This window comes from Aegilops tauschii, chromosome 2 (genome assembly GCF_002575655.3).
Source record: "Aegilops tauschii subsp. strangulata cultivar AL8/78 chromosome 2, Aet v6.0, whole genome shotgun sequence".
Classification (NCBI taxonomy): Eukaryota; Viridiplantae; Streptophyta; class Magnoliopsida; order Poales; family Poaceae; genus Aegilops; species Aegilops tauschii.
In genome coordinates, this window is record NC_053036.3 from 558,973,386 (window position 1) to 559,045,474 (window position 72,089).

At 45.4% G+C, this 72,089-nt stretch overlaps 2 protein-coding genes and 1 long non-coding RNA gene across 3 annotated transcripts; all 3 read left to right on the top strand.

The window, feature by feature from the left end:
- The first annotated feature begins 3,234 nt into the window (after positions 1 to 3,234).
- LOC120974174 (uncharacterized) lies at positions 3,235 to 6,267 on the top strand. The gene is made up of 11 exons (XM_073507387.1): positions 3,235 to 3,437; positions 3,524 to 3,838; positions 3,935 to 4,072; positions 4,168 to 4,257; positions 4,333 to 4,358; positions 4,447 to 4,488; positions 5,245 to 5,418; positions 5,491 to 5,555; positions 5,654 to 5,710; positions 5,931 to 6,057; positions 6,194 to 6,267. Exons 1-11 carry the CDS (start codon positions 3,244 to 3,246, stop codon positions 6,265 to 6,267), a joined length of 1,302 nt encoding a protein of 433 aa, XP_073363488.1. The 5' UTR covers positions 3,235 to 3,243.
- Positions 6,268 to 23,044: 16,777 nt separating this feature from the next.
- LOC120973717 (uncharacterized) lies at positions 23,045 to 26,797 on the top strand. Its single transcript, XR_006670598.1, has 4 exons — positions 23,045 to 23,547; positions 23,620 to 24,442; positions 24,517 to 24,621; positions 24,723 to 26,797. It is a non-coding gene; the product is annotated as an uncharacterized lncRNA (long non-coding RNA).
- A 10,983-nt stretch (positions 26,798 to 37,780) lies between these two features.
- Positions 37,781 to 40,567, top strand: LOC109769197 (uncharacterized). The gene is made up of 9 exons (XM_073509615.1): positions 37,781 to 38,085; positions 38,171 to 38,485; positions 38,566 to 38,703; positions 38,830 to 38,919; positions 39,015 to 39,040; positions 39,125 to 39,169; positions 39,308 to 39,379; positions 39,741 to 39,874; positions 40,383 to 40,567. The coding sequence occupies exons 1-9, from the start codon at positions 37,892 to 37,894 to the stop codon at positions 40,437 to 40,439; spliced, it is 1,071 nt and encodes a 356-aa protein (XP_073365716.1). The 5' UTR covers positions 37,781 to 37,891; the 3' UTR covers positions 40,440 to 40,567.
- Positions 40,568 to 72,089: the final 31,522 nt, after the last annotated feature.

Genomic DNA, 72,089 nt, shown 5'->3' on the forward strand with positions numbered 1-72,089 from the left:
TTTATTTAATGTGAAATATTTTTCGGAGAGAAAAATAATTAAAACCAAAATCCGCGTTTCATTATTTGATAAAATCAAATATGAAAACCGGGAAAATCCTCAACTCTCTCCTAGGGTCCTTGAGTTGCTTAGGATTTCGAGGATTGCGAACGAGAAAGCAATAAAATATGATATGCATGATGATCTAATGTATAACATTCCAAATTGAAAATTTGGGATGTTACAAGTATAGATATGGCCAGAACTCTTTCCGATCAATGATCAACATCGGAGCCGTGGACACCCATATTGACCCCTATACCCACACGAATAACTATTCGAGTGAACCTCCAGTTGCCGTGTGCTATTCCTGTTGCTTCACGATAATATTACAAACCCCCGAGGTGATTTACTTGCATCCCTGTGGATCAACAACTTGTCCATTATGCTAGTTACCTCGTTACCGGTTTTGTTCTCTTTTCTCGTTTCCGTGTTCCGGCATCCCTGTGATCAAATCACACTGTGTCTGGCGAAACGGTGATGGATACCACCGAGAGGGCCTAGAAATATCTCTCCATCGTCGGAGGAGCAAATCCCAATCTTGAGCTATCAAGTTACTTGACATACTTTCCCATGAACCTGTAAGCCGCCGTAATAACCATCCAATTACGGATGACGTTTAACAAACCCCAAAGTTCATGAATCAAGCTTGAAGAAACTCGATACTCTCATGGTCTGAGGAACATGCAAACATTAACCATCTATGTGTTATTAACCATGAACTTGTGACGAATGTATCTCATAGCATAACATCAAAACGGGTCGATTCAACACAAATGTTCTTCTAACATTGTGCCCTCAAAGTTGCTGGCATAGACATGCCCGTGATTGGGAAAACATAATCATCATGCAACACTTGAGCTAGTCTTAGAGGCATGACTAGGAATACATTTTACCGTTTATTATTCCACACATGCACATGGGTTTTCCCCAAAGTCTTTATGGATATACGAGCTCGAGAACCACAACAGTTATAACATGGAACATAAACATAATTATGAGCATGGAGATAAATAATAACATTTATTATTGCCTCTAGGGCATATCTCCTACAGTCTTAGGGTTTACATGTTGGATGCGATCTGAGGCGTCGCTGCCCTCTAGTCTTGGATATCAAGAAGGTCGTCTGGCACCTTAGGGTTAGCGCTATGCCGTGGACATTTGGGCCCCCTTATGGTTGGTGAGGCCGGGCTCCTTGGTGTTAGCCACCCCTGGTACAGGACCCCGTCAGTAGCCCTCGAGCATGGCGAATGTCGCAGTGAGGGTCGCAATACCTCCGGCGGGCTCCTTCATTGCGCGTCCCTTGAGAGCCCAGATAACCTCCGAGTCCAACTCACTAGAAGGATCAGGCGGCCTTTAGTTTTGACACCAAGCCAACACCGTTGATGATCGCATCATCAGTCTTAAAAAAGGGGACCAACCGTAATTGTCGCCTCTATCTTCTGCAAAAAAGGAGAAAATAGAGAAAAAACTCTCCCAAGGCGGGAAAACTAGCCCTTTCCGCTGTAGGTGGACAGCGCCTCGAGTCCGGACGTTTATAAGGAGAGGGAAACCGAGGGTTTCAAAACCCTACCTCATTCTAGCTCCCGCCCTTGCTCATCTCGAACCCTCTGTCACGTCGCCACATAGTTTTTCGTTGTTCCTGTCCCTTCGCCGCTGATGGTCAAGACGAGGAGCGAGAGGGGTTGGATAGCTTCCGGCTCAGAGCCGCCCTCTAGGTCCGCCGGTGGAAAGCTGAAGAGGACCCGCTTTCATGGCTGGTTTGGCACGAAGTCCTTTCATGGTGGCAGTCCACAACTCCCCCGACAGCCCACGGCTTCCTTCACCGACTGGTGTGCGTACTCGTGTTCCCACGCTCCTGACTCCCACCGTCGAGGTCTCTCCTTCATCGTTATCGTCACAGAGTGGTATCTGTGGAAGCACCGCAATGCATACATTTTCGATCATTCTCGCCCCTCCGTCAACTACGTGATGCAATTCATCCATGAAGACGGGAGATGTTGGGCCAAAGCCGGCACCACCAGGATAGGTAACACCATTCCCGAGGTTTAGATGTAGGTGGGGATGAGCACCCCTCCCTCTCATGCTCGGCCATCATGTGCGCACATGCTAGTGTATGTGTGATGTGATGTAGCCTTGACATATACTTTGCTTCTTCTCCTTCTATCGTAGAATGAACGCTCATATGCAAGCTTTGCGTATTTGCGAAAAAGATCTGTGCATTGCGCTGCAGATGTGACGACTAATGAAGCTTGTTCCATACGGGATGACTTGAACCTCGCCAATTCTTTGGGTTTTCATCAAGTGGAGGTCAAGTCTGACTTCTAAATGTCACCAACTTCTGTACCGGGCAAACAAGATGGAAGGACGCGCGATAACATTTTCTTGCGGGGTGGGTGGACATGACAGCGTCAATAGGGAAGGTCACTTTTACACATTGATTTTGTTCCGCTAGCTAAGCGGTGTACTCCTTCCGTCTGATGAGGAGTGTATATTTGGCTTTAAAATTTGTTCATAAAAGAATGTACTTCTATTTTTTCAATACACTTTAAAGTAGAAAAAAAATGTTTCTATCTCGTCACACGGTAACCAAGATAATAACATTCTACACATGGTCTTCTTAATTTCTACATGCATCTAGCTCATTGGTGGTTAGGTAATTAAAGAGGAGAAAGATGACGGGTTGCACCTTTCCGATGCATTTTTTTACTTCATTTCATAATTTGTCCTAAAATTTCTATATGTACACTTTACACTGGATGGAGGGAGTATGTGCTAGCTAATTATTGTTATTATAATAAAATTTCGTTTTATTGGATAGATGTCTAGCTAGCAATCTCATGAAGGATATAATTTTGGTTCGAAACTAGTGAAGCTACCCACGATGGCCTTAAAAAATGACGATGGCCTTAATAACAAGAAAATATCGTCGGCAGTGGAGCTTCGGCCAGAAGAAAGGTTGTCCAGGCAGTGGGCCCGTCTTGACTCTTGAGTGGGACTGGGAGCGGGAGCGGGAAGTTGTCCCGGTAGAGCGAGCGGGCACCGGGCACCGGGAGGGAGGGGGAGAGGCCCCGGTTGGGGAAGGAAATGCCTGGGTCTCGCATACCGCCCCTTCATAGGCCCTGATTGTTCCCCAAATCGAATCCTCGCGTTTTCCCCCAAATCGGCCAAACCCTAGCGAGGCTCCGTGCTGCATCCAGCGCAATGGGGCGGAGGGAGATCATGGACCCCGGCAGCGGCGGGCCGAAGAAGATCCTGGACCCCGGCAGCGGCAAGCCGATGGAGATCATAGGCCTCGGCAGCGGCAAGCTCGAGGACTATCCCTGCGTGAGGCAGCTCCGTAACCGGCGGCTCCTCACCTACCTCTGGCTCCAGGGCTTCGACACCGCCTACGACAGGTACGCACCCCCGCCCGCCCGCCGTCCCACTTTGCTCGTCTCCTTGCCGCTAGGCTAACGCGCCCCCTGCCGTGTATGCGATGCAGCGTCGTGCATGAGTCGGATGTGCAGCAGATGAGCAGGCTGCATCTGCGGCAGCTGGTGGTCTGGGGCCAGTGGAGAGAAGCCGTCAAGTACATAAACCGCTTCCTGCCGCCGGCCGACGACCGGGGCGTCGAGACCCGTTCCCTTCTCTTATTCCTCCACACGCTCTGGTCTCTGGCCAACGTCGCCGCGTGCTCAGCGGGCGGCTTCGTCAACGACTCCGTACGCCGCGACCTTCACTTCCTGACGAACCTTAGCTGCCGCAACGTCAAGCTCAACTCCATCCTCCAATACACGCTCCACTCACCGCAATTTACGTATGTTACGTACTGCCTAATGCGTACTCCGATGAATATTTCGAGTCACTGCTCTACTTGTCATTATCGAGCCTCAGATGAATCCTGTCTTTGTAGGGCGTCCCTGGACTGGAAACTGGTGAGGGAGAAGGCATCGTTGATTGCCGATGACTGGGCTCTTGAGACTCCTGAGTTGAGACGCAAGTTGCAATTACCCGGTGGCCGGGGTCTCGCGCAGGACTTGCTTCCCATCGGGTGGGTTCCTGTATCCATTCATTCATCCAATCTTTTACTGTTCGAGTATCAACTGCATGTCAATCTGATCAACCCCTACATGTTTAATTTGCTAGCCCCCTTCGTCCAAGGCGCCACCGGAGGCAACAATTCCTGCGGCCAAAGCCGGTGGCCATTGCCAAGGGCTATCTCAACAGGAGGAGGAGGTATTTACAATTTGATTAATTATCATCAGATGTAGTTTTCACTTGGCATTCACACATTTTCCTTGATTCTTGCAGCCTGCCATCTTCAAGCCCACTTTATGGTATGAACATCTTGGCATAAAAGCAACATCCCTCTGCTAACCTCCGCATATGTGTGGCAGTTAATGTTTGCTATGTATTGAATTGCAGGATTGCCCGACAATGCAATCAGCCGGGTGGCAGATCTTATTGGTAAAACAAGTCTCTGACCATCTAATTCCAGCTTGTAAACAAAATATGTGATAAGTATTTTCTGCTGTTGCTTTGTTTGTGGACATCTCTTTGGCTATGCAAGTTCCTGTGTGCTGATAAAACTTACTTGATAATATTTAGAGGGATGTTTAATAGCCGGTAAAATTCCGGAGCTCCGTCAAGAGCAGCATCTTCAATCAAATCCAAATGAAGGTAATTTAATTTATTCAACGTTGTCTTACCCTTAGATTACACTGTGCAAAACTGAGCTAACTCATCTGACTTTGACGCCTTGTATTTTTCTTGTTAATTTTCTTATTCATCATTGTTACAACCTCTCCGGTTTTATTGCACAGATTTTACCATTGTTGCTTTTGTATTGTGCTAGGCTAGCTTTATACTTAGTATTTCATTGAAGTGGCTCATGCACCATGTAGTCCCACGCTATATTTTGTTCAGCTCATCCCTCGATTTTTTTGTTCCTAAGCTCATTGTTTGCCAAACACCTCCTAAGTTTAGTATTCCGTTATTCTTCTGTTGGTTGCTCACATGTTATGCACGTTATATATACACATCGGCATGATAATTCATAACAGCACTCCGATGCAAGCTGGACGTTGTTCTTTGCACGTCATCAATGCAGGGAACCTGCTGTCATTTCCAACTGCTCAACTGAGTTAACATATGAAATCATAATTCTTTAGAAAAGTCCAAATGTGCTAGTGAAACGCCTAAATGCTCAACTAATTCTTGTAGATGCACTACTTATTACTGTGCTTCGTGTTGTTCGTTGCATTTTTAAGTGCCCACCTGATGCCACTTCTAACGAACTGGTTGCAGCTGCTTCTGGTACTCCACTTCTGCAGGCCATATCTGGGACCGTGACAAATCCTGCTAAAAACACTGGGACCTCATCAGTGACAAATGAAGGTAAATTAGTTGGAAGTTGGATCATAATTATTCTCTACATGTCATTGTTTCTTACTGCAAAATTCGTTTCAGGTGCTCCAACTTGCACAGATCAGGCTAGTTGTCCTTCGTGCTCATCGGTTCTAAAATCAGGTGAAGTATTTTAAATTCGTTGAACCCTAGAATGATTCACTGTTAAAGAACACCAAATGAAATAATCAAGGGATTATAAGCATATTTTCTAACTCTTTCACAGGTGTGGCAGTCTTACAGCATTTTAGAATCCCTTGGATCAAATCTGGCACAAATGCTGGTAAGTTAACTGAATCCGTTGGATCACAACCGTTTCCATAACTTGTAGAAACTCCATCTGCACATATTGATAGCTGAATTTCTAACTGCTCAACTGAGTTATATATGAAATCATAATTCTTTAGAAAAGTCCAAACGTGCTAGGGAAATGCCTAAATGCTCAACTAATTCTTGTAGATACACTACTTACTGTGCTTCGTGTTGTTTGTTGCATTTTTAAGTGCCCATCTGATGCCACTTCTAACGAACTGGTTGCAGCTGCTTCTGGTACTCCACTTCTGCAGGCGATATCTGGGACCCTGACAAATCCTGCTGAAAACACTGGAACCTCATCAGTGACAAATGAAGGTAAATTAGTAGGAAGTTGGATCATAGTCACTCATTTTACGCCATATGTAGTCTATATTGATATCTCTAAAAAGATTTATATTTAGGAACGGAGGGAGTACATGTCATCGTTTTCTTACTGCAAATTTCGTTTCAGGTGCTCCAACTTGCACAGATCAGCCTAGTTGTTCTTCATGCTCATCAGTTGCAAAATCAGGTGAAGTGTTTTAAATTCGTTGAACCCTAGAATGGTTCAGTGTTAGAGAACACCAAATGAACTAACCAAGGGATTATAAACATAATTTGTAACTCGTAACAGGTGCGGCAGTCTCACAGCCTTTTAGCATCCCTTGGATCACATCTGGCACAAAAGCTGGTAAGTTAACTGAATCCCTTGGATCACAACCGTTTTCATAACTTGTAGAAACTGCATCTGCACATATTGATACCTGAAATTCTAACTGCTCAACTGAGTTTATATATGAAATCATAATATTTCTTTAGAAAAGTCCAAATGTGTTAGTGAAATGCCTAACTGCTGAACTAATTCTTGTATATGCACTACTTACTGTGCCTCGTGTTGTTTGTTGCATTTTTAAGTGCCCACCTGATGCCAAATCTAATGAACTGGTTGCAGCTGCTTCTGGTACTCCACTTCTGCAGGCCATATCTGGGACCGTGACAAATCCTGCTAAAAACACTGGGAGCTCATCAGTGACAAATGAAGGTAAATTAGTTGGAAGTTGGATCGTAGTTATTGTCTACATGTCATCGTTTAAAAAAGGACAGACCCAGTGCATAGAAGCTCCCACACAAGGTGGGGTCTGGGGAGGGATTATAGGAACCTAGTCTTACCCCTCCAAAGTGCAATGCAGAGAGGCTGGTTCGAATCCAGGACCTCTTGGCACAAGTGGGGAGGACTTCACCACTGCGCCAGGCCTGCCCTCCTACATGTCATCGTTTCTTACTGGAAAATTCATTTCAGGTGCTCCAACTTGCACAGGTCAGCCTAGTTGTTCTTCGTGCTCATCAGTTGCAAAATCAGGTGAAGTATTTTAAATTCGTTGAACCCTAGAATGGTTCAGTGTTAGAGAACACCAAATGAACTAATCAAGGGATTATAGCATAATTTCTAACTCTTCACAGGTGCGGCAGTCTCACAGCCTTTTAGAATCCCTTGGATCACATCTGGCACAAATGCTGGTAAGTTAACTGAATCCCTTGGATCACAACCGTTTTCATAACTTGTTGAAACTCCATCTGCTCATACTGCTATGAAAACGGTTGTGATCCAAGGGATTCAGGTCTTCTGAAGAACAATAACAAATTTTTACATTTGTTGCAGAAGTTCTATGAATACAATTTTTATGAGGCTGCTTTGCCTCCTTTTTGTGGATGCCTTTACTTTCTGCACTTGAAATCATTGTTTGTTTTGTCCTTACTTTTTCCATTATAGATTTGTCTTTGGATTGACTAATTTTGGAATTATATATTGGCGTGAAGCTTGACATTTTTTAATGGTACTAATTGAAGTGCCAAAACGTCATACATTAGTGGACAGAGGGTGAATTATTAGGGAAACTTATGGCACACTAACCAGAAGTTAATTTTATGTCTCATCCTTTTTCTCAACAAGTCCTGCAGTTTTGTTATTAGAAATCCAAGCTCTAGTTGTCATAATGTCACGCACTCACGTAATTGTTACAAAATGGCGCTAACTTACTTTTTTTCGTAGTTCAGCCAACATTGAGCTGTGGTACCAGATGCGATAGAGAGTGGAGAAAAGACCTGGCTAGGACTAGTGATTGTCGCCTTGCCACTCATCTTATTCGAAAGTGTCTCTGCCTCGGATATGACGGCTTGATAATTTAAAACTTTCTGTAGTGTACAAACTTGAGCAATGATGCATCAATGCTAGTTGTAATGATTGCTTTTATGCCGGCGCACGAAACGGTTAAGGTCAACACTTGGTCATAATGAAATGCGGAACCAGCAATATTTGAACCTTGGTGTGAAGTGGTGGATATCTTTTGTGATATTTTTCAAACTTCTTGTTCACATGAACTCCGAACTTTTATGTGTTTGTGGGTTTTGTAGATATTCACTCCATCGAGAGTCAAGGCATGATAAGCTAGAGTTAACTCCAGAGCCCCGCGCTCTCTCTCCCCAACTTTGATGAGAGATCTCTACATGAAAGAAGACCAACCGCCTACGTGTCAGGTATCGGATGATCGAAAGGCTAGCCTGTCGGGAGGAGCCGAGGACTCGGATCTCAAAACTAATTCGGCTGGTTCGTCATCGTCCCACCCCTCTCGGGAGAAACTCGCCGGAGCCTCGAGCCTGCGAGCGGTGGGGATTGAATTTTGATAGTGTTTTCCTAGCAGTTTTAGTTGCATCATCAGTGGCAGTTTTAAACAAAAAAAATGTCTTCTTCTAAAGAAACTGTCATGTTGTTACGAAGAAGTTGTCATCCTCTCACAACTAAAACTTCCAGTGAAATCGTTCGAAATGCTAGTTCCTCCTAACATTCACCAGGTAAGAGGGTCCATTATATAATGGAAAACGGAGTGCTTTTCAGGTGACCATCAATTATTTTTTGTACCCACAAATTATTATATACTCCCTCCGTTCCTTTATATAAGGTGTATTTGTTTTTTGAGAAAATTCCAGAATGTAAGGTGCATTTCTTCTAATTCCTCATAATTCCCTAGTTAGCCCTTCAAAAAAAAGGGAAAGTATCTCTCTCCTGATTGTCTGTATCTCTTCTTGTAGCAAAAGAAGGAAACTATATCTCTGTCGATTGCATGTATCTCATACTTTCCTTGACTAACTGATTTACTTGCCATTAACAAATAAATTTTCCAAGGGTAATTTCGTCCTAACATGTCTATAATTATGTGCCTTGGTCACCGTGTCGAAAATAATACACCTTACATAAAGGAACGGAGGGAGTATTTCAGAAGAGATTCTCTGAAGCGTGTTTTTTGTGCCAACTTCCACTATAGCAGGTATATTTTTTAGAAAGGAAAGTTGTTGGAGATGCTCATCTACAACCAGGCGCCCCAAACCCCCCTATAGTCCGGGCGGACGGCCCGGTCACTAACCGGTTAAAAAATGCGACGCAGACGGACACCTCATATAGTATCTAAAGACCCGGGCTGACCGAGACCCCTCATATCTAGCCCGAATCTGGGACGGATATGAGGAGGCTTGGTTGCGCCCGGGTGCGTCCGCCACATCGGATTCGACCCACAATGGCCCACCCTGACCCACATATATGTTGGGGAACACAGTATTTCAAAAAATTTACCTACGATCACGCAAGATCTATCTATGTGATGCATAGCATCGAGCGGGGGAGTGTGTCCACGTACCCTCGTAGACCGAAAGCGGAAGCGTTAAGTAACGCGGTTGATGTAGTCGAACGTCTTCGCGATCCAACCGATCAAGTACCGAACGCACGGCACCTCCGCGATCTGCACACGTTCAGCTCGGTGACATCCCTCGTACTCTTGATCCAACTGAGGCCGTGGGAGAGTTTCTTAAGCACGACGGCGTGATGACGTTGATGATGAAGTTACCGACGCAGGACTTCGCCTAAGCACTACAACGATATGACCGAGGTGGAAATCTGTGGAGGGGAGCACCGCACACGGCTAAGACAATTGTCAACTTGTGTGTTCTAGGGTGCCCCTGCCCCCGTATATAAAGGAGCAAGGGGAGGCCGCCCGGCCCATTAGGGCGCGCCCCCAAGAGGGGAATCCTACTAGGACTGCAAGTCCTAGTAGGAATCCACCAAGAGGGAGAGGGGGGAAGGAAGGAAGAGGGGGAAGGGAAGGAAAGGGGGGCGCCGCCCCCTTCCCCTAGTCCAATTCGGACCCAAGGAGGGGGCGCGGCCAGCCCCTCCTGGCCCTTCCTCTCTTCTCAATAAGGCCCATAGAGGCCCATTAGTTCCCCTGGGGGTTCCGATAACCCCCCCGTCACTCTGATATTTATCCGGTGACCCCCGGAACTCATCCGGTGTACGAATAACATCGTCCAATATATCAATCTTTATGTCTCGACTATTTCGAGACTCCTCGTCATGTCCGTGATCACATCCGGGACTCCGAACTACCTTCGGTACATCAAAACACATAAACTCATAATACCGATCATCATCGAACGTTAAGCGTGCGGACCCTACGGGTTCGAGAACTATGTAGACATGACCGAGACTCATCTCCGGTTAATAACCATGAGCGGAACCTGGATGCTCATATTGGCTCCCACATATTCTACGAAGATCTTTATCGGTCAAACCGCATAACAACATACGTTGTTCCCTTTGTCATTGGTATGTTACTTGCCCGAGATTCGATCGTCGTTATCTCAATACCTAGTTCAATCTCGTTACCGGCAAGTCTCTTTACTCGTTCCGCAATGCATCATCCCGTAACTAACTCATTAGTCACATTGCTTGCAAGGCTTATAGTGATGTGCATTACTGAGAGGGCCCAGAGATACCTCTCCGACAAGCGGAGTGACAAATCCTGATCTTGATCTATGCCAACTCAACAAACACCATCGGAGACACCTGTAGAGCATCTTTATAATCACGCAGTTATGTTGTGACGTTTGATAACACACTAAGTGTTCCTCCAGTATTCGGGAGTTGCATAATCTCATAGTCATAGGAACATGTATAAGTCATGAAGAAAGCAATAGCAACAAACTAAATGATCATCGTGCTAAGCTAACGGATGGGTCAAGTCAATCACATCATTCTCTAATGATGTGATCCCGTTAATCAAATGACAACTCATGTCTATGGCTAGGAAACTTAGCCATCTTCGATTCAACGAGCTAGTCAAGTAGAGGCATACTAGTGACACTCTATTTGTCTATGTATTCACACATGTACTAAATTTCCGGTTAATACAATTCTAGCATGAATTATAAACATATATCATGATATAAGGAAATATAAATAACAACTTGATTATTGCCTCTAGGGCATATTTCCTTGAGTCTCCCACTTGCACTAGAGTCTATAATCTAGATTACACATTAATGATTTTAACACCCATGGAGTTTTGGTGTTGATCATGTTTTACTCGTGAGAGAGGCTTAGTCAACGGGTCTGCAACATTTAGATCCGTATGTGTTGGAAATATGCCCTAGAGGCAATAATAAAATGGTTATTATTGTATTTCCTTGTTCATGATAATTGTCTATTGTTCATGCTATAATTGTATTATCTGGAAACCGTAATACATGTGTGAATACATAGACCACAACATGTCCCTAGTAAGCCTCTAGTTGACTAGCTCGTTGATCAATAGATGGTTATGGTTTCCTGACCATGGACATTGGATGTCATTGATAACGGGATCACATCATTAGGAGAATGATGTGATGGACAAGACCCAATCCTAAGCATAGCATAAGATCGTGTAGTTCGTTTGCTAAGAGCTTTTCTAATGTCAAGTATCGTTTCCTTAGACCATGAGATTGTGCAACTCCCGGATACCGTAGGAATGCTTTGGGTGTACCAAACGTCACAACATAACTGGGTGGCTATAAAGGTGCACTACAGGTATCTCCGAAAGTGTCTGTTGGGTTGGCACGAATTGAGACTGGGATTTGTCACTCCGTATGACGGAGAGGTATCTCTGGGCCCACTCGGTAATGCATCATCATAATGAGCTCAATGTGACTAATGAGTTAGCCACGGGATCATGCGTTATGGAACGAGTAAAGTGACTTGCCGGTAACGTGATTGAACGAGGTATTGGGATACCGACGATCGAATCTCGGGCAAGTAAAATACCGATTGACAAAGGGAATTGAATACGGGGTCGATTGAATCCCCGACATCGTGGTTCATCCGATGAGATCATCGTTGAACATGTGGGAGCCAATATGGGTATCCAGATCCCGCTATTGGTTATTGGCCGGAGAGGTGTCTCGGTCATGTCTGCATGGTTCCCGAACCCGTAGGGTCTACACACTTAAGGTTCGGTGACGCTAGAGTTGTTATGGGAAATAGTATGTGGTTACCGAAGGTTGTTCGGAGTCCCAGATGAGATCCCGGACATCACGAGGAGTTCCGGAATGGTCCGGCGGTGAAGATCGATATATTGGACGAAGGGTATTGGAGTCCGGAAGTGTTCCGGGGGTACCAGGCTATGGCCAGCATGACCGAAAGGTGTTTCGGGAGCCCCGGCAAGTGTTGGAGGGCCTCATGGGCCAAAGGGGAAGGGGCAAACCAGCCCACTAAGGGGTGGTGCGCCCCCCACACCCTTTCCCACGTTACTTGGGGAGGTGGGGCGCCTCCACCTGGCTTGGGAGGCAAGCTTCCACCTGCTTGGCTTGGGGGGCAAGTCTCCCTAGGATTTTCCCTAGGGAGATCCAATCTGCTTGGCCGCCGCCCCCTAGGGGAAACCCTAGGGCGCCTCCCCCTCTCCCCTTGCCCCTATATATAGTGGAGGGGTGGGAGGGCAGCCGCACCTCTTCCCTGGCGCAGCCCTCTCCTCCTCCAACTCCTCCTCCTCCTCCGTAGTGCTTAGATAAGCTCTGCCGGAGAACCACGAGCTCCATTGCCACCACACCGTCGTGCTGCTGAAGCTCTCCCTCAACTTCTCCTCTCCCCTTGCTTGATCAAGAAGGAGGAGACGTCCCCGGGCTGTACATGTGTTGAACGCGGAGGCGCCGTCCGTTCGGCGCTAGATCGGATCTTCCGCGATTTGAATCGCCGCGAGTATGACTCCATCAACCGCGTTCTTGTAACGCTTCCGCTTAGCGATCTTCAAGGGTATGAAGATGCACTCCCTCTCTCTCATTGCTAGCATCTCCTAGATTGATCTTGGTGACACGTAGGAAAATTTTGAATTATTGCTACGTTCCCCAATAGTATGTATCTTGCAAATCTCTATGTCTCCCTCCTTGACTTGATTGCAGATGGAATTGAAGCATCTCTTGATGTGCTTGGTTCTCTTGTGAAATCTGGATTCCTTTTCCAAGGCAATTGCACCAGTATTGTCACAAAAGATTTTCATTGGACCTGATGCACTAGGTATGACACCTAGATCGGATATGAACTCCTTCATCCAGACTCCTTCATTTGCTGCTTCCGAAGCAGCTATGTACTCCGCTTCACACGTAGATCCCGCCATGACGCTTTGCTTAGAACTGCACCAACTTACAGCTCCACCGTTCAATATAAATACGTATCCGGTTTGTGACTTAGAGTCATCCGGGTCAGTGTCAAAGCTTGCATCGATGTAACCATTTACGACGAGCTCTTTGTCACCTCCATAAACGAGAAACACATCCTTAGTCCTTTTCAGGTATTTCAGGATATTCTTGACCGCTGTCCAGTGATCCACTCCTGGATTACTTTGGTACCTCCCTGCTAAACTAATAGCAAGGCACACATCAAGTCTGGTACACAACATTGCATACATGATAGAACCTATGGCTGAAGCATAGGGAATGACTTTCATTTTCTCTCTATCTTCTGCAGTGGTCGGGCATTGAGTCTGACTCAACTTCACACCTTGTAACACAGGCAAGAACCCTTTCTTTGCTTGATTCATTTTGACTTCTTCAAAACTTTATCAAGGTATGTGCTTTGTGAAAGTCCAATTAAGCGTCTTGATCTATCTCTATAGATCTTGATGCCCAATATATAAGCAGCTTCACCGAGGTCTTTCATTGAAAAACTCTTATTCATGTATCCTTTTATGCTATCCAGAAATTCTATATCATTTCCAATCAACAATATGTCATCCACATATAATATTAGAAATGCTACAGAGCTCGCACTCACTTTCTCGTAAATACATGCTTCTCCAAAAGTCTGTATAAAACCATATGCTTTGATCACACTATCAAAACGTTTCTTGCAACTCCGAGATGCTTGCACCAATCCATAAATGGATCACTGGAGCTTGCACATTTTGTTAGCATCCTTTGGATTGATAAAACCTTCGGGTTGCATCATATGCAACTCTTCTTCCAGAAATCCATTCAGGAATGCAATCTTTACATCCATTTGCCAAATTTCATAATGATAAAATGCAGCAATTGCTAACATGATTCGGACGGACTTAAGCATCACTACGGGTGAGAAGGTCTCATCGTAGTCAACTCCTTGAACTTGTCGAAAACCTTTCGCAACAAGTCGAGCTTTGTAGACAGTAACATTACCGTCAGCGTCAGTCTTCTTCTTAAAGATCCATTTATTCTCTATGGCTTGACGATCATCGGGCAAGTCAACCAAAGTCCACACTTTGTTCTCATACATGGATCCCATCTTAGATTTCATGGCCTCAAGCCATTTCACGGAATATGGGCTCATCATCACTTCCTCATAGTTCGTAGGTTCGTCATGGTCAAGTAACATGACCTCCAGAACCGGATTACCGTACCACTCTAGTGCGGATCTTACTCTGGTTGACCTACGAGGTTCAGTAGTAACTTGATCTAAAGTTACATGATCATCATCATTAGCTTCCTCACTAATTGGTGTAGGAGTCACAGGAACTAATTTCTGTGATGAACTACTTTCCAATAAGGGAGCAGGTACAGTTACCTCATCAAGTTCTACTTTCCTCCCACTCACTTCTTTCGAGAGAAACTCCTTCTCTAGAAAGGATCCATTCTTAGCAATGAATGTCTTGCCTTTGGATCTTTGATAGAAGGTGTGCCCAACAGTCTCCTTTGGGTATCCTATGAAGTCACATTTCTCCGATTTGGGTTCGAGCTTATTAGGTTGAAACTTTTTCACATAAGCATCGCAGCCCCAAATTTTAAGAAACGACAACTTGAGTTTCTTGCCAAACCACAATTCATAAGGTGTTGTCTCAACGGATTTAGATGGTGCCCTATTTAAGGTGAATGCAGTCGTCTCTAAAGCATAACCCCAAAACGATAGCGATAAATCAGTAAGAGACATCATAGATCACACCATATCTAATAATGTGCGGTTACGACGTTCGGACACACCATTACGCTGTGGTGTTCTGGGTGGCGTGAGTTGCGAAACTATTCCGCATTATTTCAAATGAAGACCAAACTCGTAACTCAAATATTCTCCTCCACGATCAGATCGCAGGAACTTTATTTTCTTGTTACGATGTTTTTCCACTTCACTCTGAAATTCTTTGAACTTTTTAAATGTTTCAGACTTATGTTTCATCAAGTAGATATACCCATATCTGCTCAAATCATCTGTGAAGGTCAGAAAATAACGATACCCGCCGCGAGCCTCAATATTCATCGAACCACATACATCAGTATGTATGATTTCCAATAAATCTGTTGCTCGCTCCATTGTTCCGGAGAACGGAGTTTTAGTCATCTTGCCCATGAGGCATGGTTCGCAAGTACCAAGTGATTCATAATCAAGTGATTCCAAAAGTCCATCAGAATGGAGTTTCTTCATGCGCTTTGCACCAATATGACCCAACCGGCAGTGCCACAAATAAGTTGCACTATCATTATCAACTCTGCATCTTTTGGCTTCAATATTATGAATATGTGTGTCACTACTATCGAGATTCAACAAAAATAGACCACTCTTCAAGGGTGCATGACCATAAAAGATATTACTTATATAAATAGAACACATTCTCGGATTTAAATGAATAACCGTCTTGCATCAAACAAGATCCAGATATAATGTTCATGCTTAACGCTGGCACCAAATAACAATTATTCGGGTCTAAAACTAATCTCGAAGGTAGATGTAGAGGTAGCGTGCCGACGGCGATCACATCAACTTTGGAACCATTTCCCACGCGCATCGTCACCTCATCCTTAGCCAATCTTCGCTTAATCCGTAGTCCCTATTTCAAGTTGCAAATATTAACAACAGAACCAGTATCAAATACCCAGGCACTACTGCGAGCATTAGTAAGGTACACATCAATAACATCTATATCACATATACCTTTGTTCACCTTGCCATCCTTCTTATCTGCCAAACACTTGGGGCAGTTCCGCTTCCAGTGACCAGTCCCTTTGCAGTAGAAGCACTCAGTCTCAGGCTTAGGTCCAGACTTGGGCTTCTTCACTTGAGCAGCAACTTGTTTGCCGTTCTTCTTGAAGTTCCCCTTCTTCCCTTTACCCTTTTTCTTGAAACTGGTGGTCTTATTGACCATCAACACTTGATGCTCCTTCTTGATTTCTACCTCCGCAGCCTTTAGCATTGCGGAGAGCTCGAGAATCGTCTTATCCATCCCTTGCATGTTATAGTTCATCACGAAGCTTTTGTAGCTTGGTGGCAGTGATTGAAGCAGAACTCTGTCAATGACACTATCATCAGGGAGATTAACTCCCAGTTGTGTCAAGTGGTTGTGGTACCCAGATATTCTGAGTATATGTTCACTGACAGAACTATTCTCCTCCATTTTGCAGCTGTCGAACTTATTGGAGACTTCATATCTCTCAATCCGGGCATTTGCTAGAAATATTAACTTCAACTCCTGGAACATCTCATATGCTCCATGACGTTCAAAATGTCGTTGAAGTCCCGGTTCTAAGCCGTAATGCATGGCACACTGAACTATCGAGTATTCATCAGCTTTACTCTGCCAGACGTTCTTAACGTCATCAGCAGCATTTACAGCAGGCCTGGCACCTAGCGGTGCTTCCAGGACGTAATTCTTCTGTGCAGAATTGAGGATAATCCTCAAGTTACGGGCCCAGTCCGTGTAGTTGCTACCATCATCTTTCAACTTAGCTTTCTCTAGGAACGCATTAAAATTCAAAGGAACAGTAGCACGGGCCATTGATTTAATTACAACAACATAGACATGCAAAATATTATCAGGTACTAAGTTCATGATAAATTAATGTTCAATTAATCATAGTACTTAAGAACTCCCACTTAGATAGACATCACTCTAATCATCTAAGTGATCACGTGATCCAAATCAACTAAACCATGTCTGACCATCACGTGAGATGGAGTAGTTTTCAATGGTGAACATCACTATGTTGATCATATCAACTATATGATTCACACTCGACCTTTCGGTCTCAGTGTTCCGATGCCATATCTGCATATGCTAGGCTCGTCAAGTTTAACCCGAGTATTCTGCGTGTGCAAAACTGGCTTGCACTCGTTGTATGTGAACGTAGAGCTTATCACACCCAATCATCACGTGGTGTCTCGGCACGACGAACTTTCACAACGGTGCATACTCAGGGAGAACACTTGTACCTTGAAATTTAGTGAGAGATCATCTTATAATGCTACTATCGAACTAAGCAAAATAAGATGCATAAAGGATAAACATCACATGCAATCAATATAAGTGATATGATATGGCCATCATCATCTTGTGCCTTTGATCTCCATCTCCAAAGCACCGTCATGATCACCATCGTCATCGACGCGACACCTTGATCTATTGCTTCTACGACTATCGCTACCGCTTAGTGATAAAGTAAAAACAATTACTGGGCGATTGCATTGCATACAATAAAGCGACAACCATATGGCTCCTGTCAGTTGCCGATAACTCTGTTACAAAACATGATCATCTCATACAATAAAATTTAGCATCATCTCTTGATCATATCACATCACAACATGCCCTGCAGAAACAAGTTAGACATCATCTACTTTGTTGTTGCAAGTTTTACGTGGCTGTTACGGGCTGAGCAAGAACCGTTCTTACCTACGCATCAAAACCACAATAAGTTTTTGTCAAATGTGCTGTTTTAACCTTCAACAAGGACCGGGCGTAGTCACACTCGATTCAACTAAAGTTGGAGAAACTGACACCCCCCAGCCACCTGTGTGCAAAGCACGTCGGTAGAACCAGTCTCGCGTAAGCGTATGCGTAATGTCGGTCCGGGCCGCTTCATCCAACAATACCGCCGAATCAAAGTATGACATGCTGGTAAGCAGTATGACTATTATCCCCCACAACTCTTTGTGTTCTACTCCCTCGCCTGGATGGCACTATTGGGGAACGCAGTATTTCAAAAAATTTACCTACGATCACACAAGATCAATCTATGTGATGCATAGCAACGAGCGGGAGAGTGTGTCCACGTACCCTTGTAGACCGAAAGCGGAAGCGTTAAGTAACGCGATTGATGTAGTCGAACGTCGTCGCGATTCAACCGATCAAGTACCGAACGCACGACACCTCCGCGATCTGCACAGGCTCGGCTTGGTGACGTTCCTCGTACTCTTGATCCAGCTGAGGCCGAGGGAGAGTTTCGTCAGCACAACGGCGTGATGACAGTGATAATGAAGTTACCGACGCAGGGCTTCGCCTAAGCACTACAACGATATGACCGAGGTGGAAATCTGTGGAGGGGGCACCGCACACGGCTAAGACAACTGTCAACTTGTGTGTTCTAGGGTGCCCCCTGCCCCCGTATATAAAGGAGCAAGGGGAGGCCGGCCGGCTCCTTAGGGCGCGCCCCTAAGAGGGGAATCCTACTAGGACCCCAAGTCCTAGTAGGAATCCACCAAGAGGGAGAGAGGGGGAAGGAAGGAAGAGGGGGAAGGGAAGGAAAGGGGGCGCCGCCCCCTTCCCCTAGTCCAATTCGGACCCAAGGGGGGCGGCCAGCCCCTCCTGGCCCTTCCTCTCTTCTCACTAAGGCCCATAGAGGCCCATTAGTTCCCTCGAGGGTTTCGATAACCCCCGGCACTCTCATATTTATCCGGTGACCCCCGGAACTCATCCGGTGTCCGAATAACATCGTCCAATATATCAATCTTTATGTCTCGACCATTTTGAGACTCCTCTTCATGTCCGTGATCACATCCGGGACTCCGAACTACCTTCGGTACATCAAAACACATAAACTCATAATACCGATCGTCATCGAACGTTAAGCGTGCGGATCCTACGGGTTCGAGAACTATGTAGACATGACCGAGACTCATCTCTGTTCAATAACCAATAGTGGAACCTAGATGCTCATATTGGCTCCCACATATTCTACGAAGATCTTTATCGGTCAAACCGCATAACAACATACGTTGTTCCCTTTGTCATCGGTATGTTACTTGCCCAAGATTCGATCGTCGATATCTCAATACCTAGTTCAATCTCATTACCGGCAAGTCTCTTTACTCGTTCCGTAACGCATCATCCCATAACTAACTCATTAGTCACGTTGCTTGCAAGGCTTATATTGATGTGCATTACCGAGAGGGCCCTGAGATACCTCTCCGACAATCGGAATGAGAAATCCTAATCTCGATCGATGCCATCCCAACAAACACCATCGGAGACACCTGTAGAGCATATTTATAATCACCCAGTTACGTTGTGACGTTTGATAGCACACAAAGTGTTCCTCCGGTATTCGGGAGTTGCATAATCTCATAGTCATAGGAACATGTATAACTCATGAAGAAAGCAATATCAACAAATTAAATGATCATCGTGCTAAGCTAACGGATGGGTCAAGTCAATCACATCATTCTCTAATGATGTGATCCCGTTAATCAAATGACAACTCATGTCTATGGCTAGGAAACTTAACCATCTTTGATTCAACGAGCTAGTCAAGTAGAGGCATACTTGTGACACTCTATTTGTCTATGTATTCACACACGTACTAAGTTTCCGTTTAATACAATTCTAGCATGAATAATAAACATTTATCATGATATAAGGAAATATAAATAATAACTTTATTGTTGCCTCTAGGGCATATTTCCTTCAATATATTCGTCCCCATCCGCTCCCCAAACAAAACCCTAGCCACTCCACTCGAGTCCACTCTGTCCTCGAGCTCCCTTCCGACGATTTCCGGCCTTTTCCGGCATGGCGAGCAGCGGATCCAAGTCCTTCCTCACCTGATCTGCGGTCTGGGAGCTCATCCCATGCGGGCACGAGGAGAAGATGGTTTTCCGCATTGCGCTTTACCGCGCACGCGAGGAAAACACCCGACAGCGGTCGGACTCGATCAGACGAAAATCCATTGCGTCTACCGAAATGGTGCTTGGATCCGACGCGAGGCGCATTGTTACCGCCTTGCCGGAGGCGGCGCGGTTCGTTTGGCGTCCAAACGCCGTGGCGGAGGCATAGCTCTTTCATTGGCGAGCCGACTCGGAGGCCTTCCATGGCCTGTCCGCATCAGAGGCTAATATGGTGTGGCGTGCCCACCGTGCGAGGAAGTGGGTGCGAGAGGCCGCGACAGCCCTCGCGGCAGACGCCGACGAGGCAGAGTCGCACACTGCAGTGCCACCACGGGTGACCGACAACCCCTGGCGTTACAACCGTGTCGTGGTGGATGTGTCGGGTTCCGACCACGACGGATCCATCATCGACCTCACATCGTCCAGCGACGTGCAGGCCACGGGCTTCGGCGAGGAAGAGTAGGGCATGGGAGACGTGAGCCTGTGCATGTACCATGTCCTACTCTATCTCTCCGGCGACTGCACCTTCACTTTGAGGGGCTCAACGGCCGCCAGACATGGACACGGCCGAAACAATAAGGTCGGAGAAACTTTAGACTAGTTTTACGTTGCATGTAATTTCATTGATTTGAGATTTCATGTAACCGAAGATTAGAGGTATGACCGCTCACTGTCCGCAGATGCGGGGACGTATAGGTGGTCAGATTTGCCAAGTCCAGCTGTAGATGCTCTTAATTGTTTTGCCCAGGCAATTCGAAGGGGTATTTCTACCAATTCCATCGGAGGGATACAAACGCAAAGGAAAAAAACCTGGGACAACACCATTTGGCGTCTTTTTGAACACAGTATAATCGAAGTCGTTCACATACACGAGTATACACTCGCCCCTATGAACGCACACACGCACCCCCTACCCCTATGAGCACCTTCGAGTGACTGAGCCGGCATAGGATCTTGAGATTTTACGAAGTCATCATAGGCGCCTCGCAGTCGACGGGAACGTTTTCTCCCACTAAACGAACATCGACGTAAGCCTGAAATTCCAGGAATAATGCAAGCATCAATGTCAGGTTTAGAACTTGAACCTGGTGGACAAGGATACCACTGTCCTCCTAAGCATCCAACACATTTTGTTTCACACGCCATCCGGTGGTGTCGGCCAATAAGAAAAGTTGTCGCCTCAAAGAGAAAAATAAGAAAAGTTGTCCCGGTGCAGGGCAGAGGGAGAGGGAGAGAGGGCACTCGTTGCGCGGCGAGAGGGAACGGCTGGTGGGTCCCCGCATATATGAGGCGTCGCTCCCCCCAAATCGAATCCCCACGTTTGTTCCCCAAAATCCGAGTTAATTGCATGTTGGTACCACACTTCAGCACCTACTCACGGATTGGTACCACATCAGCCCTTGACAGCGGGCCAAGGGCTGATGTGGCAGACGGAATCCATGACACCGAAGTGCAATTGCGGCAGATTATCTCTATTTTTCCTTTTCATTTCCTTATTATTGGAGTGAGAACAGGTAGAATGAGGAACTGTGTAATAGTAGATACAACAACTGTAGTAAAAAGAAACTAATGTTTGCAATTGTTAATGACATACATACTTGCATGTTCTTTGAAGTGGTCAACCGTGAGTACTAATACATAATGATGGGGTTTTGGCTCATTTATTGGCTTCAGTGTCCAATTAACCATGAAATAGGAGCCCATGTCAATTATGTATACTTCTACTGGATGTGTTCTAATGCTGGTTTATTATAAATCTTGTATTTGTAATGATGTGTACTGGTTTATTTTTTAAAATTTCTAATAAGTTAGTAGTAGCGTGGGGAGGAAACTGAGCGCTACTAGTATAAAGGATACTAGTAGCGTTGGTTGTTTACCCACACTACTACTAACTATTAGCTGTAGCGCGATACTAGCAGCGCGGGTACCCGCACTGCTAGTAGTCTTTTTCCTGTTAGATATCCATCTTATTAGGTTTGCATTTCACCCGTTCATTTTACTGAATAATTTAGTGGTCCCTGATGTTTTGCTAAGTACTTCACCACTTATTAGTAGGTTTTACCTTTATCCATCCATGAAAAATAACAGTACCTTTCTAGCTTTGTACTGCATCTTTTTTGGCAAAACTGCAGCTAGCTATTTGGATAGGTTAACTTGATGGAGTACTTGTTGGAGTGCAAGAGTTGGTGTCTGAAGTGGAAGCTGGCTCTTGCGGCGCCAACTTGATGGCTGCGTTACTCGTGGTGCTCCTTCGAGTCGATTTGCTGCCGATTGTGTTGAAGCATCAAGCTATGTTATGTTATAAACTTGAGATTTGGAAGTCTCCTAGCAAGAACTACTTTTAGTAGTGTTATATTATCACCATGGAGAGCGACATTACACTTACTCCCGGAGAATACCCAAGCCTCTATATCCGGGAGCGTTTTCGTTCTATTATTCACCTACTTGGTTGAAAATGACGTCCAGGTAAAGTTGAACGTGGCACGTGTATTTTTTTGGTACACGGCTGTGTACAAACGGGTTGTGTGTTCAGAGGTTTGTTTCAAATTTTTTGAACTGGTGATGGTTCTTTTGGTTGGTTTAGCATTTTTGATTACATGTGGGGCAGGCTGGCGTGGTTGTTCTTCTTATATGCTTCGCAGTTCTCGCGTCGCTTTCTGTTGGTATTCGGCGCGGGCTTCCGCTTGTGTCGCTGTCGGGCGGTATGGTCGTGCCGCTCTTGGCCCATCTGTCGCGTGGCTTTCCGTTTCCCATTGGGTCTTGTGCGTGCTGCTTTTTTTTTTTTGAAGGAAGTCTTGTGCGTGCTGCTGTTGGCTGGTTACTGCTGCCTTGGCATGCGGTGGCGTCGTCTTTTCCGACAAATCGGTGCCGCTTTACATCCTTTGGAATTTGTAGCGATTCGGTTTCTTGGTCAACCGACCGTTTTGTCGGGCGGTGGCCTTAACTCTAGCGCATGCAGATGCATGATGTATGCAGTCCGTGGCTAGCTGTTTTTTTTAATAATTAGGTGCCGGCTCGGGAACTCTCTCCCTCTGTCTCGAAGACTCCCAGTCCCACCGCCCGCCGCTTATCCCCGCCGCCTGCCGCTCTACCACTGTTACTATAAGAAGGGCACCGGCCTCGACTATGGGACAGGGGCTGCAACCAGGGGCGTACCCAGGGGCCGCGTCTCGCCGTAGGTCCACCTCGCCGCCCAGCGCCTCCTCTCCGGCCGCCCAGATCCCCTCGCCTTCCTGCAGGTCCAGCCCAACCCCGACACCACCGACGTCCTCCGCACCGCCGCCCGCACCCCGCACGCGATGGCTAGGCGCTCAGCCGCGCACGGCAGAGCGCGCTCCCCGGGCCTGGCTCTCCATGCTTCGTCTCCCCCGACGGCCTGAGGGTGGCCACCCCAAGAACCGACCTGGCCGACGAGGTTGGGAAGAATCAGGCATTCATGGATGGATCCTCGATGAGCCACCCGATGCTCCCTCCATCTCCCTTCCCTTCTCTTCATACGCTGGAGGAAGGACTGGAACCGAGAGCTCCGCCTCCGTGTCTCTCTGCCTCCCCTGCCGGTCTCCGCTATCCGCTGCCGTCGTCTCACCCTCGGCAGGCCCTCTTCGCCTTCTCTGTTCTTAAAAAAAATAGTAAGTAATGCTTACCTCTCCATATGGATGATAGCTTGAATGGTTTCAGTACTAAGGTTGAGATATATGCAGGTTATGATTGAGCAACACGGAAGTCCATTGCTATGAAAGACTTGACCATGCAATTTGGCGTTTGATCCTGGACTGAAGGCTAGCTGGTGCAAAAGCTATGAATTTCCTTTCCTGTGATGCATATAGTAGGCTAACTTTCTCTTAGTTTCTTTCGTCCGCGCTTTCATTTGTACAACCGCTACATGTATCTCAATGAAAAAGCTAGCACTTCCTGAATCTTTCAAAAAGAAGCAACGCATGAAGTTGTAGTCCCATGTGAATTATATTTTATCTTACTCCAAAATTAGTTCAGATATATGCATATGTTACTGGCAGATTTCTATATGAAATTTATACATTCTTTATTTGCATTGTTAGATTTTTCATGGAGCAGGCAAGCTTATGAACTTTACAGGTTGACCTTGATGTATCCTCTGTTTATTCTGGCATAACCTCATGTATGGCCTATAGGCATGTAAACAGACTTGCAGATAATAGTACCATGATGATGGATACATGGCAGTGTTTTTGGTTTCTGTCTCCTTATTAGATCAATGTGTTTGATGTTGTTTCACTGAAACTCATATTTGTTCCATTTGTGACTTGCAGTTACGTATGGGTTTCACTCCAACAAAAACAAATTCTGGTTTATGATAAGTGAGGTACCTCTCAAAATAATGTTATTATGGCAGCGGTACGCTCCAGTTTTTTTTTAATCTTGCTGTTGAAGGGGGAAGAACAGCTACGTACAATTCATTGGTTTGTTTAAGCAAGGGACGGAAGGTTGTTCCTGTATGTAATACAGTATGCCAATCAGCCCTCTAATCTATTTATCATATTATAGGTCAGGCACTCCCTTCTTCCTCCGCTCTGATGTGGGATATTGTTCTTGTATGTAATGGTAGTTTTGGGTTGCAGCTCAAGAGGGTCATAGTAGGCTGAGGCCTTGGCTAAACAGGAGCCGATGCTTTCATCCTCTCCTCCATCGCCGGCAGAGCAAGCTATCAGAATATGCATAAGAAGGTAACACTCAAATTGCATTCTTCCTCACATCATCTTTAGTAAAATAATCAAAGTTACCAGCGGCATTCAATTACTAACTACCTGCCTTCAAATTTTTCTAGCCAGTGGATGCTGGAGCTTCGCCAGTACACGCTCACGTTTCATGTAATTATTGTTGGAACCAAGTTGGGTATGTTCTTAACCTTCTTCTGCAGTGTATTAGTTGGACGTGAAGGTCTCTGTTGAATAAAGGCATAAACCTCAACAGCGAAGTGAGGCAGTTGGCGTACAGAAGGTAGAATTTATCACATAAAGTTTGAGCAAGTATTTTCGGTGTTTCTTAATATATTTTAATTTTTTATTCTTATAGTATGTTAGTTCAATATATGTGAAAAGGAGAAGACATGAATGTAAGCAATTTAAATCCTGGAAGGCCACTCATGAATGGAAAAAAATTTAGGGTATTGAGAATTTTCATGCATAAGAGATAGTTTGATTCTAGGAGTAAAAGGTGTATGTACATGGTATGATATATCTCACTAATTTATTCATCTTTTTTATCGAAAGGATTATAGTGAATCTGAACCGCCAGTAGTGTTGTAGTCTGGGTTAAACAGTACCTAAATGTATCACATAAAGTAACATCACACTCATTTTAGGAGTTGGCCTAGGAATCCATGGAAGATAATGCTGAGATTAAGCAATAGCTTACTTGGGGAAGAATACAATGAAGAAGGGTGGTCTAAATGAGTTTATCCGACCATCACTAGCATGTTAAATTTTTGACTATTAAACTGAACATTACACATATGTAACTTGACTGTAACAGACCCTACAGAAAGTTTATGAACTAACAATTGTTAGGGAAAGATTATGCTTTTCTGTAATACATCAGAACCAACAGAATTAAGATTTTAGTTTAATATCTAGGAACTGTGTAAACATCTCTTCCGTACTGTTTTATACAGTTTAAATGATTGATTGCACACACAAATTGTAATGTCTTGGCTTACTTAATGGGGGTAGCAGGGCATACTCGCTAATGATATGTTGAAGTGTACGGGCAGTATGTCAATATATGCTTTCTCACCCTCTGTCCCGTACATGGTAATAAAGTGACCTTCCCTATATTCTTTTTGTTGGTAATACTCTCCTTGATGTGTCCTAGAATTTTATTTTAAGGAGAGCTTTTTGAGGTGTTATATAATATGCGCTGTTTGGGTTGGAACATACTTTACTTTAGGTGTTGCACTTTTCCTCGGTGTTAAATCACTTTAGGAGACTCTGCTTTGGATTTGGATAGTGCAACAGCTGGGTTCTCTGCTTTGTTCTATTCGCAGCTAACAGTGCACAATCACTTAGTTGCTCCTGAAAACCACCATCAGAATTAACTCTCCTGTTCATTTCAAGATCATGGTTCCGTAAAAATGGCATTTATGTTACGTACACTTAATTATGAACTTCACAAAAATTGGAGGGTGTGTGCTTCCCTTTTAATATTCATAGCTACATGTTTTCATGATAATGGGCAATGGAAATTGATATCATAAGATTGGTTATCCTATATTTACACTCATCAATTTAACAGTAACATGTTCAGTTGATTTTTTGCAAAATTGAGATATTTTCTTTTGCCAACTTGACCAGTGCAATCTCAAACAAGTGAATCAAAGTTATGAAACTGCATGTGTGGCTGCTATTAACTTGAGGCTCTTAATCAACTAAGCTAGAGTTTTCAGTAATGACCAATTCAATTCTATGGTTAGAGATTCGGTTATATGTCTTTATGGAGTGTTTCCATGTTCTATAGCCGTCATATTTTGAAATTGCACTATCCATCATGTACACATGGAAATCCAAATTATTTCCACACTATTGTCAGAGTAGCTATTCATTCCTTTTACTGAGTGGTGCTAATGGACGATATCAAATGGATATGCTCGACACAAAGTATGAAGATTTTCAAGTCAAAGAAGTATGAGTATGACAGGAAAAAGAAGGAACTGCAAGTGGAGCTAAACGAAGTTCTATTGTAGTGGAGCAAAGCCGGAACATACCATTGTCATGTATTGCTGCAAGTCTTTTGACTATGACATTTACATACTTTTTTTAATTTATTTTCCTTGATTATTGTATCACTTCTATTCCTGGTGTAAAATGACATTTACATAATTATTTAAATTATTTTTCTTGATTATTGTATCACTTCTATTCCTGGTGTAAAATGAGATCAAGGATGTCAGCCAAAAAAGCCAAAAAATAGATGTATATGTTTGTGTTCGTGTAATAAAAAATTCCTTTGTGAACAGCTCCAGTGCCCATAACGACTTAGTAATATTTATACATCTCTACTCCTAATGGAGCAGTTGGTGAATAGTCTTCACGTTTTTTTTTCGCTGTATTTTTTCATCCGGTTTTTTTTCATCTCACCTCCCACCACCACCCACATTGGTTTTTTCATCGTCTAATAAAAACTTTCCTAACCAGCAACTTTTTAAATGGGTAGGAATCGATAGCACTTACCAAACAATGAAATCCAGTTTCATGACAATCAATGCTATAATCTTAACTTTCCTAAAGCATCGATCCTTACCTTTCCTAACAATCAAATCTTTTATTATTAAAAGGAAATTGATGAATGATGATTCATCATTCAACTCCTCCATAATGGTACGTTGTGGTCTTCCCACACTTACCAAAACAATCATCGCACTTACCAAATCTACTCCTCAACCCACCGCCACTCGCCACTCGCCTTATCCCCTATCACGGTAGCATCAATATCCTCGCCCCTCGCTTCATCCTATTTCTCTCAAGGCATCCGCCATGGCGCACTCCATGTCGCCGATCTTCGGGCTTCAATGAGGCAGCGATTTGAAGCCTTGGGACTGCAGATCAAGGCCTTATGGCGGCGAACTACATGCTGCCTGTCGGCTCTGGCGGCGGCAGGTCAAATCTTCCTCAGCCTTTCTCTCCCGCACGTTCCATCTCCATCGTTCTTTTTGGTTGTCCAGTTTTTTTGGTCCAACGCCTAGAATATGCGCGCACACACCTTCAACCTCCTCGCTTGCTCATGTCTCCCTCCTCTCCTCTCTCTTGCGACGTTGTCGCCACCACAACGCCAGCTGGACTCCTCCCAGTACCAACATCCACCGCCGCCTCGCTATTCTACCCCGCCCGCCGCGGCGAAACCCTACCTAACTCTTTCTCCACGTCATTGATGCCGCCATCGTCAGCCTCCTTCCATGCCTCCCACGCCCTTTTGTCACACATCCAGAGATATATGGACTAGATGATTGGAACTAAGCAGGAGCATCTCGTCGCATCTATCACACACCGAGTTCCAATCATCGAGGTTTATGTGGTCTTGTGTGGTGAGCAGAGAATAAAGGACCCGGGTCCCGGCCCCGTGTCGACCCCCCCCCCCCCCCCCGCGGGCGACCCGGGCGCCCAACACTAGCCGCCGCCGAACCCAGCCCCCACCTCCTTCCTCTCCTCCCGCCGCCGCCGGCGGGCGCCGCCGGGCAAAGCCCGCGCGGTGCCGGCGGCGGCGGGATCTCGTTTCCTCGCCTGGAACAGGGGCCGCGGGGGGCTGCTTCTTCGGGCGCGGCGGCGAAGCTCGGCGGCCGGCGCGTCGGGTGGCGCGCGCTAGTGTGCGGGGCGGCGCGGCCTGCTGGCCGGGGCGGCACGTCACTGGAGCGCGTGGGCCGGTGGCGGCGCGGCGTTCTTCGCGGCGGATCTGAGGCGGCGGCCTCGCTGGTGCGGACGGCGCTCCTCCGGCGGCGGGGAGTGCTCGTCGGTGAGGTAGGCCGGATCCCCTCGGCTGCGCGGGCAGCGAGGTCCCGGTGGGCGCTGGTCATGGCGCGGGGAGGCCTCGGGCTCCCCTCGTCAGATCGGAGGCGATCTGGTCCGCTCGTGATGTATGACCTCCGACGGCCTGGATCTCCGGCGTGCACGCGCCTGCTGACGTTGTGGCTGGTTCGGAGGTGGCGACAGGGTGCTTGGCCGGGGGAAACCCTTGGCCGCCGATGGCGGTCACGACGTCGATGGCGTCCCGGACGCCATTCCCTCCTTGGTGGCGGCGCCGAGGCTAAACCTCCCCTGCCTCCCCCCTTCCCCTGCGCCCGGGTGAAAACCCTAGCCCCGGTGGTTAAGCGGCGGCGGCGCCACAGCGTAGTCACCTTCTTGAAGGCGCCGACTTGGGCATGGGGATGCTGGGCGTGCATGGCGAGATTGTCTGGATCCTGGTGGCGGCCCGTCTGATCTACCGCGTCGCAGCTCCGGGCATGTCTCGTGACTGCGGTGCTTATCTTCCGGCCGTGTCTCCGACGGCGACCTCGCCCTTCCTCACCTTGTACTTGCCGTGGTGGAGCGGTACTTCATCTCACTCATTGATGGCGGCGGAGTTCGGCGGCATGGCGCTGTGGAGGCTCGGCGTCCGATGCGCGGAGATGGACTCGCGCAGGAGGAGGTAGCTGTCTGGCGTCATGGTGACGTCGATGGCAGAAGTGGCCTTCACAAGGTAGAAGACTCAATATAATCTGAAGACGGACCTGTGGAAGATGGCGGCGATGACACAAGAGTGCGTCTGACCGGATTGCGCCCCAGACCCGGTATGTGGCTCGGCTGGGGCTTCCGGCTTTTGATGTTAGGTTTAGGTGAGTGGTTTGGGTAGTGGCCCAGCTAGCATCCCTTCATCATATGGATAAGAGTAGCGGCATATGTTGCCAAGATGATGGATTCAGGTATATCGTTTGTAATACTTTGTAAGGTCCTCGAGAATAATTAATAAAGTGGCCGTATGCATCTCCCAGATGCAGAGGCCGGGGGTCATCCTCCTTTTCTAAAAAAATAGAATAGAGCAGCGGGAGAGGCTTTTTTACGGAAAAAAATTATATGAGACCAGGTCTCACGGTTAGCAGGTGAGACCCGCCCGGATGGATGACACGTGACATTCACAAATCACAAAGCATCTAATCCCCGCCCCCCTGATTTCAGGTGGGGGTGGGGTAGATGCTTTATGATTTGTGAATGCCACGTGTCATCCATCAGGATGGGTCTCACCTGCTAAAACGTGAGACCTGGTCTCATAGAATTCTTTTCCCTTTTTTACTGCCAATTCTTTCAAAACTTGCATATTTTGGCCACTTAAATATGGTTGCCTATTTATTTGATGTGATCTATCTTTTGTTTTTTCTCCTAAAGATATATATGTTTTGTTTGACTGACCAAAGCGAGTGTGCTTTTCGAAAAGGAGGGAACAAACAGAAGCACGTCAATCGGATCTGAGCCACCTACTATATATATTGCCACTAATGGAGGAAGAGAAGAAGAATTGTTGCCTCTAATGGCACGACGCACACGAACAGGTGCCCACCTTTTCCTTTTTTGAATATTTCTTCTTTTTTGGGAGTGTCAAAGTTACATAAGTTATGTGATAATGCATGGAAAAATCATATAGAGGCATGTATGAACCAACTACACAAGCAGGTCGGAGCTCATGCGGCATGGAATTTAGGATCAATCATGCATTTTCATAGTTGATGGTTGATGCACACACAACTTTGGTGACATCGTTGGTAGTTGATGGTTGACTATCCTGTGGGTGAATCTAACCCATTCGTAATTCTCTCTGTAAAGAAATATAAAAGCGTTTAGATCACAGTGGTCTAAACACTCTTATATTTCTTTACAGAGGGAGTACATATTATTTTTTGATAATAGATTAATGTTTGCGCTCGTGCTTCATTTTCATTAAATCAATCTTTGTCCATGGTATTATTCATATTCCTCTGATTATTGGAGTTGGGAATTAGATTAGGGACAGTGGAAGAACTGCGGGCGGGATCATGTGCAGAAGGCTTGGGGATATATGTTCGCCTTATATTTTTAGATTACTCTTATTTGCTTATGCATGTCCTTCTACGGATCAGTTTTGGATGTTTGACTTCTGGAAGTTCCCGGCTGCACATCCCAACCTCAACTGAAGTCTCGCCATCGAGGATGTTCACGTGCTTGTTGTTCTTCAGTTACTGTTGCTCTTTAGATTCATGTCTTAGATATTCTTAGGACAGAAATCTTATGGAGTTTAATGATCATTCATTTCAACAAATATATGTGATATTTCCGTGTAAAAGGCTGCCTTCCAAAATTATGGTGATTTGATGTTTCTTTCAACATTATTTTGTTTATAATCTGAATCTGAAGCTAACTATACGTCCTTAAAATGTAGTAGAAATTTAGTTACTCTTTGTTGGAACCCTAGCCTTGCCCTAGCTCACCCCTCTCTCTCTCTGCACCTCACTCTCCCGCTATGGCAATAACCTAGAAGAAGGAGGAGGAAGAAGAAGAACACGATGGACACGGCGAGAGTTTCTGGCGCACCAACGTCACCGCACGAACGGTATTTTTCCCAAGCAACAAACTCGCCCACACATGTTACAACGATCACCGTGGCGATCTTATACCGGGGCCAACGCTGGGCCACGACCCGCACGTCTACCCACTACTCCGTCTGGTCCGGCCTGCTCCGCGTGCCCACGACGCGCTCGCGCTCGCGCTCGCCACGCTGAGCCCGCAATAGACCTGCACGATCACCCCGCCCAGATCGCCAACAGCATGTCCTACGCACACACACGTACGGTGTCCACCCACACGGGCACCCCCGTGCACCACACGCACGCGCACACACACAAACACCTACGTCGCAGACCCGACGCGCCCAACGTGCACCCACACACGCGCCCGACGCGTCTAACCCGTGGCTGCGGCTTATTTGGCCAACACTCACCCCCTAAGTTGCAACTCAGAGGATTCCAGGCTCGAGGTCGTCGCCGATCTCCACCAGGAGCGCGTGCTCCGCCGCCTGCACCTTTCGCAGCTTGGGGCACTCGCGCTTGAAATGGCCGCACTCGCTGCAGCTGTAGCAGCATCCACACCGCTTGCCTCCGCCGCCCAATGTGTCGTACTGCCCGCACCGTCGTTGTCGTGGTCGAGGCCGCCTCTGCCATGCCGACGCTGCCGAGCTACCCACTGCGCCGTAGTCAGCATGAGCTCCTCACCGTTGCGCCTACCCCCGTCCTGCCCGCGACGCCGGGTCCGTTCGTCGAATGCTTTGAGCCGCCCCAAAGCCTCCTCGTACGCCATCTCTTCTACATTGCAAAATTGTTCAATTCCGGCGATGGCGGGGTAGAGGCGGTCCAGGACCGTGTCCAACATCTTCTTCACGAGCGTAGCATAGTCGAGCACCGCCCCCAGACCTGCATAGCGCGTCGTCATGGTGCCAAGCTTCCCGCGTAGGCTGTCCAAGTCATCGTCGTCTGCCATCTGCAGCCGCTCGAACTCGCCGCGGAGCGACGCGAGCCGGGCCGCCCGCACCCGATCAGCGACGATGAAGCGCACCTTGAGGGAGTCCCATACCTCCTTCGCGGTGGGCTTCGTCGACACCGGCAGCAGCACTTCCGCCAACAGCACCCCGAGAAGCATCGCCCACGCCGTCTTGCTCTTGTCGGCGTCGATCGTCGTGCCCTTCGCCGGAATGACCACCCCCACAGCCCCTAGGCACCAAGAAAAGCTTCCACCTTGATCGCCCAGGAGGTGTAGTTCGTCGTGGTCAGCGGTGGTACCGGCAGCGAGAATGAGCCACCACCGCCATCGTGCGGTACGAGTGCCATGGCCGTCGGCGTTCACCTCCGAAACCAGGCTCTGATGCCAATTGTTGGAACCCTAGCCTTGCCCTAGCTCACCACTCTCTCTATCTGTGCACCTCACTCTCCCGCTCTGGCATGAACCGAGAAGAAGGGGGAGGAAGAAGAAGAACACGGTGGACACGGCGAGAGTTTCGAGCGCACGAACGCAACCGCAAGAACGGTATTTTTCCCAAGCAACAAACTCGTCCCACACATGTTACAACGATCACCGTGGCGATCTTATACCCAGGCCAGCGCTCGGCCACGACCCCGCCTGGTCCGGCCCGCTCCGCGCGCCCACGACGCACTCCCGCTCGCGCTCGCCACGTTAAGCCCGCAACTGACCTGCGCGGTCACCCCGCCCAGGTCGCCAACAACATGGCCTACGCACACACACATATGGTGTCCACCCACACGGGCACCCCGGGCACCACACGCACGCACACATGCAGACCTACACCGCGGACCCGACAGGCCCAGCGCGCACCCACACATGCGCCTGACGCATCCGACCCATGGCCGCGGCTTATTTGGCCAACAGTCCCTCTATCGAGGATGGAACTCGGCAAACGCATGGCTGAGTTTATTTGGCTTTACTGAGTTCCCAAGAAACTCTACTCGGCAATTCCAATAGTGAAAACTATCACATGATCCGCCCTAATTGTACGGGCAAATAATATGTATGCATGGTCTATAATGAAATTTACAACAGAGATTCACTCGCTCATGATTCTACCTAACACGGTCTACTATGCGGGGAGGCGTTTTGGCTCAAAAAACAGTAGAATTTTAAAAAAAATCTGAAATTTTTCATAGATGTTTGTGTTAGTGTCGCAAGCATGCTTGACAATTTTCATGCAAAACGGAGCAGCAGCGTTTCATCTGTGAAAAGAACAAATTTGGGTGTGGCATTGTGGGGTAACAATTGATGATTTTGGATGATGTATTATGATGCTAACAACGAGGTTACTGGAGCTCATTAAAATAGCAGTATGAAATAAGCCTGCATATATTTGTTGGTTTTCAATTTAAGCCTTTCAACTCAACTGAAATTATTATTTGTACATTATTTACTGACATTTACCCCCTGTTTTCGCAGGCTATATAGAATGATTGCATGTTTTAATCAAGAAGTCCTCAATAGGTGGACTGACTCAAAATGGAGAAGCATGCTGGTAGCTTTTCTGTTGATTGTATTAAGCATTTAAGTTCGTAGCAATTCATAACGTCAATATCTTTGGGATGCTTTGTAATATTTTATAAAACGGTGTTTTTTTGGCCTGATCTGGCGTGCTGTCCATAGACATCCTTACCCATTTCCTTCTCACATATGGTATGGTTTTTCGGATAGCCTAGACATATGGAGACAATTTGGGGGTGTCGATTCTCTCTCTCTCTCTCTCTCTCTCTCTAATAGAATAATGAACAACCGATAAGACTAATATTATAGACCTTCTCCTCAGTCCTACCGTGCATTATTTGACTTTCGTGCTAATACAAGGAAAAATATGTTGAGAACTTGTGAGTTGTGACCTACTCCATCCGTTCCTAAATATAAGTCTTTTTGGAGATTCCAATATGGACTACATACGAAGCAAAATGAGTGAATCTATATTCTTAAATATGTATATATATATACATCCATATGTAGTTCGTATTGAAATCTCTAAAAATACTTAAATTTAGGAATGGAGGGAGTATATTTTCTGGGCAAGTTTTAGCCTTTTTATTTTGCAATTGATGCTGCATGTCATTCACCCTTTCACCCTTATATTTGATGTTAATGTCTGAGTGTATGTCTAATTAGGGTTTCTCTTCAGTTGGTTGGTGTTTGAATATGAGTTGCTCGCTTCCCTTTTAGGCATATCTCCTATTACAACACACCCATTTCCTTTTGAGTTTTATGTGAAAATCCTTTTGAGCCGATACACCAAATATGAAGTTACATAACTCAAATAAAATTCAATTTTTTTTCAAAAATACAAATAAATGCCAACGAATTTTTAAACAATAAATGTTATCAAAGATTGATATGTCTACCTGTCACAAGAGAGGTAGGAGTAGCATGTTCTAGAAGATGTGTTTTTCTGTAGTACTTTCTAAATGGTAAATTGTATGGTTTCAAGCGCCTAAATTCATATTATGTAATAGTTTGCCAGCCAATTGCATATTGCAATGAAGTTTCTGGTTGGAACATCTTGAAACATTTGTTTAAAGGAAAAAATCCTTCATGTGTTGATTTTAATTAATGGATAATAACAATGCACATGCTTTCATGATGCAATCGATTTTAAGAACTAAAAAAGGCATTCAAGTGTTATTATCATTTGTAATGTATTGCAGAATAAAGAGTTCAATGTTTGTGTACCACCTTCTTTATTTTGTGCATCAGGTGTATAGGGTCGAATTACAATTTTTTTTAGCGAAGTACATTGCAAGCGAATTAGATTCCAATTACTTTTTTATTTGTTTTGCCTATCTTTCTATGTATGTAAAATTTTACATGCAACCAATACAAATTTTCAAATGCCCGTGGCAACGCACGGGCAGTCTACTAGTACATCGTAACACATGTGATGACAATAAATTTGTTTCCTTATATCCTATTTTTTCATATCCATAATTTTGTGTCATAATTTTCCTTAAACTAATAAAGCTTTCTTTAAAAGAGTAAACACAATTCACATATAGCAATACATAAGACGGGCGCTGGGTGCCGCTGCGTGGGGAAAGGCTAGATGAATTATCCGAAGAAGCAAGTCATTTTTTCAGGGGGCTATGCTAAAATTCTATGTGTGGTTTGTTCGAGTGTTTGTCAATATATCAGTATTCTGAATTCTGAAAATCTGACTGATAGTGTTTGGTTTAATATATATATCAGTCATTTTTACTCTTGCTATTGGGTTCTCTGTGTGCACATGCCTAGCATCGTTTTTCATAGAGTCATCTATTTATTGACACTATTTTCTATATATTACGATGTGCCATTGTGAAGGCACCAAGGTAATTAGAACGGCTGAACCCAAATTCATCCTTCGGGGGTGAAAAGTCCAGATGGATCTTCAATGTTATAAGTACAAATCCTGGTCATATATACTCTAAGCCCTATAGTCCCGCTTCTGCATATACCACTGCTATATATTTTGAGAAGGGTAGAGATACACGTCTTTCTTTGTAAAATACATCAACTGTTCAATGTAATATATATATATATATATATATATATATATATATATATATATATATATATATATATATATAAGTTTTAAAATCTGCTTTGGCACACTACTTACCTTATTAGAGCTATATAATTCATATTTTACTGTAGATTCTGGTGGACTTGAAAAAACCCTGCAAGTCGGCAATACTAACATAATATGTTGCTATTTCTTTGTTCTTATACGCAATAAATTTCACTGCAATACATTGACCAGGCGCGGCGTGCCGCCGCGCGGGTATGGCTAGTACATGGTTTATAGGCCATGTTGTGCTTCCCATGTGCTTTAATATATATTGTGAGCACACTCTCTTTTAATATCGTGTACACATTGTGAAACTCTATAGTAATAAAACAATATTATTGTCTCTAAGGCATATTTCCAACAGTTGTCACCAGAGCCCACACGCCACACAGTGCCCTCCTCGAAGAAACTAACGGCCTTAAGAATGCTTCTCCATGTATAGAAAATCACGACCCTTTCGGTCCATATGGTGGATAACCACACAACCAAACCCTCTCCCTTTTCTTTCGAAAAGACCAAACGTTCCCTTAGTTGATTGTGCGAGGAATGTTTTCTTGAATAAAGCGAGAGAGGCGTTTTGGATATCGGCCTCTATGGAGGCCGAATTTTTGAAAAATTCAAAAATTTATGTTTCAAAAAATCTGAATTTTTTTTTGTACAAGTAAACAAGCATATGAGATGTATGTGTGTAAAATTTCTGGATGAAATACGTTGAAATGCGATCTGTACAGACAAGTTCATGGTCTAGGGGTGAATAGTATCATGTGTGGATACGGTATTTCCCCCCGGCTCTCGCGTTGCCCCTCTCGGGCAACTCGGGAGCGGCCCCCAAACCCTAGCCGCCGCCTCCTCTCCTCCCTCCTGCCCCCTCCCCGCCGCCACCAGAGGAGCCTGCCGGCTGCCACGCGTCTTCCAGTGAAGGTGGCGGCGAGGATCTGCTGCCTCGCGCCAGCGTGAGGAGCTTTGGAAGCCAGGGCGGCGGCCCTGGGTGGAGATGGCGGCGTCGATTTCTCCGGTGGATGACGCGCGCGGGTGCTGACCGTCCCTCCCGGCCGCGTGGGTGGCGTGAGGGCGGCGAGGTCTTGCTGCAGCGGTGGGCGGCTCTTCTTCCTCCCAGCCCATTCCCCCTGCGGTGGTCTCCTCTCGCTGATCTGGTGGCTGGTTCATCAGATCTGGGCTTCGAGGATGGGGCGGTGGAGACTTGGAACGGGGGAAACCCCTGGTCGATTTCGCATCGACCTCGACGACGGCGGCGGTCCGGTGCCGTTCTCCCTCTTGAGGGCGGGTCGAGCTTCCAGATCTGTCCCCCTCCTCCTCCTCCCTTCCCCGGGCGAAAGCCTTGGCCTTTTTGGCCGGACGGTGGAGGCGCTCTGGCGTCTCGGCCCTTCCTGGAGGCGCCTTTCAAGGGGTGGTTGGGGGTTGTGGACCTGGTGCGTGGTGGTGGGTGGCGGCGGTGGTGCTCGGTTCCCTTGGTTGCCGGCGTTGGTGGTGGCGTGTGGGTTCTTCCGCATCCTTCAGCGGCTCCTCGCTTTGTTTGCTGGTTGGTCGCCGGCCGACAGTGGGCGTCCGCGTGTTCGGCACGGTCTGGACGAAGGGGAGATAGTGGTCTCTCCTCCGGCTGTGGCCCGAGGCGGCAGGCGGTGGAGTCGATGGTTTCCTTCACGCGGTCTGGATCTTCATGTTCACGGCTTTTGCTGTCGCCGGGAGGCTTCGGCCCTACCGTTCTAGCTGTGCAAGATCCCCGGTGGCTTGATCGTAGTATTTCTTGCTGCCTTATTCTCTGCTGCTCTTGGTTGTAGTGAATTTGGCATGGATTTTTCAGTTTTTGGTCAAGTCTTGGCCTTTGTAATTCAGCACCATTGTATCCTAGCCGGTTGATGGCTTCATTAATTTGAAGTCGGGCCTTTGTACCTTTTCTCTAAAAAAAATAGTATCATGTGTTAAAAGGCCTTAGATTTTTTTTCTTTTTTGCATAACCCTCGTTTCAACGTATTTTGTTCTGAAAATTTACACACTTGTGCATTATGCCTTCATCTATGTTTGTATTTTTTTCATAATTTTTTGAAATAGTTTTTTTTCGAATTTTGAATTTTGCATTTGAACGACTCCATCGAGCTTGGCCTCCAAAAGCAATTTCCGGAATAAAGCTCTCTAATATTTTCTGGGGAAAAAGAGAAAAGTGGTCCCGGACTCCCGGTACAGGGAGGGAGAGGGCACTAGAGGGGAGAGGGAGAGGGAGGGAGCGGGGGCGAGAGGGGAACGGCGGGTGGGTCCCGCATATACCAGGCGTCGCTCCCCAAAATCGAACCTCGCGTTTGTAATCCAAAATCACTAGCGAGCCTCTGTGCTGCATCCAGCGCAATGGAACGGAAGGAGATCATGGAGCTCGGCAGCGGCGAGCCGAAGGAGATCACGGACCTCGTCAGCGGCAAGCCGATGGAGACCATAGCCCTCGGCAGCGGCAAGCTCCATGACTATCCGTTCGTGAGGCGGCTCCGCAACCGGCGGCTCCTCGTCTACCTCTGGCTCCAGGGCTTCGACGCCGCTTACGATAGGTACGCCCGCCTCCGCCTGCCAGCCCGTCGTTTCACTTGCTCATCTACTTGCCGCTAATGCGCCACCGCCGTGTACGCATCGCAGCGTTGTGCACGAGTCGGGTGTGCAGATGAGCAGGCTGCACTTGCGGCAGCTGGTGGTCTGGGGCCGGTGGAGCGAAGCCCTCGACTACATAAGTCGCTTCCTGCCGCCGGCGCTGAACGACTGGAGCCTCGATGCCCGTTCCCTCCTCTTCTTCCTCCACGAGCTGTGGGCTCTGGCCAACTTCGCCGCCGCCGCGTGCTCAACGGACGGCCTCGACTCTGTGCGCGGCGACCTCAGCTTCCTGAGGACCCTTGCCAGTACCAACGCCAAGCTCTCCTCCATCCTACGATACACACTCCACTCGCCGCAATTCAGGTTCTAACAAAACAAAATAGTTCGAAATACTCTTCTTCTACTTGTTGTTAAGCCTTAGATCGATGAATCGTGTCTTATAGGGCGTCTCTGGACTGGATGCTGGTGAGGAAGAAGGCATCGTTGATTGTTGACCACTGGGCTCTTGAGACTCCGGAATTGAGGCGCAAGTTGCAATTGCCCGGTGGCCCAGGTCTCCCGCAGAACTTGCTTCCCATCGGGTGGGTTCCTGTAGGCTGTATTGGATTCATTCATTCAATCCTTTACTGTTTGGTCCACACTTTTATTACCAACTAAACTACACGTCAATCTGATCATCCCACACATGATCTTGTTTAATTTGCTAGCCCCCTTTGTCCAAGGCGTCACTGGAGGGAACAATCCCGGCGGGCGAAAGCATCGACGATTGCCAAGTCCTATCTCAACAGGAAGAGGAGGTACTTGCAACTTGATTAATTGCCAAGTCCTAAATTCCGCAGTGCTGTCTCTGAGTTTTCACTTGTAATTCACACATATTCCTTGCTTCATGCAGCCTGCCGCCTCCAAGCCCATATCCTGGTATGAAATCTTTGCATGGAAGCAATATCCCTCTCCTAAACTCTGGATATGTGCGGCACTTAATGTTTTCTATGTTTTGAACAGAAGGATTGCCCGAAGATGCACTCAGCCGGGTGGCGGATCTTATTGGTAAAGCGAGTCTCTGACCATCTAATTCCAGTTTTTGTAATGAACATATCTGACAATATATAGTTTTCTGATGATGTTGCTGAAACCTCTTTTCTATATGAGTTTCTGTTGCTAATAAATTCAATTGATAACATTTAGAGGGATGTTTAAGAGCTGGTAAACTTCCGGAGCTCCATCAAGGGCGCCCGCTTCAATCAAATGCAAAGGAAGGTAATTTAACTACTTCTCAGTTGTCTTACCTTGGATTACGCTGTACAAAATTGAGCTAACTCATCTGACTTTGATACCTTGTATCTTGCTTGTTAATTTTCTACTTCATCTTTCTTATCAATGTCTGGCAACGGAATGCTGCATGCGCATGCTCATATTTATGGTATAGACTTTGCTATGTTCCACCATCGCATAAAAAATGAAGATGAGTTTAGCCTCTTGATTTCTGATCTAAAAGCCCTTCCGGCAGATTCTGAAATGTTGACTGTTAAGATAAGATAACATTTTGTGTAAAGACTTAATCAAGGAGTGTTGATAATGCTTATTTTGGTGATCCTAAATGGTACTGATGCTTGGGCAGGCCTAATCAAGCATTCTAGAAAAGATGATTGTTATAGCAGCAGTGCTGGTCAGGGTTCTGTTGGAAGAAAAAAGAGAGAAGATCTGATGACTGCTGAAGATGATCCTGATAGAAAAAAGCAACGGACTGAACTGGTAATGCTTGGCATACATTGTTTTAGTTTTATTATGTTTCCTTTGCTTCATAGGAATATTAAAGTCATAGAAAATGAGATGACATGTATCTCAATTCCTACAAGGAGAAGATATTTCATTTGTTTCATAGGATTGGAGTTTACCCATTAGGTCTGAGTTAATTTTTTTCTTTATTAATTAAAATGTGAAGGATAGGAATTAGGAATCCATTCCTATATAGACCCAATGGCTCAAAAGAAAATTTTCCTATGAGAATCCTATACTATAGTATTCGTCTAAACCAACTTATTTTCTTTCCAGAATATCCATCTTAGGTTTGCGCTTTCGCCAGCTCATTTTACTGAATAATTTACTGTTCCCTGATGTTTTGCCAAGTACTTCACCACTCATCAGTAGGTTTTACCTTTCTCCATCCATGGAAAATATCAGCACCTTTCTAGCTTTGTACTGCATCTGCAGCTAGCTATTTGGGCACGGTTAACTTGATGGAGTACTTGTTGGAGTGCAGGAGTTGGTGTCTGAAGTGGAAGCTGGCTCTTGCAGTGCCAACTTGATGGCTAACTGAGCAGGCATTACTCGCGGTGCTCCTTCGAGTCGATTTGCTGCCGATTGTGTTGAAGCATCGAGCTATATTATGTTATAAACTTGAGATTTGGAAGTCTCCTAGCTAGAACTACTTTTAGTAGTGTTATATTATCACCATGCACTAGTAGAAAACAGGGCTTAGGTCACAGGGCAGTTTTCACATTAGCCCCGGTTCAGTCACGAACCGGGACTAATGTGAGCATTGGTCCCGGTTCGTGAGCCCAGTGGCCGGCCGGGGCCTCGTGGGCATTGGTCCCGGTTCGTATGGACCCTTTGGTCCCGGTTGGTGGTACAAACCGGGACCAATGGGCCACGCTCCTGGCCCACCACCCTTTAGTCCCGGTTCATACCACAAACCGGGACTAAAGGCTGGTCCTAGTTGCGGCCAGTGTTTAGTCCCACCTCGCCAACCGAAGGGCGCTCACACCAGTTTATAAGCTCGTCCCTCTATGCCTTGTTGAGCTTCTATTAAAGTGAAAATAGATGCCCTTATACAGGAAATTTGACTAAAATTCATAGTAAATTTCTCTATAAGTGCATCTATGTTCATTTTTTATATTTATAAAATAAATAAACCTTAATAAAATAAATAAAACTAAATAAACCTTAATAAAATAAAATAAAATAAAATAAACTATAGTAACTACAATAAATAAACCTTAATTAATTAAGTAAAAATAGCAGCAAGTAAAATAAATAAAAATAGCAGCAGTAAAATAAATAAAAATAAAATAATTAAAGTAAAAGACATTCATAATTAGAAATAAAATAAATAAGTTTTTTGTTGTAAGTAGAAAGAAAACTTTTTCAGAGTTCATTTGAAATGCTTTTCAATTTTAGGGTCTTATAGCTCAAAATAATTAGTAAATGTATGAAAAATAACAAATGAAGTCAGAAAGGATTGAAAATGATGATGTGGCTTTGAATGGTGCATTTTGAACACACAAAAAGTCAGGAGTTCAAATAAGTTTTAAAAAATGAAATCTCTTTGTAACAGACGAGTTTCCGGATGAAATTCCGATACTTTGAAAGAGATTGTCCGTTTTGTACACGAAGTGCATCCAGTTTTTGCCGTAACCCTCTCAACTTTCTTGCACATGCTATGTGGATGAAATGATGATATCATGCCAACTTTCAACCTTTTCAGAGTTCATTTGAAATGCTTTTCAATTTTAGGGTCTTATAGCTCAAAATAATTAGTAAATGCATGAGAAATGACAAATGAAGTCAGAAAGGATTGAAAAATGATGATGTGGCTTTGAATGGTGCATTTTGAACACACAAAAAGTCAGGAGTTCAAATAAGTTTTAAAAATAAAATCCCTTTGTAACAGACGAGTTTCCGTATTAAATCCTCATACTTTGAAAGAGATTGTCCGTTTTGTACACGAAGTGCATCCAGTTTTTGTCGTAACCCTCTCAACTTTCTTGCACATGCTATGTGGATGAAATGATGATATCATGCCAACTTTCAACCTTCTCAGAGTTCATTTGAAATGCTTTTCAATTTTAGGGTCTTATAGCTCAAAATAATTAGTGAATGCATGAAAAATAACAAATGAAGTCAGAAAGGATTGAAAATGATGATGTGGCTTTGAATGGTGCATTTTGAACACACAAAAAGTCAGGAGTTCAAATTAGGTTTAAAAAATGAAATCCCTTTGTAACACACGAGTTTCCGGATGAAATCCTGATACTTTGAAAGAGATTGTCCGTTTTGTACACGAAGTGCATCCAGTTTTTGCCGTAACCCTCTCAACTTTCTTGCACATGCTATGTGGATGAAATGATGATATCATGCCAACTTTCAACCTTTTCAGAGTTCATTTGAAATGCTTTTCAATTTTAGGGTCTTATAGCTCAAAATAATTAGTAAATGCATGAAAAATAACAAATGAAGTCAGAAAGGATTGAAAAATGATGATGTGGCTTTGAATGGTGCATTTTGAACACACAAAAAGTCAGGAGTTCAAATAAGGTTTAAAAAATGAAATCCCTTTGTAACACACGAGTTTTCGGATGATATCCTGATACTTTGAAAGAGATTGTCCGTTTTGTACACGAAGTGCATCCAGTTTTTGCCGTAACCCTCTCAACTTTCTTGCACATGCTATGTGGATGAAATGATGATATCATGCCAACTTTCAACCTTTTCAGAGTTCATTTGAAATGCTTTTCAATTTTAGGGTCTTATAGCTCAAAATAATTAGTAAATGCATGAAAAATAACAAATGAAGTCAGAAAGGATTGAAAAATGATGATGTGGCTTTGAATGGTGCATTTTGAACACACAAAAAGTCAGGAGTTTAAATAAGGTTTAAAAAATGAAGTCCCTTTGTAACAGACGAGTTTCCGGATGAAATCCTCATACTTTGAAAGAGATTGTCCGTTTTGTACACGAAGTGCATCCAGTTTTTGCCGTAACCCTCTCAACTTTCTTGCACATGCTATGTGGATGAAATGATGATATCATGCCAACTTTCAACCTTCTCAGAGTTCATTTAAAATGCTTTTCAATTTTAGGGTCTTATAGCTCAAAATAATTAGTAAATGCATGAAAAATAACAAATGAAGTCAGAAAGGATTGAAAAATGATGATGTGGCTTTGAATGGTGCATTTTGAACACACAAAAAGTCAGGAGTTCAAATTAGGTTTAAAAAATGAAATCCCTTTGTAACACACGAGTTTCCGGATGAAATTTAAACTATTCAAATTTGGAAACTAATGGATTAACAGAAAGTTTATAATTATTCTGAGCTAAAAGCAAAAAGAATAAAAAAATAAAGCAAAAATCAGAAGAAAATAAATAATTCAAAAAAAAACTGGAAAAAATAAAAAAAATGCCGCCTAATGGGCCACACAGCCTGCATACGACTAGAAACCCATCTGCACATGGGCCAGGATGCAGGCCCGCAGGCCCAATAGGCCCAACATGGCAATGACAATGGTAGGCATGTATAATGCCTGCATATTAGAGAGGAGCTTAGCACCTGAGCTGCAGCGCAGCTTATAAACAGGTGTTGAGCTCTCTCAGCTAGCGAGGTGGGACTAAACTTCCCACCGCACCGCGCCAGCACATTAGTCCCGGTTGGTGGCTCCAACCGGAACCAATGCTCCCCTTTGGTCCCGGTTGGTGCCACCAACCGGGACCAAAGCCCTCTGCTTCCCGCCCTTTGCGCTGGTGAAAAGAGGCCTTTAGTCCCGGTTGGTGGCACCAACCGGGACCAAAGGGTGGGTATTGGTTCCGGTTGGAGCCACCAACCGGGACCAAAGCCTTTGCTATATAAGTAGCACTTTGGAAATTTTCTGATTTCCATCGCCAGTGTCCCCCCGCCCGACGACGCCGCGAGCTCGATCTACGCCGCCAGGCTCCCGCCGCCGTCGCCGTCGGCCTCCGCCGCGCGCCCCCGAGCCGTCGCCCCGTATACGTCACCATCGCCGCCCTCCGCCCCCGGCCCGCCGCGGTCGCCGTCGCCCTCCGCCACCCTGTGAGCGCCGCCCCGATCCCCTCCTCCTCCCTGTAATGGCCGCCGCCGCTGCCGCCGCGCCCCCTAGCTATAGTACTAATTAGATGTGTAGTTAATTTAGTTAATTTAGTTGTGTAATTTAGTTGTGTACTAATTAGATTTGTAGAGATTCAAGTTACATGTGTAGTTAATTTAGTTGTTGTAATTTAGATGTATTAATTTAGATGTGTAGTTTAGATTTTTCATATTTAGAAGTCATTTGTGTATGTTCATATTTAGAAGAAAAAGAAGGAGAGAAAAAAGGAAAATAAGAAGAGGAAGAAGGAGAAGAAGAAGAATAATAAGAAGAAGAGGAGAGGAAGTAGAGGAAAAATAAATAAGAAGATGAAAAAGAAGAAAAAAAAGAGTAGAAGAAGAAGAAATAGAGGTATTATTCTATTTCTTCTTCTTCTCCTCTATTCCTTCTTCTTCTCCTCTTTTTTTATTTTTTTTCTTCGATCTCCTCCTCTATTCCTTTCTTCTTCTCCTCTTTTTTTTGTCTTCTTCCTCTTCTTATTTTTTATCGGGTATGTCGTTGTCGATATATGTACCCCCCCTCCCCGATAACTTTTTGTAAGTACTACTTAGAAAGTGTTTGTAGTAAGTACTAGTTAAATTACTAGTTAGAAAAATAATAGAACTAGTTAAATTACTAGCTAGTTTATTTGTAGTAAGTACTACTTTATTCTATTTATAGTAAGGAAATTAATAGAACTAGTTTGTTTTTTTAGTTAAAGCAATTATTCCCGCATCGACGTCGACGATGCCTATCCCGCATCCTCGTCGTCGACTCGGCGGAGGAGGCCGGCTTGATCAGAGGGGCCATGTCCGGGACTGGGCTCCGCCGGGCTGGTTTTGGGAGGTGCTACCTTCCGGTGGGCGTAGGTTGGTGAGGAACCAGCCCGTCGTTGACCCGATCCTTGTTTGGTGGCGCTCGCGTGGGCCAGTGACGGTGCCGAGGCTTCCGGACACCGCGGAGGTGGTACGTCACCGTGTCAGCGAGGAGGACCAGCACGTCCGTCGCTACATGGTTGCGTTGGAGGGCAGGTTCGACAATACCTGGCAGGTTCTTCAGGGATCTCACTGGAGCTATGATCCTGTGATGGTTCCGTCCCTTTGGGTGTCCACCGCCCGCGCCGATGTCCGTCGGGCGCTACTGTTCTAGCTGTACTAGCGATGCTATATGTATGATAGTATTCGAGGTGTATTAGTGATAATATTCGGCGATGTACGGACACATGGAGATGATGTAGTTTTGCTTATAATTGAATGCATCCTAATTTGAATACTACTTTATTTTGTGATTTGATTTTGCTTATTGAATGCTCAAAGTGGAAAACTACTCCGATCCTACTTTGAATGCTAAAATTGGAGAGCACTATGATTAGTTGATAGCTTATAGGGTTTTTGTTTTCGCAGAAATCTAGGAGCCCCCCCGGTCCCTCGATCATCCCCGCCGTCGTCCCCGTCACCGCCCCCTCCGACATCGAGATGAGACCAGCCAAATCCTCTTTTAGAAAGATAATTAAACGATATTTCGGGTTGACTGTAAGTCTGTCGAGTCTCCACCATATATGAGAGGACGAAGAATCCCGACTGTTGTCGTGGGGGTAGCTTCTCCTTCGTTCCCGTGTGCTAGACAATTTGGTGTAATGCACTCGAGAACGAAAGGAGGAGCTACCATCACCGATGGTCGCAAATGTCAGAGAGGAATCAGTGAGGAAGAGTTCCACCATATATATATGAGAGGACGAAGAATCCCGACTGTTGTCGTGGGGGTCGCTTCTCCTTTGTTCCCGTGTGCTAGCTAGACATTTTGGTGTAATGCACACGGGGACAAAGGGAGGAGCGACCATCACCAACGGTCGAATGTATACACCACGTGAGCTGAGAGTTTTCAAGAAAAGACTCGACAAACCGATAGTCAACCCGTGATGAATAATAATGATCTAACTTAGGTTTTTTAGTACATATATTTAATTGTAGATGTTTAATATTTGAATTATATATGAACATAGGAAATGTCGTACTCGGACGACGAAAGTCTCCCTAGGGAGTGCGACTGGTGCCACGACGACCGAGGTTAGTGCGACAGGCCTCACCTGGACGAAGATCGGCGCTTCAGTATTAAGCTGGAGGAGACGTTCGATGTTGAAACGGTACGCAACGACGACAAGTGTTATTTTTTCGTAATTAAGCACGACTTCAACTATTTCAACGTGTACTTTTCATCTTTTACAATTCGGCTAGCTTATCCCATGCCATGCAAGACGCTACGTCTTGGAGAGGATGGGTTTTGAAGACCATGAAAGTATGGAAACAAAGAAAATTCACCTAAGGACCCATCATGATATAGATTTTGAAGTAAAGTTGTATAATTCTGAGAGCGTAACCCATTTTGGTTGCAAAAATTGGGAAGCATTTTGCAAGATGTATGGTTTTGATGAGGGTATGCTTGTCACCATGGATCTTGGTGATCCTGACATCGAACAAGACAATATGGACATTTGGGTCCTTATTGATACGCCTCCAATTCTACCGCTATGTGAGTTTCTCAAACATAGTTATTAGCTAATTTATATTGTTCATTTCAAAATAGTTGACAGCTTATTTTCATTGACAGCTTATTTTGATTGTTCAAACAATGTGCGGAACATGGTAGACAGAACCTACTACACCGATGGCTCTGAGTTAACTTATAAGGAGAAAACTCATCTGGTCGGATTTTGTACTGATATTGAGAATTACAATATCTACAATCAAACTCCTCATCATTATGGTGCTCCATACGTGCCACTAGTGCACGTGTTGAACTACGGTAACTACTATGGAGATACCCTGGTAAGATTTCTTACTATTACGACATCCGTGCATATTTTGCATAGTTCTAAAACTAGTGCATTATCATTGCTAACTATGAAGTTATTACTATGTTTTCAACAGATAATCCCAGAGGATTGTGTGCCTCATTTGATGTATCAGAATGGTAGGCTTGATGTTTTGAATATACAACCAAGTCATCCTACGAATCTCAACTGTCCATACCGGATTTCTAAAAGAAGTGGAGACATGCAAATCAAAGAATGGAAAAAAATGTATGGACAGTCGCAAGGAGCTTCTTGGAAGCAAAAGGAAGCGAGGCGCAAGAATTGAAGACAGGATGATCTCCATTCTCCATAATGGAGAGTCATGGTCTATATTGTTTTATGCTATTTTACCTTAAAGAGGGTATTTCGGTCCTACCTAATACTGATGATCATGTGCTAAGAACAATTAAGTAGGGTTGGTTCGATGACTATGAGGATGATGATCGTATGACTTGTTATTAATAACGAGTAGAAGTTGTATGATGATGATTAGTAGGACTTGTTATTATATATGATGATGCATGATGCGTGCATGAAGAGTTATTATATATCAGCGGGTGAAATGAACATGGATTGGATTGAAGTGAAGGCAACATGCATGTGGTGCGTGTCGAAAGTAGTACAATCCAAACTTGATCAAGTCCGGATTAGTATTACTTTCGACATGCAGCACATGTTGCCTTCACTTCAATCTAAGCCATGTTTAGGCATAGCAGTACGTAGCGTTGGTAAACCAAGCACGGAGATATAAGAGAGGACACTTCTCTCTAATGGCTACCTAATAACAACCTAAATTAACCCCCCAAAACCCCCAACCCCCCCCCCCCTTCAAAAAAAAACAAAAACCTCAGCTCCTGCCAGGTGCTGACGCGTGGATGCCTATTGGTCCCGGTTGGTGGCACCAACCGGGACCAAAGGCCCTCCTGCCTGGGCTCCCCGCACCGGCCACGTGGACGGCCTTTAGTCCCGGTTCGTGTAAGAACCGGGACTAAAGGGCTAGGGCATTAGTAACGACCCTTTAGTCCCGGTTCCTGAACCGGGACTAAAGGCCCTTATGAACCGGGGTAAAAGCCCCTTTTCCTACTAGTGATGGAGAGCGACATTACAACTGTGTTTCCAAGTGCTTGGTGCTATGTTAAGTTGTAAGGGTGGTGAATAAGAATTAAATCAGATCTATTATAATATCATCGACCAAGTCAGTTTTTATTTTGTTTTTTTCTTTGTTTCCATTGCTGCTTGTTGTTGGTTGAGGTCTTCTGAAGAACAATAACAATTTTTACATTTGATGCAGAAGTTCTGTTGTGCACGCCACACAATGCCCTCCTTGAGGAAACTAACGGCCTTAAGAATGCTTCTCCATGTATAGGAAATCACGACCCTTTCGGTCCCTATGGTGGATGACCACGCAACCAAATGCTCTCCCTTTTTTTAGAAATGACCCAACGTTCCCTCAGTTGATTGTGCGAGGAATGTTTTCTTGAATAAAGCGAGAGTGGCGTTTTGGATCTCAGCCTCCATGGAGGCCGAATTTTTGAAAAATTCAAAATTTTTTGTTTCAGAAAAATCTGATTTTTTTTTTGTACAAGTAAGCAAGCATCTGAGGTGTATGTGTGTAAAATTTCAGGATGAAATATGTTGAAATACGATCTGTACAAAAGAGACAAGTTCATGGTCTCGGGGGTGAATAGTATCATGTGTTAAAAGGCCGAATTGTTTTTCTTTTTTACACAACCCTCGTTTCAACGTATTTCGTCCTGAAAATTTACACACTTGTGCATTATGCCTTCATCTATGTCTGTATATTTTTCATAGTTTTTTGAAATATAAAAATATATTCCTTTACGAATTATGAATTTTGCATTTGAACGACTCCATCGAGCTGGGCCTCCAAAAGCAATTTCCGGAAAAAAGCTCTCTAATATTTTCGGGGGAAAAAGAGAGAAGTGTTGGTCCCGGGCTCCCGGTACAGGGAGGGAGAGGGCACTAGAGGGGAGAGGGAGAGGGAGAGGGGAACGGCGGGTGGGTCCCGCATATACCAGGCGTCGCTCCCCCAAATCGAACCTCGCGTTTTGTTCTCCAAAATCACTAGCGAGACCCTGTGCTGCATGGAACGGAAGGAGATCATGGAGCTCGGCAGCGGCGAGACGAAGGAGATCATGGACCTCGTCAGCGGCAAGCCGATGGAGACCATAGCCCTCGGCAGCGGCAAGCTCCATGACTATCCCTCCGTGAGGCGGCTCCGCAACCGGCGGCTCCTCATCTACCTCCGGCAACAGGGCTTCGACACCGCCTACGATAGGTACGCCGCCCGTCGTTTCGCTTGCTCGTCGTCTCCTCGCCGCTAATGCGCTCCCGCCGTGCATGCAATGCAGCGTTGTGCGCGAGTCGGGTGTGCAGATGAGCAAGCTACATCTCCGGCAGCTGCTGATCTGGGGCCGGTGGAGCGAAGCCCTCAACTACATCAGGCGCTTCCTGCCGCCGGCGTCCAAGGACCGGGGCCGGGAGGTCCGTTCCCTCATCTTCTTCCTCCACATGCTCCGGGCCCTGGACAACGTCGCCGCGTGCTCCAAGAGCGGTCTCGTGACCGACTCCGCGCACGGCGACCTCCGCTTCCTGACGTCCCTCTGCAGTCGCAGCGCCAAGCTCTCCTCCATCCTCCGGTACACACTCCACTCGCCGCAATTCAGGTACGTGCCTGATAAAATACTCCCACCGCAGGGACATGCTTTTCTACTTGTTGTTTAGCCTCAGATGAACCATGTGTTGCAGGGAGTCTCTGGACTGGATGCTGGTGAGGGAGAAGGCATCGTTCATTGTCGAAGCCTGGGCTCTTGACACTCCGGAATTGAGGCGCAACTTACAATTGCCTGCCGGCCCAGGTCTCCCGCGGGACGTGCTTCCCATCGCGTGAGTCGTTACTGTATAATTCATCCCTCCAATTTTTTACTGTTTGGTGCACGTTCTAGTAATGGTTTTCACTTTCAGTGAAATTTCAATGAAATTCACTGAATTTCATTAAATTCAGCAGACGCCGAAATATTTACGCTTCGCCCAAAATATTTTGGCAATTTCTGTAGTACCCACAGAAATTCAAATAGTTTTCAAAAATTTCAAACGTTCACTGAATTTCAGTGATTTCGGTTGGTGCTGAATTTTTTCTGAAATCGAAATTGAAAATAACGACATGTCAAATCTGATCATCCCATCCATGATCTCGTTTAATTTGCCAGTCCCTATCGTCCAAGGTGCCACCGGAGGGAACGATCCCGGTGGCCAAAACCAGATGCTATTGCCAAGTGCTTTCTCAACAGGAAGAGGAGGTACTTGCAACTTGATTAATTATCATCATATGAAGCTGTCCTCAGTACCTCAGTGCTGTCTCTAAGTTTTCATTTGACATTCACACATATTCCTTGCTTCTTGCAGCCTGCTGTCTTCAAGTCCACCTCCTGGTATGAATGAAATCTTCCTATGAAAGCAACACCCCTCTCCTAAACTCTCCACATGTACGGCAGTTAATGTTTGCTATGTTTTGAATGGCAGGATTGCTCGATGATGCACTCAACTGGATGGCGGATCTTATTGGTAAAACTAGTCTCTGACCATCTAGTTCCAGTTTGCAAAGAAAATATGTGATAATATCTACTCCCTACGTCCCATAGTGTAGTGTCAAAAACACTCTTATATTATGGGACGGAGGGAGTATCTGCTTTGTTTGCGGAAATCTCTTTGGCTATGTGAGTTGCTGTGTGCTGATAAACTCACTTGTTAACATTTAGAGGGATGTTTAAAATCCGGTAAAATTCCGGAGCTCCATCAAGAGCCGCCGCTTCAGTCAAATGCAAATGAAGGTAATTTAATTAATTCACAGTTTTCTGACCCTTATATTACGCTGGTGTGAAACTGAGTTAACTCATCTGACTTTGACGCCTTGTATCTTGCTTGTTAATTTTCTCATTCATCTTTGTTACAAACCACTTTTATGCTCTCACTGCACACATTTATCATGGTTGCTTTTGTATTCCTAGGCTAGGTTTATACATGGAGTATTTCATTGAAGTGGCTCGTACACCATGATTTCTTCAGCTCATTCCTAGGCTAAGTTCCGTATTCTGTTATTCTTCTGTTGGTTGCTCACATGTTATGTACATTATCTATGCACATGGGCATGGTAATTCATAAAAGCATTCCAATGCAATTAAGCTGGACGTTGTTCTTTGCACGTTATCAATGCCGGGAACCGGCTGTCATCTCTAACTGCTCAACTGAGTTAACATATGAAATCATACTTCTTAAGAGAAGTCCAGATGTTCTAGTGAAGGGCTATTTACACCATTGTAATGTGATAAATGAGATATATGCCTTGTTAGTTCTAGGCTAGAAACATTTACCGTAAGTCCTCTGTTATGCCACTTCTAACGAACTGCTTGCAGGTGCTTCTGGTTCTCCACTTTTGCAGACCATGTTTAGTACCGTGACAAATCCTTCTAAAAACCCTGGGATCTCATCAGTGACAAATGCAGGTAAATTAGTTGGAACTTGGAACATAGTTCTTGGCAACATGTCGTTGTTTCTAACCGCAAAATTCGTTTCAGGTGCTCCAAGTTGTACAGGTAGGCCTAAATGTACTTGGTGCTCATCAGTTGCATTTTCAGGTGAAGTATTTTAAATTCGTGGAACCCTATAATGGCTCAGTGTTAGAGAATACCAATGAACTAATCAATAGGTTATAAGCATAATTTCTAACTCTTCACAGGTGGTGCAGTCTCACAGCCTTTTAGAACACCTTGGATCACATCTGCCTCAAATGCAGGTAAGTTAACTGAACACCCTCAACAGTTTTTCATACCATGTTGAAACTCCATCTGCACATACTGATACCTGAAATTATTAGTATTATTAGTTGTCACTTGTCAGAGAAACTCCATCACTGTTAATAATATTCTACCTGCCGTGTTCTGTAACCACCATGTTGATATGCTGCTGGCCTCTTACCACTTGGTTCTATTGCAAACTATTTTCTGAAAACCGTGGAGGTTTTCTGATTCTTGCAGTTGTCAGCTGCTTTCTTTCTTCTATTTCTGTACACCCATAATAGTTGCGAGATTGCACTTGAATCTGGGGGCTGATTAGCGTATGTACCGCAAACCGTATGCTACATGGACATGCTCATTTTTATGGTATAGATCTAGATAATGTTCCACCATCTCATGAAAAATGGAAGTGAGTTGAGTTTAGCCTCTTGATTTCTGATCTTAAATGCCCTTCCGACACATTCTGAGATGTTGACCGTAAAGAGAATATTATGTGTGAAGATTGAATCAAGAAGTGCTGATAATACTTACTCTGGCGATCCTAAATGGTATTGATGCTTGGGCAGGCCCAATCAAGCATTCTGTTGGAAGGAAAAGGATTTCAGGAGAAGTTTTGATGACTGCCGAGGAAGATAATCCTGATAGGAAAAGGCAACTGACTGAACTGGTAATACACACTACTATAAAAACAGCTATAGCCAATATGGAAACTAATGGCGCATCGTGGATGTGGTGCGCCATTAGTGTGTAAAATACTAATGGCGCACCACCACATCCACGGTGCGCCATTAGTAAATTTTTTTTTTAAATTTTTTCAAAACTACTAATGGCGCACCGTGGGAGTGGTGCGCCATTACTAGTTAGGGGAACCCCGTTAAACATTTTCAAAATCCTCAAAAACCTAATAGAAAAAAAGATACAGGACTTTTAAGATCTGGAGAGGCAAAAAAAATTAAACTTACTAATGGCGCACCTGCCCATGGTGCGCCATTACTATCTTCCCGCCTTCAAAACTCAAAATAAGTCAAAAAAATAAAAATAAAAGTTACTAATGGCGCACCTGCCCGTGGTGCGCCATTAGTATCTTCCCGCCTTCAAAATTCAAAATAAATCAAAAAAATAAAAAAAGTTAGTAATGGCGCACCTGCCCACGGTGCGCCATTACTATGCCGTATATATGGCTGGGCGTGGTCCTCTCCTCCTTACCTGTTCATTCTTCTCCTCCACTCCACCTCTCCTCCACTCCATCTTCCCTTCTCTCCTCCACCATACTACCCTCCTCCTCTCCGGCGACCTCCTCCTCCTCCTCTCCGGCGACCTCCTCCTCCTCTCCGGCGACCTCCTCCTCCCTCCTCTCCTCCCCTCCCCTCCCCTCACGGTTTCTCCTCCCTCCTCTCCGGTGAGCTCCTCCTCCCTCCTCTCCGGTGAGCTCCTCCTCCCTCCTCTCCTCCCATCCCCTCATGGTTTCTCCTTCCTCCTCTCCGATGCTCCGGTGAACTCCTCTCCGGCAACCTCCTCCTCCTCTCCGGCGATGTAGGCGAGCGCCTCTCCGGTGACCTCCTCCTCCTTCTCTCCGGCGAACTCCTCTCCGGCAAAAGAACGTACAAGATCCAAAAACAGGAACAAAATTTGAAATAATATTGTGCAAAAAAACGAGCAAAAAAAGAGCAAAAAAGGGCACAAAAATCGCGATCCAGATCCAAATTCAAAAATAGCAATGGCGCACAGTGGGGGTTAGACGGTGCGCCACTACTATTTTCCCGCCTTCAAAATTCAAAAATACTAATGGCGCACCGTGGCCTATACTAATGGCGCACCAGTGGCCTATACTAATGGCGCACCGTGGCCTCGTATACCAGATACTAATGGCGCATCACTGGTGCGCCATTAGTAAAAAATACTAGTGGCGTGGTACTAGTGGCGCACCAGTAGTGCGCCATTAGTAGGCAAAACTGGTGCGCCATTAGTAGGCCTTTTTCTAGTAGTGTACATAGTACTTTTTTTCACTTTACATAGTTTCCTGCCAAAATATCCAATCTTACTGAACAATTTACTGGTCCCTGATGTTTTGCCAAGTACTTTACCACTTACCAGTAGGTTTTGCCTTTCTCCATCCACGAGAAATATCGGCACCTTTCTAGCTTTGTAATGTATCTTTTTCTGGCAAGCAAAAATGCAGCTAGCTATTTGGGCACTAATAACTTGATGGAGTATTTGTTGGAGTGCAGGAGTTGGTGACTGAAATGGAAGCTGGATCTTGCAGCGCCAAGTTGATGGCTAACTGAGCGGGCATTACTCGTGGCGCTCCGTTGAGTCGATTTGCTGCCTATTGTGTTGGAGCGCCGAGCTATGTTATGTTACAAACTTGAAATTTGCATGTCTCCTAGCTAGAACTACTTTTAGTAGTGTTATGTTATCACCATGGAGAGTGACATTACAACCGTGTTTCCAAATGCTTGGTGTCGTGTGTTAAGTTGTAAGGGGATCATGGATCAGAACTAAATCAGATTTATTATATATCATCGACCATGTCAGTTTTTGTTTGTTTTTTCTTTGTTCTAGTGATGCTTATTCACTAGTAGAAAAAGAGGCTTCCATACGCCCCCATTAGTCCCCAAAATAATCGAACCGCGACCAAAGGGGTCTTTAGTCGCGGTTCGGGAGGAGACCCGCGACCAACTATCTGGGCCCAGCGCGCTCGGTCGACAGCTGGCGGACGGGAGGGGCTTTAGTCCCGGTTGGCCTGGCCAACCGGGACTAAAGGTCCTCAGGCTGGCCCGAAGGCCTTTAGTCGCGGTTGGCCAGACCAACCGGGACTAAAGGTTAGACCTTTAGTCCCGGTTGGTCTGGCCAACCGCGACTAATGGCCGAACCATTAGTCGCGGTTGGCCAGACCAACCGGGACTAAAGGTGACCTTTAGTCCCGGTTGGTCTGGCCAACCGCGACTAAAGGGATTTGAGGCCTCATTTTCAAACTCTACCCCCCCCCCCCCCCGATCGCCTTTTCAGTTTTAGAAAAACCAAAAGAAAATGATGGAAATGTCAAAAAAATAAAATAAAATAAGTTTCCCATGTGATATGTGGTCTAGTTGTTGGGAAAATTAACAAATATGAATTTTGACTTTATTTGCAAAATCTCTCTGGAATTTCTTAAAATGGGCATAACTTTTGCATACGAACTCGGATGAAAAAGTTTTTTATATGAAAAATCATCTACTCGAAAAGTTACATCCGAATTTAACCGGGGGAACCCCGTTAAACATTTTCAAAATCCTCAAAAACCTAACAAAAAAATATACGGGGCTTTTAAGATCTGGAGAGGCAAAAAAATTCAAAAAAATTCAAATTGTGGTCAAACTGTGGTCAAACAATGGTCAAACTAATTATTCTAGAATATTAGTGTTACTAAATAATTATTTCAGTTTTTTTTTAAATTTTGGTCAAATCTGGTCAAACTGTGGTCAAACAGTGGTCAAACAATGGTCAAACTAATTATTCCAGAAATATTAGTGTTACTAAATAATTATTGTTTTTTAAAACAATAGTTTCAAACTCAAACAGTGAAATGTGTCACTTCATGCTCAAGCTAAATTCCTGAGGGTTAATAGAATTGACATCCTACTATTGTCAGGAAAACAACAAGTGCAGACTTGGAAACGAGGGAGAATAGAACCCGGAAGTTAAGCGTGCTCAGGCTGGAGTAGTGAGAGGATGGGTGACCGTCCGGAAAGTTAGATGATTTGGAATGATGAGGGGTGATTAGAGATTAGAGGTTAAATTGAGCAGTGATGAGGGGTGGTGATTAGAGATTAGAGGTTAAAATAATTCAGAAATTTAAAAATAAAAAAATTAAAAAAATTCGAAATAAAACCAGGTTTAGGGGGGCTAAAACCCTAAACCTGCGGAGGAGGCCTTTAGTCCCGGTTAGCCACGAGAACCGGGACTAAAGGACGGGCCTTTAGTTCCGGTTAGCCACGAGAACCGGGACTAAAGCCTTTAGTCGCAGTTCGTAAGAGGCGCGACTAAAGGGGGGGTCTTTAGTCGCGCATATTTAGTCCCGGTTGCACAGCCGGGACTAAAGGCCTTTGCGAACCGGGACTAAAGGCCTTTTTTCTACCAGTGATTGTTGGTCGAGTTCTTCTGAAGAACAATAATATCTTTTTACAATTCTTGCAGAAGTTCTACCATGCATTCATTTACACTTATTGTCGGAGAATACATTGTTTGTGAACTGGTTGTTAAGCTGCCTTGCCTCCTTTTGTAGATGGATGCCTTCACTTTCTGCACTTAGAAATCATTGTTTGTTTTGTCCTTACTTCTTCCATTATACATTGTTTGTCCCTTGTTTGACTAATTTTGGAATTATATGGTGGCGTGTTTGCACAGACAACTGCTACTTGCAATGCAACTTATGGTATGGTCATAGTAACTGAGTAACGGAAAAGCCATCTCTGCACCCGAGCTCATCTGCACCCGCGCCGACGAAAAAAATCAAAACAAATACTAGAAAAATTCAAAAGATTCCAATTTTTTTGAGGTAGACAATTTGCTGCGTGAGGTACGCTCCAATTTCCAAGTCATTTGGACATCCGAGGAGCTCTCTGAAAAAAAGACAAATTGAGGGTATGTAAAAAAGTTATTGTTCATGTACTGGCCCGATTTGTCTTATTTTTTCTGAGAGCTGCTCATTTGTCCAAATGACTTGCAATTTGGAGCGGACCTCACGCATCAAATTGTCTACCTCACATAAAATTTTTGGAATTTTTTGATTATTTCTGATTTTTTATGATTTTTTTTCTAACCGGGTGCAGATGAGCCTGGGTACCGAAACGCCCTACTCCCATAGTAATGTAGTATCTATTTTTTGTGGACTTTCCAGAAGGTTATCCTTTATGTAATGGTCCGATTCCTCGTCTTCTATTATGAACTTATGGAGCTCTTGTTCTTTCCTGATGTGTAAGTGGAGCTTGACATTTTGGTATTTTTATTATCCACGCTGTTGAAGTTTTTTGTACCCTGTTGCTACTCAATTGTTTTCTGAGAGTTATGTGCCTGTCTCTTCTGTCACAGATGCGATGCATTCCAATATACCATTTCAGTGCATTAGGCTGCAAGCCGAAGAAGCTAATCTTAAGCATAAATCACTTGCAGCTAGCTAGCAGTTCCATCACGTTCCAAAAATGCAAATCTCTGTGGAAAGTTAACCATCTGCAGAGCAGCCAGAAGGGTCTTGTTTTCAGTGTGTCACTTGATTAGTGACATTCTTGTTAGTGGTTGAATAACCACGTCTGGAGCACCAAAAGCTTTCAATTAGTTGAACATAAGCAGCTTCTCCCAGTTTTCATCTGGTGCCCTATAGCGCAAGTTACAGCTGAGATGACTGGTAGTCATAATTCTTTGTTGGTGTTCCGCTATAGTTGCAGGCAGTATCCAGTCCAGGGACGCCCTACAAAGACATGCATGACTCAGGTGAGGCTCCACAATGACAAGTAAGTAGAACAGTGTCTCCAAACATTATTATTATCATCAGGTACGTACGGACGTGCCTGAATTGCGGCGAGTGGAGTGTGTATTGGAGGATGGAGTTGAGCTTGGCGTTGCTACTGGACATGCTCGTCAGGAGTTCGAGGTGGCGGTGCACGGTGTTGTTCAGGAGGCTGCCCGCCGAGCAAGCGGCGACGTTGGCCAGGGACCAGAGCGCGTGGAGGAAGACGAGGAGGGGGAACGGGTCTCGACGCCCCGGTCGAGGGCCGGCGGCAGGAAGCGCGTAATGTACTTGATGGCTTCTCTCCACTGGCCCCAGACCACCAGCTGCCCCAGATGTAGTCTGCTCATCTGCCGCACATCCGTCTCATGCACGACGCTGCATCGCATACACGGCAGTCGGCAGGGGTGCGTTAGCCTAGCGGCAAGGACTAGGACTAGGAGACGAGCAAAGTGAAACGGCGGGCGTACCTGTCGTAGGCGGTGTCGAAGCCCTGGAGCCAGAGGTAGGTGAGGAGCCGCCTCACGAACGGATAGTACTCCACCTTGCCGCTGCCGAGGCGTATGATCTCCATCGGTTTGCCGCTGACGAGGTCCGTGATCTCCACCCGCTCCATTGCGCTGGATAAAGAGACTCGCTAGGGAAGAGACAGGGGAACACGCCTACTCTATATGAAACGACGGGATGCGGGAACCACAACCGAGCGCTCTCGTGCCCGCTCCCGGTGCCCACCTGCCCCAACCTTTTTTTCCCTCTTCGTACTACCTTTTCCCTCTGTCATGTGTAGAATCTGAATATTATGTAATTTTACCTGTTAAATATTTTTAAAATGCTGTTTTCAGTGCAACCTTAATAAATAGTGCACGATCCGTGTTTATTTCGTATCGGTGCAGATCCAAATAGAAAATGAACAAATCAGCAAAACCAGATTGGAGACGAAAGAAACCATCTATAACCACACATGCACGCGACCGCAAAACCTCGTAGGGGGCAAACAAAGCAAATTTCTGATGTTATGCCGAGAGAGAGATGCATTAGGGTTGACACATTCAAACTTGTTGTGATTGTGTGGGCACTGATGTCCTGTTGAAATAAAGAATGTGGACCTATTGAGATCTTTAAGTCATTGATTATTGGGTTAGCGATGTGTGTTATTTTTTTCTCCCATTGCAATGCACTGGCTTTTTGCTAGTCTTTACCAGTTTATACCGTCCCGAACAAAATCCGGATAATTGTTCACTTTGTAAGGCGACTTTTTTTATATGTAATAATTGTTGTGATTTACTTTTTCCGTTCCAAAATAATTAAAGTTTTTTCTGGAAAACTTCTAATCTATTCATCTTCAATCATGACAGTAGATTGAACACCAGAAATAATAAAAATTCACATCCAGATGCGTTGACCACCTATCGACAACTACAAGTATTGAAGACGGATGAAGGCGCGCCACCGTCATCATCCCTCCCTCGTTGAAGTTGGGCAAAACTTGTTATAGTAGACAGTCGAGGAATCGTCGTGCTAAGGCCACATAGGAGCAGGGTACCGCGCCACCCTACCACGCTAGGGCCACCTTCACCACACTTTCCTGGTTTGAACCATCCCTACCATACCATACCATCTCACCCCCAATTCCCAGACCTCAGATCCGCGGGCATTAACAAGTCCTTCTTTTCTAAGCCAGCCCTAGATCGTCAAATTGGTTTGGCAAATTGGGTCCAGTCACCTTTGAAAACTACTCCCGCTGTTCACAAATAGAGTATAAGATATTTTGGATATTTCAACATACAGTACATATGGTATAAAATTAGTGAACAAACACACTGAAATGCAACCAAATCAGAAAAAGTTGGAACATCTTATAACAGTGAACGGAGGGAGTACTAACAACGTATTTTTTTCTACGTGTGAATAACAACCTAGACGTAAATGGAGAGTAAACTAAGAACACCCTTGGATCTTCGCCCCCCCCCCACCCCCCCCCCCCCCCCCACACACACACACACACACATGGCCGCCGGCAAACCCGTGGGTTCCCTCCCCATCCGCCGGGTAGGGTGGGGGAACCCTATATCTTCGTTTTGGCGTGTACATCGGAGTCGTGTGTGTGGCGTTGTCATTATGCAGGAGGTCACGGTGATGTCTGCGTCTGTGTTCTTCGAGCTTTCACCTCCTTTTGACGATGGCCTCTGCGGCGGCGGTGGTTGGCTCGGAGAGGTAGATTCATGTCGTTTCTCATGGAGCAGTGAGGCTAGGTTTCTAGATTTTGGCCGGCGAGGCGGCGGCGGCGGTCAAGATGCTTGTATTGTGCCGGGGCTCTTCCCACGTCTCGTTGGCGCAGGTTCCAGCTCCGGCGAAGAGCCCCATGGTTGCATGTTCAAGGGTGGCCTCAGTTCTTTCTTCCTCTTCATCTTCGGCGAGGGAGATTTTGAGAAGCTTCTGGTGATATTCCTACTTCGATTCTGGCATGTTGGTCTGTTTGGGCCTTGGATTGAAGACTTCCCTTCTTCCAAATAGTTTGATTGTTGTATCCAATGGTAAGTCGGCTCCATGAGGGAGCGGTGGCATCGGTGGCGATGGTTTGCCCTCTTGTCGCGGCGGTGTGTGTGGTGGGTTGGTTCCCCGGGGACCCGAATGTAATTTCTATCTTTGTTGGGTTGCGTTGTATCACTGGGCTTCTCTAACATAGTTGTGGGGTCCTTTTCGCAAAACAATGGAGAGTGACAGCATGCTATATTGTCTTGTGACATTCAAGTTCAATTATTTATTATTGAAAAATAAAAATTAATGATGTGAAGGTCTTTCATGTTCTTTGATGATGTGTATGGATTTTATGCAGTAGAAAGTGGAAAGTGGAAAATCGAATGGTTGCATGGGCACTTGTTGACGTGGAGGACGTGCATGGGGTGGAAAGTGACAAGTTGATTGATTGCATGCACTTGATGATGTGGATGGTTTGCATGTGCATTTCAATGGGAGGTGGCATGTATGGGACATATGTGATGAGATGGATAAGTTGCATGTTAAGATAAATAAGATAGTGGGAATGGACTTGTTAGATATATAGGATATGATTCAAAATGTAGTAATAACATCAAGAATCTTGGACAACAAAGATTCGATAGAAACTAGTTAAATGTGTAAAATGTAATTTTTGGTTCTCATTCTCGACCAAACCCACACAATGAACATGCAGTGCCACCGCATCCATTCACCAGCGGAGCTACAACAAGGCTACATTAGCCATGACCCGTCCAACTTTGTAGCATCTGCTTCTATTACAAACAACTTGTGACACCCGGATAGTTATACTACAGTAATTCCCTGTTAATGATGTCACGTCACCACTCTTACTGTTGTAAACCTCGCGATGATTCAATCCCATTCGAATTCAAAATGCAAAATCAAGTCAAACGATAAAGTTTTCAAACCTTAAAATTAAAATGTTCTAGAGGTGACAAATAATACATAAGTAATAATGATGGAGAAACCACATTTTTATAAAAATTTAGTTGCACTTAAATAGTTAAAACAATAGGTAAAACAATTAAATAATTGCCTTTTGTATTTCGGAAAATATTAAACCATTCATTTAGTTGCCCAAAAGTTAATGGGGCAGTAGCATAACTAATAGTACTAATATATGAACTGTTTTTATATTTTGTAAAACTAAAATAAATTAGAAACTAAAAGAAATCATTACAAAAAAAGAAACTAAAAACAAAAAAGAACAGGCCCAGCTGGCCACCCATGCGGCCCAGCCGGCACACCCCGGCTGTATAACCTCACTCCCCCGTAACCCTAGCCCAACTACCCCACTCCCCCACGTGTCTCTCTCGTTCCCCCCCACCCTCGCTGGATCTGGATCGAGCCCGATCCCCTCGCTCCACACGCGTCGCCACCGACACCGTCGCCGGACCGCCCCGCCACACGCCGGCGCCCCGCCGCCACATCGACGCCGCCGCTACCGGATCGCCCTCGCTGCCGTTCGCCAGGTCGCCCGCCACCTCGCCGGCGCTGCCTCCCCGCCACACTGCGTCGTCCTCGCCCCCGCCGCGCCGAACTACCCCGTCCCCGCCTCTCCTTCGCCGGTCCTCCCCGCGCCTCGCCGCCCTCTTCCCGTCAACGAGGGTGAGCTCCCCGTCGGGCCCCATCCGTCTTCCCCCCCTCCGAACGCTGCGTCTGTCCGCCCGCTGCCTCCCGCAGTGCTCACTGCTACTGCCGCCCGAGCTACGCGCCCGCCGTCGCCAGCCTTGCCGCAGCACGCGCCGCGCCGCCGCCTTGTTCCTGCCTCGCTCGGCCACGCACCCACGCGCGCTCGGTTGCGCAGGGCCCCGCCCACAACCGCTCGCTACTCCGGCCACCCGCGCACAGCCGTTTCCACCGCGGCTCCCGCTCCACGAGTCCTTCAACGCGCCCTCCTGTCGCTGGATTTGTGCCCCCGAGCACCTCCGCCGTCCCCTGTGCCTCGCCGGCGTGCACAGCGCACGCGCGCCTAAGCCAACGGGCTGGCTCACGGACGTGTGGGCTCGCCCAGATTATTTTCGACCTAAACGCTAATTAGCACTAACCTGCACCCTAATAGCCACCAACACGTGGAGCCACCTCACTAATTAATCATATTGGTTAAATAAAACTCTGTTAAAAAAATGAACCACTGACAGCCTGGTCCCACCTCACTAATTAGTCTAATTAGATTAACTAAAACTCTGTTAACAGTCCCTGTCATTGACCAGTGGGTCCCACTAGCCAGGTTTGACCAGTCAACGCCCTGTTGGCTGCTGACTCGACCTGCTGACTGGGCAGTTGACTTAGTCAACTGTCCCCACCTGTCAGCCTAAGGTGCACACTTCGGGGTACACTACCTGTGTACCCATAGCATTTAAATACTAATTTAGTTTTGAATTAAATTAAATCCAGAAATTAGAAAAATCATTTAAACATAAAAATTAATATAAAATAAACCGTAGCTCGGATGAAAATACTTTGTACATGAAAGTTGATCCGGATATGCAGCCCGTTCGTCTGCCACACATCCCTAGCATAGAAAATTCGCAACTTTCCCCCTCAGGTTCATCTGTCCGAAAACGTGAAACACCGGGAATACTTTCCCGGATGTCCCCCCCCCTTCGCCGGCATCACCTCCTACCGCGTTAGGTCACCCCTAGCACCGCTTATTGCCATGTTATGTTTTGTGATGCCTTGTGTGCTCCGTATTTACCGTTTCTTCCCCCTCTTCTCTCGTTAGACACCGAGACCGACGCCGCTGCTACCCAGTACGACTACGGTGTTGACGACCCCTCCTTTTTGCCAGAGCAACCAGGCAAGCCCCCCCCCCTTGATCACCAGATATCGCCTATTCCTTCTCTCTACTGCTTGCATTAGAGTAGTGTAGCATGTTACTGCTTTTGGTTAATCCTATTCTGCTGCATAGCCTGTCATTGTTGCTACAGTTGTTACCCTTACCTGCAATCCTAAATGCTTAGTATAGGATGCTAGTATTCCATTAGTGGCCCTACATTCTTGTCCGTCTGCCATGCTATACTATCGGGCCATGATCACTCGGGAGGTGATCACGGGTATATACATATATACATACATACTATACAGGTGGTGACTAAAGTCGGGTCAGCTCGTTGAGTACCCGCATGTGATTCCGATGTGGGGGCTGAAAGGACAGGTGGCTCCATCCAGGTAGTGGTGGGCCTGAGTTCCCGACGGCCCCCGACTGTTACTTTGTGGTGGAGCGACAGGGCAGGTTGAGACCACCTAGGAAAGAGGTGGGCCTGGCCCTGATCGGCGTCCGCGGTTACTTCAAAATAACACGCTTAACGAGATCTTGGTATTTGATCTGAGTTGGGTCGTTGACCTTATACGCACTAACCGCCACGTGGGACAAGATATGGGCAACCGGCGTCGTGGTATCATCCGAAGCTCTTTTTGACGTCAGCGACTGAGCGCCGCGCGCCGCATTGGACCTTAAGCCCGCTCTTGTAATAAGGGGTCTAGGTCTGCTTTCGGCCGCGTTCGCAACTCGCAGGTGAGCAACGGGCGATGGGCCCAGACCCCTGCGCGCATAGGATTTAGACCGGCGTACTGACCTCTCTGTTGAGCCTAGGTAGGGCTGCGACGTGTTGATCTCCCGAGGCCGGACATGACCCAGGAAAGTGTGCCCGGCCAGAGGGTTCGAGCGTGTTGGGTAATGTGGTGCACCCCTGCAGGGAATTTGATCTATTCGAATAGCCGTGTCCACGGTAACAGGCGACCCGGAGTTGTACCTTGACCTTATGACAACTAGAACCGGATACTTAATAAAACACACCTTTCCAAGTGCCAGATATAACCCGGTGATCGCTCTCACACAGGACGACGAGGGGAGGATCGCCGGGTAGGATTATGCTATGCGATGCTACTTGGTGAACTTACCATCTACTCTCTTGTACATGCTGCAAGATGGAGGCTACCAGAAGCGTATTCTTTGACAGGCTAGCTATACCCCTCTTATTCTGGCATTCTGCAGTTCAGTCCACCGATATTGCCCCTTTACACAGATACCCATGCATATGTAGTGTAGATCCTTGCTTGCGAGTACTTTGGATGAGTACTCACGGTTGCTTTTCTCCCTCTTTTCCCCCTTTCCATTGTACCTGGTTGTCGCAACCAGATGCTGGAGTCTAGGAGCCAGACGCCACCGTTGACGACGACTCCTACTACACCAGAGGTGCCTTCTACTACTTGCAGGCCGCCGCCGATGACCAGGAGTAGTTTAGGAGGATCCCAGGCAGGAGGCCTGCGCCTCTTTCGATCTGTATCCCAGTTTGTGCTAGCCATCTTATGGCAACTTGTTTAACTTATGTCTATACTCTGATATTGTTGCTTCCGCTGACTTGTCTATGATCGAGCACTTGTATTCGAGCCCTCGAGGCCCCTGGCTTGTATTATGATGCTTGTATGACTTATTTTTATTTTAGAGTTGTGTTGTGATATCTTCCTGTGAGTCCCTGATCTTGAACATACACGTTTGCGTGTATGATTAGTGTACGATTGAATCGGGGGCGTCACAAGTTGGTATCAGAGCCGACTGCCTGTAGGAATCCCCCTTCCACACTCCTTGGCCGAAGTCGAGTCTAGACATTGCAAAACTTTTACTAACATGGCTGTGTGTCTTACGGGCCCACATCGCCATTGGGTGGTATTAGGATCTTTTATTCCTCGTCCTTACTCTGGGATTCTGATCTCTCTTCTATTCGGGTTAAATGATTTTGCTAAAATCTAACTTTAGGTTCTCGAAAATACTTCCTCCCGGAGAGCACCTTCAGGCCAGATGCTCGCCTGCTGCACCAGAAGATTCTGAAGACACTCTCTGATGCTTTCCCAAGACCCTTGTGCCCTTCGTCGTTGCGATCCCTACCACCGATAAATCTTTATGGATAACTACATACTTTTGTCGTTCATACCTTCATCCCCAGTTGCCCTTGTTATTAAAAAGGTGCCCTCAAATACTCTCCGATGTTCCAAGCATCCTTTATGCTTACTACCCCCAGTTCCTTGCCGCATGAATACCCCTACGAATTGTTGGAAATATGCCCTAGAGGCAATAATAAATTGGTTATTATTATATTTCCTTGTTCATGATAATCGTTTATTATCCATGCTAGAATTGTATTGATAGGAAACTCAGATACATGTGTGGATACATAGACAACACCATGTCCCTAGTAAGCCTCTAGTTGACTAGCTCGTTGATCAATAGATGGTTACGGTTTCCTGACCATGGACATTGGATGTCGTTGATAACGGGATCACATCATTAGGAGAATGATGTGATGGACAAGACCCAATCCTAAGCCTAGCACAAGATCGTGTAGTTCGTTTGCTCAGAGCTTTTCTAATGTCAAGTATCATTTCCTTAGACCATGAGATTGTGCAACTCCCGGATACCGTAGGAATGCTTTGGGTGTACCAAACGTCACAACGTAACTGGGTGGCTATAAAGGTGCACTACAGGTATCTCCGAAAGTGTCTGTTGGGTTGGCACGAATCGAGACTGGGATTTGTCACTCCGTGTAAACGGAGAGGTATCTCTGGGCCCACTCGGTAGGACATCATCATAATGTGCACAATGTGACCAAGGAGTTGATCACGGGATGATGTGTGTTACGGAACGAGGAAAGAGACTTGCCGGTAACGAGATTGAACAAGGTATCAGGATACCGACGATCGAATCTCGGGCAAGTAACAAACCGATAGACAAAGGGAATTGTATACGGGATTGATTGAATCCTCGATATCGTGGTTCATCCGATGAGATCATCGAGGAGCATGTGGGAGCCAACATGGGTATCCAGATCCCGCTGTTGGTTATTGACCGGAGAGTCGTCTCGGTCATGTCTGCGTGTCTCCCGAACCCGTAGGGTCTTCACACTTAAGGTTCGGTGACGCTAGGGTTGTAGAGATATTAGTATGCGGTAACCCGAATGTTGTTCGGAGTCCCGGATGAGATCCCGGACGTCACGAGGAGTTCCGAAATGGTCCGGAGGTAAAGATTTATATATGGGAAGTCTTATTTTGGTCGCCGGAAAAGTTTCGCACTTTATCGGTATTGTACCGGGAGTGCCGAAAGGGGTCCGGGGGTCCACCAAGGGGTCCACCAGCCCCGGGGGGGCCACATGGGCTGTGGGGGGTGCGCCTTGGCCTATATGGGCCAAGGGAACCAGCCCCAAGAGGCCCATGCGCCAAGAGATAAGATAAACGGAGAGTCCTAAAGGGGGAGGGCACCTCCGAGGTGCCTTGGGGAGGAAGGACTCCTCCCTGGCCGCACCCTTCCTTGGAGGAAGGGCCAAGGCTGCGCCCCCCTCTCCCTTGGCCCTATATATAGTGGGGGGAGGGAGGGCAGCAGCAATCCAAGCCCTGGCGCCTCCCTCTCCCTCCCGTGACACACCTCCCTCCTCCCGCAGCGCTTGGCGAAGCCCTGTTGGAATCCCGCTACTTCCACCACCACGCCGTCGTGCTGCTGGATCTCCATCAACCTCTCCTCCCCCCCTTGCTGGATCAAGAAGGAGGAGACGTCGCTGCTCCGTACGTGTGTTGAACGCGGAGGTGCCGTCCGTTCGGCGCTAGGATCATCGGTGATTTGGATCACGACGAGTACGACTCCATCAACCCCGTTCTCTTGAACGCTTCCGCTCGCGATCTACAAGGGTATGTAGATGCACTCCTTCCCTCTCGTTGCTAGTAAACTCCATAGATTGATCTTGGTGATGCGTAGAAAATTTTGAATTTCTGCTACGTTCCCCAGCAGTGGCATCATGAGCTAGGTCTATGCGTAGTTTCTATGCACGAGTAGAACACAAAGCAGTTGTGGGCGTAGATGTTGCCAATTCTTCTTGCCGCTACTAGTCTTTTCTTGTTTCGGCGGCATTGTGGGATGAAGCGGCCCGGACCGACCTTACACGTACGCTTACGTGAGACAGGTTCCACCGACTGACATGCACTAGTTGCATAAGGTGGCTAGCGGGTGTCTGTCTCTCCCACTTTAGTCGAAACGGATTCGATGAAAAGGGTCCTTATGAAGGGTAAATAGAAATTGGCATATCACGTTGTGGTTTTACGTAGGTAAGAAACGTTCTTGCTAGAAACCTATACAAGCCACGTAAAAAACTTGCAACAATAATTAGAGGACGTCTAACTTGTTTTTGCAGCATGTGCTATGTGATGTGATATGGCCAGAAGATGTGATGAATGATATATGTGATGTATGAGATTGATCATATTCTTGTAATAGGAATCACGACTTGCATGTCGATGAGTATGACAACCGGCAGGAGCCATAGGAGTTGTCTTTATTTTTGTATGACCTGCGTGTCATTGAATAATGCCATGTAAATTACTTTACTTTATTGCTAAGCGTGTTAGCCATAGAAGTAGAAGTAATCGTTGGCGTGACAACTTCATGAAGACACAATGATGGAGATCATGATGATGGAGATCATGGTGTCATGCCGGTGACAAAGATGATCATGGTGCCCCGAAGATGGAGATCAAAGGAGCAAAATGATATTGGCCATATCATGTCACTATTTGATTGCATGTGATGTTTATGATGTTATGCATCTTATTTGCTTAGAACGTCGGTAGCATAAATAAGATGATCCCTCACTAAAATTTCAAGAGAAGTGTTCCCCCTAACTGTGCACCGTTGCGAAGGTTCGTTGTTTCGAAGCACCACGTGATGATCGGGTGTGATAGATTCTAACGTTCGAATACAACGGGTGTTGACGAGCCTAGCATGTACAGACATGGCCTCGGAACACATGCGAAACACTTAGGTTGACTTGACGAGCCTAGCATGTACAGACATGGCCTCGGAACACAAGAGATCGAAAGATCGAACATGAGTCGTATAGTAGATACGATCAACATGGAGATGTTCACCGATGATGACTAGTCCGTCTCACGTGATGATCGGACACGGCCTAGTTTGACTCGGATCATGTATCACTTAGATGACTAGAGGGATGTCTATCTGAGTGGGAGTTCAATAATCAGATGAACTTCATTATCATGAACATAGTCAAAAGGTCTTTGCAAATTATGTCATACGCTTTAGTTCTACTGTTTAAGATATGTTCCTAGAGAAAATTTAGTTGAAAGTTGGTAGTAGCAATTATGCGGACTGGGTCCGTAAACTGAGGATTGTCCTCATTGCTGCACAGAAGGCTTATGTCCTTAATCCACCGCTCGGTGTGCTGAACCTCAGCGTTGTCTGTAGATGTTGCGAAACATCTGACATACACGTTTTGATGACTACGTGATAGTTCAGTGCGTAATGCTAACGGTTTAGAATTGTGGCACCAAAGACGGTTTTTGAAACGTCGCAGAACATATGAGATGTTCTGAAGACTGAAATCGGGATTTCAGACTAGTGCCCACGTCAAGTGGTATGAGACCTCTGACAAATTTCTTAAGCCTGCAAACTAAGGGAGAAAAACTCAATCGTTGAGCATGTGCTCAGATTGTCTGAGTACTACAATCACTTGAATCGAGTGGGAGTTAATCTTCCAGATGAGATAGTGATGGTTCTCCATAATCACTGCCACCAAGCTATTAGAGCTTCGTGATGAACTATAAATATCAAGGATAGATGATGATCCTTGAGCAACTCGCGATGTTTGACACCGTGAAAGTAGAAATCAAGAAGGAGCATCAATTGTTTATGGTTAGTAAAACCACTAGTTTCTAGAAGGGCAAGGGCAAAAGGGATACTTCATGAAACAGCAAATCATTTGCTGCTCTAGTGAAGAATCCCAAGGTTGAACCCAAACCCGAGACTAGGTGGTTCTGTAATGAGGGGAACGGTCACTGAAGCAGTACTACCCTAGATACTTGGTAGATGAGAAGGCAGGCAAGGTCGAAAGAAGTATATTGGATATACATTATATGAATGTGTACTTTACTAGTACTCCTAGCAGCACCAGGGTATTAGATACCGGTTCGGTTGCTAAGTGTTAGTAACTCAAAATAAAAGCTGCGGAATAAACGGAGACTAGCTAAAGGTGAGATGACGATATGTGTTGGAAGTGTTTCCAAGGTTGATGTGATCAAGCATCGCATGCTCCCTCTACCATCGAGATTTGGTGTTTGCGTTGAGCATGATTGGATTATGTTTATCGCAATACGGTTATTCATTTAAGGAGAATAATTGTTACTCTGTTTATTTGAATAATACCTTCAATGGTCTTGCACCTAAAATGAATCTCGATCGCAGTGATACACATGTTCGTGCCAAAAGATATAAAATAGTAATGATAGTACCACATACTTGTGGCACTGCCATTTGAGTCATATTGGTATAGAACGCATGAAGAAGCTCCATGTAGATGGATCTTTGGACTCACTCGTTTTTGAAAAGATTGAGACATGCGAACCATGTCTATTGGTATGAAGAAACTCCATGCAGATGGATCGTTTGGACTCACTTGATTTTGAATCACTTGAGACATGCAAATCATACCACATGGGCAAGATGACTGAAAGACCTCGTTTTCAGTAAGATGGAACAAGAGAGCAACTTTTTGGAAGTAATACATTTTGATGTATGCAGTCCAATGAGTGCTGAGGCATGCAGTGGATATCGTTATGTTCTTACTTCATAGATGATTTGAGTAGATGCTGAGTGTATTTACTTGATGAAACACAAGTTTGAATTATTGAAAGGTTCAAGTAATTTCAGAGTGAAGTTGAAGATCGTCATGACAAGAGGATAAAATGTCTATGATATGATCATAGAGATATCTGAGTTACGAGTTTGGCACACAATTAAGACATTGTGGAAAGTGTTTCACAATTAATACCGCCTGGAACACCACAGTGTGATGGTGTGTCCGAACATCATAACTGCACCCTATTGGATATGGTGCATACCATGATGTCTCTTATCGAATTACCACTATCGTTTATGGGTTAGGCATTAGAGACAACCGCATTCACTTTAAAAGGGGCACCACGCAATTCCGTTGAGACGACACCGTTTAGAGAAACCTAAGTTGTCGTTTCTTAAAAGTTTGGGGCTGCGATGCTTATGTGAAAAAGTTTCAGGCTGATAAGCTCGAACCCAAAGCGGATAAATGCATCTTCATAAGAATACCCAAAACAGTTGGGTATACCTCCTATTTCAGATCTGGAAGCAAAAGTAATTGCTTCTAGAAACGAGTCCTTTCTCGAGGAAAAGTTTCTCTCGAAAGAATTGAGTGGGAGGATGGTGGAGACTTGATAAGGTTATTGAACCGTCACTTCAACTAGTGTGTAGCAGGGCACAGGAAGTTGTTCCTATGGCACCTACACCAATTGAAGTGGAATCTTATGATAGTGATCATGAAACTTCGGATCAAGTCACTACCAAACCTCGTAGGTCGATAAGGATGCGTACTACTTCAGAGTGGTACATAATCCTGTCTTGGAAGTCATGTTGCTAGACAACAATGAACCTACGAGCTATGGAGAAGCGATGGTGGGCCCATATTCCGACAAATGGTTAGAAGCCATGAAATCCGAGATAGGATCCATGTATCAGAACAAAGCATGGACTTTGGTGAACTTGCCCGATGATCGGCAAGCCATTGAGATAAATGGATCTTTAAGAAGAAGACGGACATGGATGGTAATGTTACCGTCTATGAGGCTCGACTTGTGGCAAAGAGTATTTTCACAAGTTCAAGGAGTTGACTACGATGAGATTTTCTCATCCGTAGCGATGCTTGAGTCCGTCGGAATCATGTTAGCATTAGCTGCATTTATGAAATCTGGCAGATGGATGTAAAAAACAAGTTTCCTTACCAGTTTTCGTAAGGAAAGGTTGTATGTGATACAATCAGAAAGGTTTTGTCGATCCTAAGGATGCTAAAAGGTATGCTAGCTCCAGTGATCCTTCTAAGGAATGGAGTAAGCATCTCGGAGTCAAAATATACGCTTTGATGGAGTGATCAAAGTTTTTGGGTTTATACAAAGTTTGTTAGAAACTTGTATTTACAATAAAGTGAGTGAGAGCGCTACAACATTTCTGATAAGTATATGTGAATGACATATTGTTGATCCGAAATGATGTAAAATTTCTGGAAAGCATAAAGGGTTGTTTGAAAGGAGTTTTTCAAAGGAAGACCTGGATAAAGCTGCTTACATATTGGGCATCAAGATCTATAGAGATAGATCAAGACGCCTGATGATACTTTCAAAGAACGCACACCTTGACATGATTTTGAAAGAGTTCAAAATAGATCAGCAAAGAAGGAGTTCTTGGCTGTATTACAAGGTGTGAGTATTGAGTAAGACTCAAGACCTGACCACAGCAGAAGAGAGAGAAAGGACGAAGGTCGTCCCCTATGCTTCAGACGTAGGCTCTACAGTATGCTATGCTGTGTACCGCACATGAAGTGTGCCTTGCCATGAGTTGGTCAAGGGGTACAATAGTGATCCGGGAATGGATCACATGACAGCGGTCGAACTTATCCTTAGTATCTAGTGGACTAAGGAATTTTCTCGATTATGGAGGTGAAAAGGAGTTCGTCGTAAAGGGTTACGTCGATGCGAACTTTGACACTAATCCGGATGACTCTAAGTAGTAAACCGGATTCGTATAGTAGAGCAATCATTTGAAATGGCTCCAAATAGCGCGTGGTAGCATCCACAAGATGACATAGATATTCGTAAAGCACACACGGATCTGAAAGGTTCAGACCCGTTGACTAATAACCTCTCTCACAAGCATAACATGATCAAACCAGAACACATTGAGTGTTAATCACATAGTGATGTGAACTAGATTGTTGACTCCAGTAAACTCTTGGGTGTTGGTCGCATGGTGATGTGACCTGTGAGTGTTAATCACATGGTGATGTGAACTAGATTATTGACTCTAGTGCAAGTGGGAGACTGTTGGAAATATGCCCTAGAGGCAATAATAAATTGGTTATTATTATATTTCCTTGTTCATGATAATCGTTTATTATCCATGCTAGAATTGTATTGATAGGAAACTCAGATAGATGTGTGGATACATAGACAACACCATGTCCCTAGTAAGCCTCTAGTTGACTAGCTCGTTGATCAATAGATGGTTACGGTTTCCTGACCATGGACATTGGATGTCGTTGATAACGGGATCACATCATTAGGAGAATGATGTGATGGACAATACCCAATCCTAAGCCTAGCACAAGATCGTGTAGTTCGTTTGCTCAGAGCTTTTCTAATGTCAAGTATCATTTCCTTAGACCATGATATTGTGCAACTCCCGGATACCGTAGGAATGCTTTGGGTGTACCAAACATCACAACGTAACTGGGTGGCTATAAAGGTGCACTATAGGTATCTCCGAAAGTGTCTGTTGGGTTGGCACGAATCGAGACTGGGATTTGTCACTCCGTGTAAACGGAGAGGTATCTCTGGGCCCACTCGGTAGGACAT

Coding starts and splice junctions, on each gene's coding strand:
- LOC109769197 (XM_073509615.1), top strand. CDS start 37,892: ATGGAACGGAAGGAGATCATGGAGCTCGGCAGCGGCGAGCCGAAGGAG. Junction 38,086..38,170: donor TTCGACGCCGCTTACGATAG/GTACGCCCGCCT, acceptor TACGCATCGCAG/CGTTGTGCACGAGTCGGGTG. Junction 39,380..39,740: donor TCAATCAAATGCAAAGGAAG/GTAATTTAACTA, acceptor ATGCTTGGGCAG/GCCTAATCAAGCATTCTAGA.
- LOC120974174 (XM_073507387.1), top strand. CDS start 3,244: ATGGGGCGGAGGGAGATCATGGACCCCGGCAGCGGCGGGCCGAAGAAG. Junction 3,839..3,934: donor CTCCACTCACCGCAATTTAC/GTATGTTACGTA, acceptor CTGTCTTTGTAG/GGCGTCCCTGGACTGGAAAC. Junction 4,073..4,167: donor CAGGACTTGCTTCCCATCGG/GTGGGTTCCTGT, acceptor TTAATTTGCTAG/CCCCCTTCGTCCAAGGCGCC.